The 72,089-nt window shown below is 37.4% G+C and overlaps 1 protein-coding gene across 1 annotated transcript; it reads right to left on the bottom strand.

Annotated features, from left to right (window-relative positions):
- Positions 1-43,038: 43,038 nt before the first annotated feature.
- Positions 43,039-60,519, bottom strand: NPFFR2 (neuropeptide FF receptor 2). Its single transcript, XM_039223899.1, has 4 exons — positions 60,458-60,519; positions 57,133-57,482; positions 48,741-48,840; positions 43,039-43,989 (listed from the first exon to the last, which is right to left on the bottom strand). Exons 2-4 carry the CDS (start codon positions 57,458-57,460, stop codon positions 43,140-43,142), a joined length of 1,278 nt encoding a protein of 425 aa, XP_039079830.1. The 5' UTR covers positions 57,461-57,482; positions 60,458-60,519; the 3' UTR covers positions 43,039-43,139.
- Positions 60,520-72,089: the final 11,570 nt, after the last annotated feature.

The raw sequence follows: 72,089 nt of genomic DNA, 5'->3' as shown, positions 1-72,089 counted from the left end.
AGAAAATGAAATAATATACTTAAAGTATAGTTGACCCTCGGACAACATGGATTTGAACTGTGTGGTCCCACTTACACATGTATTTTTCTTCGTGTAAGTACAATAATGTATATGTATTTTCCTTAGGATTTCCTGAGTTAACATTTTCTTTTCTCTAGCTTACTTTACTGTAAGAATATTGTACAGAAAACATATAACATACAAAATGTGTGCTAGTTGACTGTTTATGAATCAGTAAAGTTTCCAGTCAATGGTAAGCTATTAGTAGTTAAGTTTTGGGTGAGTCAAAATTTATTCTTGGTTTTTTACCTGCCGGGAGGAGAGAGATTAGTACCCCTCACCCCAGTGTTTTTCTAAGATCAACTGTATTAGGTGCTATGTTTTATGCATAATAAGCATTCAACAATATATGGGAGTTCTTACTGGCTTTCTTCCTTTTCTCTTTTTAAAATTATTGCTATTAATAAAAAGCTAAGAGAAAGTGCTATGAACCACATAAATAATAGCTATATCTGTCAATTCCTAAACTACCTTATACTAATTGGAAATGTATGTGTTTTACTAGTCTAATATTTTGTGATTCCTTTTGGAGGATATTTTGATCAAATTAACTTGCAATGACTGAAAGAGGTTCAGCTCAGCCTCCTGCCTAGATGTCAGCCCACCTGTCCTGACACCAGGTGGCAGTGTGAGTTGAAAGTAAACACTCAGCACTTCTTAGTTATTCCTGACTTGTAACTTTAACTCTGTTGCTTTCTTCTTCTCTATGGCCTTGTTATTCTTTTCTCTGTTGCTGACATCCTCCTGTCTTCTGAATGTAGCCAACACACTAACCTCTTGCAACAAATAAGAATGTTCTATTGGTACCAAACTATAAAACCCTCCTTAGGTTCAACCTCCATTTCTCCACTGAACCTAGTATGTTTTGTCACAATAACATAATCAATACCTACTTGTGATTTTGTGTGTCAACAGTCCTCTTCAATCCTGATAATCCAACTTCACAGAATTGGTTTGGCAGCAAAAAGAGATGTGGTGATGTCAGCACTCATGAAACAGGGAGGAAGGGATTACATGTTTAACAACTCAGATCAGCAAAATCATCCATCAGATAACCTGTTCATCATTATTTATGGAAAACACTGTTTATAGAAACAGTAACTGAGCTCCCTTTCCCAGTTTTGATTCATAGATCTCTAAAGACTCAATTACATTACTTTTTTAACATTTTCTGAACTTCATTTTTATTTTTTTAGCTTTAGTTTCTTTCACTGGAACAAATTCTAATTCCCAGCCTCCCATACAAGATAGACTTCTACCCTGAACTTCTTCTTCTTTTTTTTTTTAAGTTTATTTATTTGTTTTGAGAGAGAGAGAAAGCACAAGACAGGGAGGGGCAGAGAGAGAGAGGGGGAGAGAGAGAGAATCCCAAGCAGGCTCTGCACACTCAGCATAGAACCCAATGTGAGCTTCGAACTCATGAACTATAAGATTATGACTGAGCCACCCAGGTGCCCCAAATTCTACCCTGAACTTCTTTTTTTTAAACTTTTTATTTATGTCTGAGAAAGAGAGAGAGAGACAGCATGAGCAGGGGAGGGTCAGAGAGAGAGGGAGATACAGAATCTGAAGCAGACTCCAGGCTCTGAGCTATCAGCACAGAGCCTGACCTGGGGCTCAAACCTATGAACCGTGAGATCATGACCCAAGCCGAAGTCGAACGCTTAACCAACTGAGCCACCCAGGCACCCCTACCTTGAACTTCTTAACACAGGATGGGATTCATGCTGGACAGAGGAATAAACAACTTATAAAAAAGGTAAGGTTATATATTTAGCTGCAGTTAAACTTTTTACTACTTTAATTATTTTAATTCAAAAATAAATTATTATAAGGAAGTAAAATCACATTTTTGTAGCTCTAATTTTTAGGATATTACTACAAATAATTTATATACTATATTTTCATTAGAAAAAAAATTTGGATCTTAACTTGGAACTGTAAGTACATACGCAGACATTTCAATTTACTTATAATCTTTTTTTTGCATTCATCTCCATGCTGATCATATCAATTATTCAGGACTTTTAGAAAAATATATATTTTATACCAATACATTTGCAACAGATAATAGTCTTTAGATAGTTTAAACATACATATTATCCACAATTTCCCCAATTGCTGTTTAATTTTCAACATATCAATTATATAAAGGTCAGTATTTAGTTGAAGGGATAAGATGGAAAGTGTCCTAGGATAAACATTATATTTGTATCTACACTTTATTTCATAGTGAAACCTAATGTTTTATTATGGCTGATTAATTGGTTAGTAACTATTGAATATTTGTACAAGAACCTTACTAGGCTCTGCAGAATATAATAGTGAACAGAACAGGCAAGTTCCTTATCCTTATCAAACTTTGAATATAAGTTGCTTCTGTATAAGTTGATTTGTAAACTGACAAAAAACCCAATGTTTATGTCTTTTCCTGATAAATATTCAATTAGTGCACAAAACTATAGTTGGAAAGATGTAAGGAGAAGAGTCAACTGGCTTTTTAAGTGGATTCTCAACAATGGCAGCAGCAGTATTTGGAGATGTCACTGGGGTCAAGGGTTAAATCCTCGGTTCTATAGGTACAGAACCTTAATTTAACCAGAAATAATCTAACAGTTCCACCATCATGCGTATGGCTTGGGAGATGTGAATAGATTTTATATATTTGGGATGTAAGTTCTAATAAGTGCTAGATTTTAATGATTGGAGGAAGTCATTACCACACTTTTCAGTGGAGAACTGCCAATTTGGTATAGTTCACAGTTATGCAAATGCCTAATTTTGTGATACACAGCAGCGTGAATAAGCCCCAATAATTCATACTTAGAGTGTAATGGGTGGATTGAGTTCCCTCTAAAGCGTCATTTCTTTGACTGTAGCTATGAGCACACAGAGTCATTGCCTACTAGAAATAAAGAATAAACAGACTCATTCCTGTTTCCACAAATTCCCCATTCAAGGTCACGAGATTTGTTCCCAGGTCACTGGTGTGCTATGGAAATCATTTTAAGCAGATCCAAATATTGTCAGTATAACCACATAATGTAGCTCCAGGATTAATACCATATCAGGAGAACATTGATAATCTGAAATTTTCTTGGGGTACCTGGATTCAAGGTAAAGTTGAATTATCTTGAGGAATATTTCACTAAACTATAGGATAATTTGAGAAATTGTTCTTGACACACAGTAGAATGTGCCTCTCTTGTAACAGAAACACTATTTTCTAATGGATATCATATATATCATTACCCACTGACTCATGACTCTTCACAATTATTTCGGAAGATAGATATTAACATACTTTCTTTTAATGAGAGTCTAGGGGCACCTGGGTGGCTCAGTTGATTAATCTTCCAGCTTTGGTTCAGGTCATGATCTCACAGTTTGTGAGCCCGCATCGGTCTCTGTGCTGATAACTCAGAGCCTGGAGACTGCTTCGGATTCTGTCTCCCTCTCTCTCCCCCTCCCCATCTCACACACTGTCTCTGTCTGTCTTTCAAAAATAAATAAATGTTAAAGAAAATTTAAATGAGAGTCTATAGTTACCATATATATGTATATGTATATGTATATACATACACACATATATGTATATAATAGAGAACATTAAGACTTAATTTATACATATGCATTTTAAAACTCATGCAGAACACTTTTTAAAATAAATGTTTATTCTTGAGAGAGAGTGTGCACATGTGAGAGTGGGGAAGGGGCAGACTGAGAGGGAGACAGAGGATCTGAAATGGGCTTTGCACTGACAGCAGAGAGCCTGAGGCAGGGCTCAAACCCATGAACTGTGAGATCATCACTCAAGCTGAAGTAGGATCCTCAACCAACTGAGCCACCCAGACACCCCTATACATATGTGTTTTAAAGAATTCAATAAGAATGTTGTGACATTGCAGATCTTTTGTGCTACAGTTGATGGCAGAAAAGAAATTGATGTCAACCACCTGTATGAGATAATTTTTCAAAACATGAAATACTTCAAAACATTTTTACCTTAGTAAGTGATTAAATGGAAAGAACTTAAATGGAAATATTTTCCTCACTGTGAGTTTTCTGCATTTCTAGAGTTGAATGATTAAACTCAAAGTGATAGTAATTAGTGTTCTCAAGCTAGCCTTTACTTTGGTGTTAGAAATACTGTTTGTCTGGGACATCTGGGTGGCTCAGTCGGTTAAGCGTCCAACTTTGGCTCAGGTTATGATCTCACAGTTGGCGAGGTCAAACCTCAGGTCAGGCTCTGGACTGACAGCTCAGAGCCTGGAGCCTGCTTCAGATTCTATGTCTCCCCCTTCCCCTGCTCATGCTGCCTCTTTCTCTCAAAAATAAACATTAAAAAAAAATCAAAATACAAGAAAAGAAAAAGAAAGAAATACTGTTTGTCTCAAGCTGGGCTTTACCAGGATCTCGAGTTTGAGATGTGATTTTTGCAATATACGTAGGCTGAAGAGGATCAACACTTTTAGATATTTATTGAAACACTATTAGTTTTGTTGTTTCAGAATAAAATTGGGAAGTGTAATACATTTAAAAAAGGACATAGATCTCAATGACTAATCAAATTAAGACATTCTTAATGAAAATATGCATATGATTATTAAAGAGAAAGAACATATCTCATGGTGGTTATAAGGACATGGTATTTGGAGTCAGACTTTCGGATCCTATCTCAGTCACAAGCTATGTGACCTTTGTTAAGCTATTTTATTTCTCTGTTCCTTCATTTTCTCATTTTTAAAATGAGGACTCAGAGAGTGAAAATATTCATGCCTAAGGATTAGCTGAGATGACCTATGAAAAAGCATTAGAATGGAGTCTGACACATAGCGAGCACTTACTATGTGTTATGAACCACTGGCTGATAATTTATCCATTTGATGAATCTTTATTTAGTTCCTACTCTGCCTGAGCTACTGAAAGGCAGGCGCTTTTACCACATGCAAGGATGAAGTAATAGATTCTGGAATATAGGTACAATGGAGGTTTTTTAAAACAGGAAACCTAAAGATTTTTATATAGATCTTCTATCAAATGGAGTAGGAGGGTGAGTCAAATCATAAACATCACGTCAGAGAATGGAGACAGAATATCTGCCTTAGAATCATAAAGTTTTCTTTCTTAGAGGAAAGAAAGAAAGGAAGGAAGGAAGGAAGGAAGGAAGGAAGGAAGGAAGGAGGAAGGAAGGAAGGAAGAAAGAAAAGAAAAGAAAAGAAAAGAAAAGAAAAGAAAAGAAAAGAAAAGAAAAGAAAAGAAAAGAAAAGAAAAGAAAAGAAAAGAAAAGAAAAGAAACTCCCAAGTTTGAGTGCACAGAAGCGGGACATGGTATGGCAAATGAGTGGAAAAGATATAAACTACACCATTTTCACTATTCTTTGGTGTCTGTTTATGATTCTACTGGACTAGAGGAAAAGGCATTTTTCCTTGCCCCTAAATGAATTCTGTCTTCTTCCTTTTATATGCTGCTTGAGAGTAACCACCTTTACTAATATTTACATGTAGTATTTCATGCATTGAACATAGATGTTTATATCATTTCTATAGAGCTAATTTATATACTGTATGTGAGCATATGGTGTAACCTGTGAAGCACCATATAAATGTTATTTTTATTCTTTGCATAAAATCTACTTATAAAGATTTCTGTCTTCCAAAACAATAAGCCTTCTTGAAAACATGGATTATGTCATGCTCGGTTTTATTTTCTTAAAACTCTCACAATGCCAGATGAATATTTGATGAGTAAGCGAATAAACATGTGCCTCAAGAACAGTGTGAAATCTCAGCCAGCTCTGCCACCTTCAGTCCATGGCCTGTGTGCAATCTGATAACATCAGGCTAAATGAAACATGACTGATTGCTTTGAATAGGAAAGGAAGGACATAACTGGCAAGAGAAGTACATGAGTGTTAATAGGGAGAATTCTTTTCTGTGTTGTGCCAAGATAATGGGAAATTTTGAGAGGTGGGTTTCCAAGATAATGCCACATTAAGTAAATAGCGCATGATCTTGTTTTTAGCTTTATTTCTTCTAATTCCAGTTAACATAGTGTTAAATTAGGTGTACAATATAGTAATTTAACACTTCCATATATCACTCTGTGCTCATGACAAGTGCACTCCTTAATCCCCATCATGTATTTAATCTATTCTCCCAGCTCCCTCCCTTCTGTTTTTTTTTTCCTTTGCTTGTTTGCTTTGTTTCCTAAATTCCACATATGAGTGAAATCATATAGCATATGTCTTTCTCTGTCGTATTTTGCTTAGCATTATATTTTAGCTCCATCCATGTCATTGCAAATGACAAGATTTCATTCTTTTTTATGGCTGAATCCTATTTCAGAGTGTGTGTGTGTGTGTGTGTGTGTGTGTTCATACCACATCTTTATCCATTCATCAATCAGTGAACATTTGGGCTGCTTCAGTATCTTGGTTATTGTAAATAATACTTCTATAAACAAAGGTGTACATGTATCCTTCTGAACTAGCATTTTTGGATTCTTTGGGTAAATACCCAGTAGTTTTACCAATAGTAGTAAAAACCTTCATACTTGTTTCCGTAGTGGCTGCACCAGTTTGCATTCCTATCATCATAAGAGAACATAAAGGTTCTCTTTTCTCCACATCCTCACCAAACCCTGTTGTTTTTTTGTGTTGTTGATTTTAGCCATTCTGACAGATGTTAAGGTGTAAGGTGATATCTCATTGTAGGTTTGATTTGCATTTCCCTGATGATCAGTGATATTAAGCATCTTTTCATGTGTCTGTTGGCCATCTGGATGTCTTATTTGGAGAAATTCTGTTCATGTCTTCTGTTTATTTTTTTAATAGGGTTATTTAGTTTTTGGTGTTGAGTTTTATAGGTTCTTTATATACTTTGGATACTAAGGACACTAACCCTTTATTGAATGTCATTTGCAAATGTCGTCTCTCATTCTGTAAGTTGCTTTTTAGTTTTGCTGATCATGCCCTTTGCTGTGCAAAAGATTTTATTTTGGTGTAGTCTCAGTTTATTTTTGCTTTTGTTTCCCTTGATTCAGGAGACCTGAGTATGTAGAAAGAAGTTGCCCTGGCTGATGTCAAAGAACTTACTTCCTGTGTTATCATCTATGGTTTTTATGGCTTTAGGTCTCACATTTAGGTCTTTAATCCATTTTGATTTATTTTTGTGTGTGGTATAAGGAAGTGGCCCAGTTTCATTCGTTTGCATGTTGCTGTCCAGTTTCCCCAACACCATTTGTTGAAAAGACTGTCTTTTCCCCAATGGATGTTTTTCTTGCTTTGTTGAAGATTAAGTGACCATATAATTGTGGGTTTATTTCTTGGTTTTCTTTTTCTGTTCTATTGATCTATTTGTCTATTTTGTGTCAGTAGCATACTGTCTTAATCACTACAGCTTTGTAATATAATCAAAGTCTGAAATTGTGATGCCTCTAGCTTTGCGTTTGCTTTTGCTTTTGCTTTTCAAGATTGCTTTGGCTATTTGGAGTCTTTTGTGGTTCCATGCAAATTTTAAATGTTTGTTCTAGTTCTGTGGAAAACTCTGTTGGTATTTTGATGGGGATTGCATTAAATATATAGATTGCTTTGGGTTGTATAGGCATTTTAACAATATTTGTTCTTCCACTTCATGAACATTGAATGTTTTTCCATTTCTTTGTGTTTTGTTGAATTTCTCTCATTAGTTTTTTATAGTTTTCAGAGCATAGGTCTTTCACCTCTCTGGTTAGGCTTATTCCTAAGTATCTTATTGTTTTTGGTGTAATTGTAGTTTTCTTAATTTCTCTTTCTGCTGTTTCATTGTTAGTGTATAGAAATGCAACCAATTTCTATACATTGCCTTTGTATCCTGTGATTTTATTGAATTTGTGTACCAATTCTAGGAGTTTTTTGGTGGAGTCTTGCAGGTTTTCTATATATAGAATCATGTTGTCAGTAATTAGTGACTTGGATGCCTTTACTGATTTGGATACCTTTTATTTCATTTTGTCATCTGATTGCTGTGGCTAGGACTTTCAGTACTGTGTTGAATAAAGTGAGGATGGAATCTTGTCTTGTTCCTGCTGGTAGGGGAAAATCTCTCAGATGTTCCCCATTAAGGGTGATATTAGCTATGGGTTTTCTATATGAGGCCTTTATTATGTTGAGATATGTTCCCTCCAAACTTACTTAGTAGAGAGTTTTTATCATGAATGGATGTTGTACTTCGTCCAGTGCATCTATTGAAATGATCATCTGGTTCTTATCCTTTCTCCTACTGATGTGATGTATCACTTTGATTTGTGACTATTGAACCACCCTTGCCATCCAGGAATAACTCCCACTTGACTGCGGTGAATGATGTAAGGTATTGTTGAATCTGGTTTGCTGATATTTTATGAGAATTTTTGCATCTATGCTCATTAGGGATTTGGTCTGTAGTTTGCTCTTTCAGTGGTGTCTTTATCTGGTTTTGGTATTAGGGTAATTTGGATTCATAGGATGAATTTAGAACTTTTCTTTCCTTTTCTATTTTTTGGAATAGGTGAAGAAGAGTAAGTATTAACTCTTCTTTAAATGTTTGATAGAATTTGTCTGTGATGTCCTCTGGTTCTGGACTTTTGTTTTCTGGGGCCCATGATTATTTATTTAACTCTCTCTGCTGCCTCTTCAAGTCACAGCTAACCCATTTGGATACTCAGTGGGAAATTAGTATTACACAAATGAGGGTGTGCCCATGTGAGCCCCACAGGACATTTTCAGAATACTCATAGTATTTGTCTATGTAGAAAATAATTTCCACCATGTTTTTTGCAATATAAAATTGAAGAAATAATGCCTTCATTTAATGGCAGATTTGAAAAGATGAAAGCTAATCAGTTTATATATTTACTTGATTTGTAAACACTTTTCATATATTAATCCACTCTAATTTTTTTCCTCAAGCCCCTAAACTACTTTTGGTAATACATCTCTAAATGAAGATATACCCCAGGGGAAATGACTTCATTAAATTAATTCTGGAATCTCTCAGATGAATCATGAAACTTTTTTGACTAAAAAAAAAGTGGTTTAGTCTTTGAATAAGAAAGAAACAAACCTGACTCCAAACTTGGAGAGCCTTTAAGACTGATATGATAAGCTACGTGCAAAGAAGGAATAATAAATTCTCTTCAGAGTTCCCATCTGAAGTTCTAAAATGGTCAGCCTGCGTGGCTCAGTCAGTTAAGTGTCTGACTCTAGATTTCGGCTCAGGTCATGATCTCATGGTTCGTGAGTTCTAGTCCCGTGTAATACTTTGCATTCTCAGTGCAGGATTCTCTCTCTTGGGATTCTCTGTCTCCCTTTCTGCCCCTCCCCCACATATGCTCTCCCACTCTCTCAAAATAAAGAAATAAAATAAAATAGGGACAGAAGTTACAGTTGCAGGCTGTTCACTTTGGATTAACTGAGAAACACAAACTAAAACTTAACCCTAAGCATACTACCCAGGGAAATTGTTACAGTCTGAAAATTTCCCCTTCTAGTTCTGCAGGACTAGTTCATAGCTGACCAATATTCCCACTAACAACTGCAAAGCTGAAGGAGAACAAATCAATCCAATATTCCATTGATTTGAAACTTTAGAGTACAACTAAGGCAGCTAGCACTTAAAAAGCTAAGATTCCTGAGAAAAATGGAACTCACCGAGATGAGCTTGACATTCTTTACCACCTTTCCTTAGAAACAGCTGTTGCTTCAAAAGCTGTGTGGTTAGAGATGCTTACAAGTCAAGCAGAAAATGGTTGTTAAGAAATGGGGAAACTAAAGAGAGGTTTTAACAATCTTATGGGCCCCTTTAAACAAAAAAAGTTCAAAACGGACAAGTGCTGGAGGCCGGCTCCAGCAGGTCCAGGGGTCCCTGAAGGATGGACGGTGTCGGCGAGAGAGAGAGTGAGAGAGCCCCGAGATTCTTTCTGATCACCAGGCAGGCATCTCTGTCCTGTCGGTTTTGGTGTCTTTATTTAAAGGTCCAAAAACAACATGAGATCAGAAAAAGGAATTTTTACAGTGGAACACTCTTTGTGATAAGATACTTTGAAAAGTGTACAAGAACAAGTTTTTCGGAAGTATTCTTGCAGAATTACCCCACTCATAGTGAGGTTGAGTAAATCTTACAACTAAGGAAATAACAAGATGTTCTTAGTGAAAAACAGGACGACATACATATTTGTTCTAAGTTAATAATGCTAGGATTAGGACATAGGTTAAGTGTATAGATAGGCTAGGAGTCATTCTGTCTGGCTCACAAGAGGTCCAATGTTTTTGGGCTGGTTAGTAAGTTGTTTGTGGAGACTTTTTCGACTTGACGCTGAATGTGTAAACAACCATGGAGGCCCTAAATGTGTCGGCCTTTGTTTTTGGGTTATGTTTTAGCTACTCTTATCCGTCCTCATCCCAGCTGCCAGTGTAAGGGAGGGTTTTTGTGGAAAGTAGGCCTTAGGGAAGCGACTGCCATACATCACCGTTAGAAAAGGTATAAGTATTAATGTAAGTTCTGCCCTTATCTGTTCCTTAACTCTAAATTAGTCTCTTTGTCTTGGGGCTCAGTTGTAACTCTTGTGTTCTTAACCCCCTTTATTACCTAAGTCTTGGATCTTCAAGGCCCATAGGAGAGCCTTTTTACAATCATCCACAGTGCTTTCATCTAAAATCTCTTTTGAAAAGGCAGGAATATGCTTTTCCTTATGAGGAATCTGTGTGGGGAATATCAGTCTGATTTGGAAATATTGTGAGGCCTGGTCAATATCAGCAGGCTCATTTCCAACACGAGTCATTAGTAGCAGAAGGAGATACCAGTTTTTGTTTCTCATGGCAGGAGCTGTGCAAACACTGCCATTTCCTCACTATGACTGTCCTCCAGCAAGGCCGGTGCGGCTCCCAGCAGACAAGGAAACCCAAAAATGAGGTGTAAATACCAAAGAAAGAAATGCTGAGAAGTGAGCATAATCTCCTGAACTGCTTTTCCACTAATGGTGTTTGGTGATTCCTAAGTGATCCAAACCCAGAGGCAGAAATGCTGAAGAGAAAATGGCTGCTGAGAGCCTGAGAAAGTTGTCTGTGGTAGGAAGGAAAGGAGCTGATGGATGGTCTTAAGAATGATTTCTGCTGGGGCGCCTGGGTGGCTTAGTCGGTTGGGCGTCCGACTTTCGCTTAGGTCATGATCTCACGGTTCGTGGGTTCGAGCCCCGCGTCGGGCTCTGTGCTGACTGCCAGCTCGGAGCCTGGAGCCTGTTTCAGTCTGTGACTCCCTCTCTCTCTGACCCTCCCCTGCTCACGCTGTCTCTCTCTCTCTCTCCTAGAAATAAATAATAAAAATATTTTAAAAAAAATTTTTTTTAAAAAAAAAGAATGATTTCTGCAAAGACATAAAAAGAGGCATAGTAAAAGCATTCTGCTGCCCAGAGTTACCCAGAATTTGAGATGGGTGCTAGCTGTAAGTGAGAAAGGATTTGGGTCATGCCACATTACCCAGGAATCAGCTCATTCATTTTTGAGCTAATCTTCTGCATATTGTAGCTGTTGGCACAAGGTCGTATCTAAATTTTCTATATTGTCAGAGAGGTAGGGGAAAAAGATACTATGAAGGTGTGTCTTGACAGCATCCCACGCTTGGGAGTGATTATAAGGAATGCCAGTCATGCAAATATGCTGGTAGTTAGGGTCCCAGGGCAGTTTAAAGTGGAGGAATAAGGCTTCCTGTCTTTTTCCAAAATTCTACTGCAGTCTCAAGAGCTTTGAGGTGGGCCAAAGTTTGTTTATCAATGGAAGTCTGACATAAATTTTTTGATAGTGTTGACCATAAATGTATTAAGGAAATGGGCCATCTGGATAGTATGATGCAGGCTGATTCCAGCTACAGTGGCAAAGGTGATAACACCTACTGCTGCTAGGATGCCCATGATCAACAGGCCAACAAATCTTTTCTGCCTTGCAGCAGAGTGTCAGTGTTGAATAAGCTTGGAAAGTATGCCTAGTCCCGATGGATGTATATAGGGCTCAAAGCTATTAACAGGAATCCAGGCTGAGATTTGCTAAGTACTAATAAAGAGGAGATAATTAGTTGGGTGATGTTACTAGTACTTAACGCAGGACATAAACCAGCCCTGGGAGGTAGAGATATTATAATTATTTCCTAGTTGTTGGATCTGTAAAGTGGAGGTGGCAAAGAACTTCGGGAGAAGGGACACAAATAGTGGTCCATGTAAATTGATCACTGTGCAGGCAGGCCCTAGTTATGTTAATATGTTGATTTGCATAAATTTCACTGTGGCTAATAGTAAGAGTGAAAAAGGGAAGGCCTAGCTTCCAGAGATTAACAGGCTAAGGTCCTTTTAATATCCCTTTTATGTGCAGAAATTAGAGGGCCAGACAAACCTCTATCTTTCCAAAAAATATTCTCCCTAGTAAACTGGTCAAAGGATGTGGTCTTATTTGAATATTTTGTTTCAGGATGTCTTCTAGGACCCCTGCCAATAATAGTCCAATTACCCCAGTGAAGATTATGCTCCGTCTCTCCATAACAGATTGTCCAAAGAATATTATTCTAGGGGTGGTCTGAATATTTGAGACTAGAGCAAGCTATAACATTAGGAGTGTGAGATATGTTTGTTTTTCTGAGGTATATCAAAGCTTGTGGCTGAGAAAAAGGTAAAATTGTCTGGCCTTATAGAGGTTTTGGACTGTACATGCAAAAGCCAGTTGATTTTTGGTTTATGGCAAGCAGATAAGTTGCTAAGTTTAGTAACAAAGGAGGTGCTGAAGTAAGTCACCATTGAGGTCTTGGCAGATAAAGCAAGCCAATGTTTTTGTTTCATTTGGAAGGGCGGGTTAAGTTTGGCTCCTTCCATGAACTCTGTCATTATTGTTAATAAGAATATCCCAGTCTAGGAGTGTTAAGCTGTGGACAAATGAGGGTAGGGGGGTCTATGCAATATCATTGTATTGTAAGAGGATGCCAGCCTGGTTAGACAGGCCTTTAAGGCTTCCCATGTTATATCAGAGGCAAGGACTCTTATTCAGGGTTCTTGTCTTTTCCCGGACATTAGCTGTCTCTTGCATTTCAATTCTGCTATATAAGAAAGAACTTTAGACCTACAGTCTATGACATCATTGAGCTAAAATCAAGGTGTCATCAAGCATTTCTTTCTGGAGGCTCAAGTAGAAGCTACATTTCCTTGCCTTTTCCAGTTTCTAGAGGGCACTCTCTGGTTCTTGCCACATAGTCCCCTATATTTCAAAAACAGCAATGGGGCAGTATCAGATCTTTCTCATGCTGCCATATGTCTTTGACAATAGCTAGGAAAGATCTTCTGCTTTAGAGGACTCATGATTACATATCAATCACCTGTATTAATCCAGGATACCCTCCCCATTTCTAGGTCTTCAACCTTAATCACATTTGCAATGTCCCTTTTACCATGAAAGGTAACATAGTCACCAGTTCTGAGGATTATCTTATAGATATCTGCAAATCTGTCAATATGGGCTTTATATATTTGGGGGCTACATTGTTATCTACATAGACTTGCATATAAGATCCAAATTTTAAAAATTTACTTGTAAAATATAATTTTTCTCATCCGAATTACTACTTTTATTGCTCGTTATGCAATTTGTTGTAATAACCATTTGTCTCATACTAAAATTAGCCATAACAGCAAAATACAAATGATGAATACACAGAGGAGGAAAATCCTGTACATGTAGTAGAAAAAAGTGTATGACCTAAAATGGGGACCAAATCTTAGAAAGCAGGCACTCACAAGTAGATTTGACAACAAAAGAATGAAGCCAGAATAATAATGAAATCTATGAGAAAAGAAAAATATTTTGATTAAAATAAACATATAAACAACTTTGAGCCTTGACATTGAAAGAGTTCTCCATATTCCCAATAAATTTTATGAAAACATTATTCTTGACATTTAAAAACAAAAAGCTCACCCAGAATTCAGTTTAAAAAACATAAGCAATAAAACACCAAGACCAAAGTGGGTAGTCATGTGGCAGAAATCAGTCCTACTAAATTTTCCTGTGCAGTGCTAAATTTCAGAAAATGTAACACTGACAGGAAATTTATGATGTCATAATTTTATACTCAGTCAATTTTCATTCATGTGTGAAGAGAATAGTCTCAGATATGCAAAATACAGCTGTTTTAGAAATCTTTCCTCAGTCAAGAGTAACTCCTTTCCTTTTCCACAGCCTTCTTAATTACTTGATTAGAGAGTATATTCAGAATACCAAAAATGAGAGATTACCAAAAACGGAAGATTCCTACCCCAAATAATATCAATCCTATGAGGTGGCTACAGGTCTTGTGTGGATTGGTGGCCTAGTCCCTGCCTTAGCTGAAATGCCCATACAGTTGGGTCCCTCCCTCTTAGGATCAGAAAATCACTGCTGTTCACAGACCAGTTTTGTGAACAGTGAGAGGCTGGCAACTATGTCCAATGGGGAAGCTGTCTTACCTACCCATTTATAATCCAAATGACTGACAGTGATCATTTCTTTTATTTACAAAAAATTTTTTTAACATTTATGTATTAGAGAGATAACATGAGCAGGGGCGGGGCAGAGAGAGAGGGAGACACAGAATCCTAAGCAGGCTCCATGCTGATGGCAGAGAGCTGGATGTGGGTCTCAAACTCATGAATCATGAAATCATGACCTGAACTGAAGCCAGACACTTAACTGACTGAGCCACCCAGGTGCCCCTGACAGTGATCGTTTCTAATTCCATTTTTTCCTTTTAGAGTAGGGCGTACTGAGAGGCCCTTTGTATTCTTTGGTAACTATGTCACAAAAGAGCAAGATGCATAATTTTTCAAGACCTAGGAAGAAAAATATAAATTTTGCAAACGATTACTTTGTATTCTGCCATCTGTCTTTCATATGCTTTTGCAGCACTTCTGTATTTTCTCCTGGAGGACTTATTCAAGGGCCATGTGGTATCCTGGCTCTAGACTAAACAATGTAAGCTTATCAATTCCATCCCTTCTCAGCTTAAGGAAAATAACATCATGGTTATTTGCTTGTAACAGAATTTTTCAAGTTTTCCTAAAATAACCATTTATGTAAACCTCTAGTTAAATAAATACAAGATATCAGGAGTGTTGTAGACTCTGGATCTAAAGCTTTCTCTCATCTTAGCAAGAGAGTGGGACACAGGATTTAAAAGTTGGAGAGAGAGATGGCTAATGTCCAGGAAGACAAGAGCCCCGAATAAGGGTCCTTGCCCCATATTTATTAAGATCAGAAAGCTTACAAATGTGATTGGTGTGCACAAAGAGACAAAAAAAGCTGTGAGCATCAACTTGTGGGCATGAGGGAAATGGGGTTTTTGAAGATATACAGTGTTTGGGGTTTGGGTCAATATAAAACAAAATCCAGGTGCCGGGCAGAAGGTTAAAGAAATATAGAAAAAAATTAAACTTCCTTACAACTTACAGCCCATTGGCAAGTCCTTGAGACCAGCAGAGAGGTGAATGTTAATACTTTGCTCAGAGGAAAAGGCAATCTTAGCTAAACATTATCCCGACCTCCAAGATCCTATAAGTCTACTTCAACATATAGAAATTTCTTTGGAAACTTCCTTTATCTCTACACACCTCAAAATATATGTTAGCAATCATTCTCCAAGCATATGGTCCCCTGATATTCATCTGAAGGGTCACATGACTAATGTTTTACAAGACAGTGATAAATAACCTCTTTCTAACAACAGTTAGCCCCCCTCAAGGTCCTGGAAACCTAGCTTCCAAATTCCTTATAGACTTAAGCTTCCAAATTCCTAATCCCTAAGACCCTCCCAACTTGAAAGTATATAATTAGCCACTCCGCACAACCCCAGTGCAGCTCTTCTGCCCATGGGCCCTTCCCCATGCCTTAATAAAACCTTTTTTGCACGAAGATACCTCAAGAATTCTTCCTTAGCCGTTCACGGCCAAACCTCAGCATTTCACATCAGGAACTACTGGGATTAATGGCTAAAATCTTGGATGAGTATATATCCTACAACTGCCTTCAGTAGGGCCAAGAAGTATAAGAATGATAGTATAGCCGGTTCTATGGTTAAACAGCACCAAAAAGGCTAACCACTGAGGAAATGGTGCGTGCCAAGACATGCTATAACTGGAAACTAGAGATCATAGCCAATGGAAAGGGTGCTCATAAGTGAATAGTGCCTGACCAAGGGAAGGAATGAAGTCAAGAATTTCTGAGGGAGCACCTCAGAGCAAGAGATAATACTAATTTATTTATTTAATTATTGATAAGTAACTTATTTATTGGCATTGTTGAATAGTACTCTGTTTAGTTAGCATTATAACTATAGTTTACATAAAAGTTATTTATTAGTAACAAATTTGACTATGACTAATGGCTGATGATGAGGAAATCTCTGAAACTGTATTCTCCAGAGAAGAATTTAAAAGCTTTATTTAAAGATTCCATCACAATTTTTCAGATAAATGTAGCGACCCAGGGCTGCCTGATGGCTCGTAGTTCTGATGATCAACCCTGTAAGTTAATGGACTAATAAAATGAGTTTAATGCTGGGAAGGAACTTGTGTTCTCATCCATGATGGACTACTGGCTATTCTGAATCCAATGTCTTTAAAGGTCAATGGCTAGTGATGTGAGAAACAAAGGCAGAAAGAAATAGTAGATAAAATTAAATTTCCTTATAACCTCCAGCCCATTGGCAAATACTTGAGACAGGCAAAGTATAACATTTCTCTAGGAACTCCCCACAGTCTTAAAGTTAATGCTTTGCTAGAGGGAGAAACAACCTTAGCTTGACAGTAGCTGGGACTCCAGGATCCTGTCAGTCGTCTTCAGCATATGAAAGTTCTTTTGGAAACTTATCTTGGCCATGACCTCCCCCAACTCCCAAGGATATAATCAGTCACTTCTCACAATCCCAGCACAGCTTTCTGCCCAAGGTCCTGTCTCTGTGCTTTAACAAAATCACCTTTTTGCATGGAAGACGTCTCAAGAATTCTTTCTTGACCATCAGCTCTGGACCTCCACCACCACTCCAAAACCACATCAGCTAGGAGTGTGTGATATTGTGATAGACATATATATTTGGTCTTTAACCAGTTGCAGGTATAGAACTCCTAAAACTTTTGGAATTTCCTGTGAGAAGAGTGATCAAGGTGTGTTTTGTTATGTTAATGAGGTGAGCTTTGGAAAGCCCTTTGGTAACCCATGGATGGGGACTGGTTGTGAGGGCACCCACCATGTGATTAGAGGGTTGAAACTTTCAATACTCCACCCCCACAACCTCTGGAGAGGGGAGAGGAGCTAGAAATTGAATCAACAGCTAATCATGGCCAGGGGCACCTGGATGGCTAAATCAGTCCCTTAAATGTCTGACTCTTGGTTTCAGCTCAGGTCTTATTTCATGGTTTCCTGGGTTCCAGCCCTGCAATGGATTTTGTGCTGAGCCTGCTTGGGATTCTCACTCCCTCTCTCTCTGCCCCTCCCCACTCATGCTGTCTCTCTCTCAAAAGTAAATAAACTTAAACAATTTTAAAAAGACTCAAATGACCTATGATGTCATCAATCATTCCCATGTAATGAAGCTTCCATAAAAATCCAAAAGGACAGGGTTTGGAGAGCTTGCAGGCTGGCAGACAATTCCACACCAGGAGGGTGACTGGTGCATCCCAACTCCATGGTGACAGAAGCTCCTGTTATTAGGGCCCCCCCAGACCTTGCCCTATGTATCTCTCTTTTTTAAAATAATTAATTAATTTTTCAATTTACATCCAGTTAGCATATAGTGCTATAATGATTTCAGGAGTAGATTCCAGTAAATCATCCCTATGTATGGTACCCAGTGCTCATCTCAAACAAGTGTCCTCCCTAATGCCCCTTATCCATTTAGCCCATCTCCCCACCCACAACCCCTCCAACAACTCTCAGTTTGTTCTCTGTATTTAAGAGCCTCTTATGTTTTGTCTGCCTCCTTGTTTTTATATTATTTTTGCTTCCCTTGCCTTATGTTCATCTGTTTTGTATCTTAAATTCCTCATGAGTGAAGTCATATGATATTTGTTTTCTCTGACTGACTGACTTCACTTAGCATAATAGCCTCTAGTTCCATCCAAGTAGTTGCAAATGGTAAGGTTTATTCTTTTTGATTGCTGTGTAATCCTCCATTGTATATATATACAACCCATCTTCTTTATCCATTTATCCTTTGATGGACACTTGGGCTCTTTCCATACTTTGGCTATTATTGATAGTGCTGGAATAAACATTAGGGTGCATGTGCCCCTTCAAAACAGCACACCTGTATCCCTTGGATAAATACTTAGTAATGCAATTGCTGGGCCATAGGGTAATTCTATTTTTAATTTTTTGAGGAACCTCCATACTGTCTTCCAGAATGGCTTCGCCAGTTTGCACTCCCACCAGCAGTGCAAAAGAGATCCTCTTTTTCTGCATCCTCACCAACATCTGTTGTTGCCTGAGTTGTTAATTTTATCCATTCTGACTGGTGTGAGGTGGTATCTCATTGTGGTTTTAATTTGTAGCTCCCTGATGAGTGATGTTGAGCATTTTTTCATGTGTCTGTTAGCAGCCATCTGGATATCTTCTTTGGAGAAGTGTTTATTCATATCTTTGACCCATTTCTTCACCAGATTATTTGTTTTTTGGTGTTGAGTTTGACACATTCTTTATAGATTTTGGATACTAACCTTTTTATCTGAATTTGCAAATATTGTCATTTGCAAATATCTTCTCCCATTCCATCGGTTGCCTTTTAGTTTTGCTGATTGTTTCCCTCGCTGTGCAGAAGCTTTTTATTTTGATTAGGTCCCAAAAATTCATTTTTGTTTTGTTTCTCTTGCCTCTGGAGATGTGCTGAGTAAGAAATTGCTGCAGACAAGGTCAATGAGGTTCTTGCCTACTTTCTCTTCTAGGATTTTGACAGCTTCCTGTCATATGTTTAGGCCTTTCATCCATTTTGAGTTTGTTTTTGTGTATGGTATAAAAAAGTGGTCCAGGTTCATTTTTCTGTATCTCACTGTCCAGTTTCCCTACCACCATTTGCTAAAGAGACTGTCTTTATTCCATTGGATATTCTTTCCTGCTCTGTCAATAATTAGTTTGCCATATGTTTGTGAGTCCATTTCTGGATTCTCTATTCTGTTCCATTGATCTGAATGTCAGTTTTTCTGCCAGGACTATACTGTCTTGATGACAACCTCTACCAAATGTCCTCACAGCAGGGGAACTGCCTCTCCCCTTGTAGCCTGAGAGCCCCTCATACTTTACCTTCTGGTCCTAGGGATTCACCCTTCCCACCAGAGCTCCACTAGGTATCAAGCTGCAGAGTTTCAGACTCTGTGTTCCCCTGCTTATAGCATCTTAATGCAATTGAAACCCTCTCCTTTCTCCTTTTGCCTTTTTTTTGTTCAGTCCCTTTCTTCCTCTTTTGTTCAACCCATTCTCTTTCTCCAGCTTCTTTCTGGGGTGAGGGGAGGTGGGAGAAGTGCTGTACTCTCCACCCCCCATCTCCATCCTCTCTTCACAAGCAAAAACAGCTCCCTACCCTCCACTGCTTCTTTCTCCCCCAGTTCACTTCTCTGTGTCATGTAGCTGCTGAGTTCTGTGGCTGAGTTGTTCAGGCCTTCAACTGATTGGGTGAAACCCACCCACATTATAGAGAGCAATTTGCCTCACTCAACATCCATTGTGAATTTCATCCAAAAATACCCTCATAGAAATGTCCACAGTGATGTTTAATCATATATCTGGACATATGGCCTAGCCAAACTGGCACATAAATTAAACATCTCAGTGTCCAGGGGCGCCTGGGTGGCTTAGTCGGTTAAGTGTCCGACTTTCGCTTAAGTCATGATTTCACGGTTCGTGGGTTCGAGCCCCGCGTCAGGCTCTGCGCTGACTGCCGGCCCAGAGCCTGGAGCCTGTTTCAGATTCTGTGACTCCCTCTCTCTCTGACCCTCCCCTGCTCACGCTGTCTCTCTCTCTCTCTCCTAGAAATAAATAAAACATTAAAAAAAATTTTTTTTAAATAAATAAATAAGCATCTCAGTGTCCATAATGCCCTTCTTCCAGTTTTCTTTGGATATTTTCATCTTTTTCCTACAAATTTAATTTTGATTCTGTATTGATCAATTTTGTAATTCTCCAAACAAACATAGTTGTTTGGAAAACATTGGGAGTCACACATATCCAGTCCTATGGAAAAGTACTTCCGGGGACAAACTCACAGAAAAAATATCAGTATGAAGTGTGTGTGGATATACTGCTATCCATAAAATTCGGGAAGAGTACATAGGCTCTTGTCACACCAGACATCAGATTCCAGGAGAGAAACTCTCTCTGTCACAATGTGGAACTGTAGCTGCACGATTAGCGAAGCAAGAATTGCTGTTGTGTCACAACCATGGGTTAGGATCCAGTCCAAATGTGCCACTTCACATACATTGGTTGGAAGATCATGAGTGTCTTTGTTGGTGTGATGAGCAGTGTAGGCTTTATGTCTTGCATTTTTAGCCACATAACATGGTGGGCCAGTGGCCTGATCTGCCCGCTTGATATTCTTGAAGTAATTGCCTTCAGGTGTAGGCTCTAGTTGGTTTCCATAAAGCTCTTAATTTATTTTAAAATTTTATTGTGATTGGAGCACCCAGGTGGGTTAGTTGGTTGAGCGTTTGACTCTTGATTTTGGCATAGGTCATGATCTCCATTTGCAAGATCAAGTCCTGCATCAGGCTCTGTGCTGACAGTGCAGAACCTGCTCAGTATTCTCTCACTCCATCTCTTCCTCTGCCTTCTGCTCAGCTCTCTCTCAAGATAAATAATAAAAATTAAAAAATAATAGGGGCGCCTGGGTGGCTTAGTCGGTTAAGCGTCCGACTTTTGCTTAGGTCATGATCTCGCAGTTCGTGGGTTCGTGCCCCACGTCGGGCTCTGTGCTGACTGCCAGCTCAGAGCCTTGAGCCTGTTTCAGAGTCTGTATCTCCCTCTCTCTCTGACCCTCCCCTGCTCACTCTGTCTCTCTCTCTCTCTCTCCTAGAAATAAATAAAAAAATATTTAAAAAAATAATAAAATAGGGGCGCTTTGGTGGCTCAGTCGGTTAAGCATCCAACCTCAGCTCAGGTCATGATCTCACAGTTCATGGATTCTAGCCCCACATTGGGCTCTGTGCTGACAGCTAGCTCAGAGCCTGGAACCTGTATATTCTGTGTCTCCCTCTCTCTCTGACCCTCCCCTATTCATGCTATTTCTCTCTCTCAGAAATAAATTTTTTAAAAAACATTAAAAAAATAATAAGAAAAATTTAATGTGATTATGAGATACAAGGAAGATGATCAGAACTGTTTGTCTAAAAGCTTTAAATATCTTCAGTTTAAAAAAAATGTATTACACATCCTTATTTCATGGTACACATTACCATTGACTTCCCCAATGTATTAAGTAACAGCAAATAAATAGCAAAATTATTTAGAGATCAAACTCAGGTTTTCACTCCCTTGAAATGAAGGGGAAAATTCTGTAGACATAAGACATAAGGACATGTCTTTATGTGTCCATATAAATCCATTAGACCATAAATCCATATGACATTAGTGTTCTTTGTGGTTTAATAGATTCTCAAGGACAAAAGATAAAGTTCTGGAGTTGTCAGGAATAAAAGCCTAGCAACTAGAAGTTCACATATATCACTCTACTTTATTTTGAGCATTGGGATACATTTGGATGATCAAGAGGCAGCCCAATTTTCTCACTCCCCTCTTCATCTATAATCTTCCTGGGCACACACATTATAAAGCATTAGCCTTGATCTGAAAGCCCCAAACGAAAGTCCCTCTCTCCTTGTCAGTTTGCTCGTTTATGCCTCACACTGAGTTCTGTTGGCAATCCTTAGCTCAGGCAGGGAACAGCCTTTGACTTTGCCACTTTGAGCTCATAATTTCCAGGTTCATTTTATCCATACAAGGTTTTCTATATGAAATCGGAGTTAATATAATCTCACTTGGTTATATAAGTTTTATTTAACCTAATCCTAGCAAAATTCAAAATTTTGTGCCATAAGAACCCTAATTCTCATTTCCCCTCTTTCACATTAGATATTAGGATACTCTGAAGAAAACATCACAAACAGGTTATACACAGAGAAGCGTGCATCTCTGCAATTTTTACCAGATTCTATTCTGAAATCAGTCATCAAACATTATTCAGTCCAGCAAATGTTGAGTCTCTGATAGCGTGGGATAGAACCACAAGCATTTACACCAAGGCATTAAATCAACAAACTTACAATTTCACTAGGGAAACAAGAAAAACTCATGGAATGATTAGGAAAAATGGATGACAGCAAATGATAGATTCTATCTGCTACTCAGAATACATGCTGTAATAATCCACAATATGGAGGGATCATTTATTTCTGGGTTTCTCAGGAAAGACTTCAGATCAAATTGGATTTTGAGGGGAAGGATATATTAGGCTGTTGTGAGAAGCATTGGCGTGAATCCAAAACACATATGTCCCCTGTATTCTCATTTTCAACTCAAAGAAATGATTTTCCATGTTGCTGTATGTGAACTGGCATCAAAGTTTGAGGGAAAGCAAAAGGAGGCTGAGCCAAGGGTTGAACAAGAAATCTAACCACTGCAAAAGAGGGATAGTCAGTGGAAAACTGCTGTCTCTGGAAATAATGGAGAATAGCTAAGAGGCAGCCCCATTTCTTCATTCTCTAACTTGGAGACAGAGATGTCAATAGACGTCAGATTTAATATGCTTTGCAGTGCAATAAAATAAATGAATAGTGATTTTAGAAAACTGCCCGATGCTCTTACTAGGATATACTTCAAAACTCATACCTGACTCCCACACTGCAATGAAAGGCTACCCGACTGCTTCTATGAGGCCCTTCTGTTTTCATTTTCTCCTCAGCCAATAACACAGTACTTTATGTTAGACTGATCTCTTCCACAATCCACCTGAAATTGAGAACTGATGCAGGACACCTTCTGATTAACTCCCCCACAGAGAAGATAGAAAAGAGCTGCTAAGGCTCTGTCACATCTTATCCGGAAGCTCTGTCAGGTGTTGAAGATAGCCAAAATAACACAGCAAGTGGATGTCTCCCCTACAGGTCTCACTGTAGGCTTAAAATGACAGCAGTAGTAACAATACCAAATGTGCATTTTTTAAAATAAAAAAGGCAACGTGGGCTTCTATGAAAGTACTGAAACGTTGGTTTGGGAGCATAATTCATTCCGGAAACATGCTTGTAATCCAAAGCAGTTGTATAGCAAAGCAAATTTCAAGAACCATTGGCTCAGTTGTGATCATGTGACATTCGGCATCCTGTACCAGTGGTATTGCAAGACATCACTTGTTTATCAAGTTAAAATTTATTAGAAATGTTTCCTCATCTTGCAGAACACCACAGAACAAGTTCACAACCCAAGGTGTTACGGTTTCTTTCCCTTTCAACATGATTTTGCTAGCAGTGTCATCTGCAAAAAACATTTCAACCTGTTTCTTCCACAAACCCAGCATGCCAATGCACATTTAATTTGTCACTATGATTCTATTTGACTGTGGGATTTTTCCCTACAATTCTTTTGCCCCAATTCTTGTTTTATGTATAAAATTATAGTTAAAAATACTTCATACAAAGAAAGTATTCATAGTGGATTAGCTTATGAAAATAACAATTATTTCATTTTAAAAATGTTTATTTTTGAGAAAGAGAGGGAGCACAAGTGGGGCAGGGACAAAGAGATTGGGGGACAGAGGATCCTAAGTGGGCTCTGTGCTGACAGCTGAGAGCCTGATGCAGGGCTCAAATTCCCGAACCGGGAGATCATGACATGAGAACACGACCTGAGCCAAAGTCAGATGCTTAACCGACTGAACCACCAGGTGCCCCTAAAATAACAATTATTTTAGATTATTGTTTTTTTCTTCCCATTGCCTTTCAATCTCTCAATATTGTGAATTTTTCTCTCTGTAAGATTTCAAATATTTCTCTCTCCATGTCAGCTAAAGTGACCACAAACCTAGTAAAAAGTTCTCCCTTTTTCCTGCCTCGATTGGGTTTTTGTCTGTTACTTCCATATAAACTGAAAGAATCTGCATCTTCTAATCACATCACCTCCACAGGCTACCATATCATGCTGTTAATTACCATGTAAAATTTCTGTCGTTTGGCATATGAAATTAAAATCTCAACAAAAAAGTATTTGCATTTCTGGTTTCTAACAGGAGAAAAGTGCCATAAAAAACAATGGGAACATGTTTCAAGTAAGGGAAGAGATAAACTCCTTGGGACTTATATTTAAAAGCTAAGTAGAGAAACCGTTTTTACGAGGAAGGGATGCTGCAATAATGCTGATGATAATTAAGGCCTGATCGTGGACCATTGGGTAGCAACATGGTGGTCAGTAGTGACCTTGACTGGAGACTCTTGATGGAGTGGTACAGGTGAAAGATTGACTGAGGCCCCTCTTGTAGAGAATGGCTACAGAGAATGGAGACACTGACTTTAGCAAACCTCCTAAGGGTTTTGCTCTAAAGAGAAGAGGGACCTGGAAAGAGATAGGCGGTCAGGAGAAAGTTTTTGTGTGTGTATTTTTAGGACTGCAGATAATATAGTATGTTTGATTCTCAAGACAATCCAGCAAAGAATGAGGTGGGGAATTTATGATGTGTGAGAGAGGGGGGATGATCACAAGAGACGGTCCTTGAATAGGTGACAGCGATGACAGCCAGTGCACAAGTGGAAAGTTTGCCCTTAGATAATTGGATGTGAGCTCTAAAAGGCAGTAAAATTGGTAAGTTCTATGGTAATTGTACTTGGAAGATTGTGCCTGTAAAATAGAAAACGAGATTAACAGGATTACTAGCTTTCATGTGTTCCCATATTTTTTGAACACCTTAATTTTCTTTCTTTTTTTTTTTAATTTTTTTTTTTATTTTTATTTCTAGGAGAGAGAGAGACAGCGTGAGCAGGGGAGGGTCAGAGAGAGAGGGAGTCACAGACTAAAACAGGCTCCAGGCTCCGAGCTGGCAGTCAGCACAGAGCCCGACGCGGGGCTCGAACCCACGAACCCGAGATCATGACCTAAGCGAAAGTCGGACGCTTAACCGACTAAGCCACCCAGGCGCCCCTTGAACACCTTAATTTTCTTAATAATTTTTTCTTGTTTACCTATTAACAAAAACCACATCATGAGCAAAAATGCAGGCATGTGAAAGAATTTGAAATTGTCCAGAAAAAAGTTTGTAGGCTTTGGGGCTGGGCTAATCTCGTACATAACAAGAAATAGAAAAAGGTGAGCTTTGCCAAGTAGATTATAGATGGATTAAGAGTTCCCTTGTACATTCGAATAGGTTCAGACCTTGGGCTCTACTAGGGAGATGCTGGGAAATTATCATTAATCATTAAGTAGGGGAAATGGACTGATCAGATATCAAATATGTGTCTTCAAAGGGGGTTTGTAGATGTTTGGAAGGAACTCAGAAAGCAAATGTGGTAAGGTCACATGAAAGCCTTTCACAGTGTAAAACCAGTAGGTATTTTTTACTTGGAAGTTTGGATAGATCTGTTGAAAATGTTTTCGTCTAGCAGTAAATATTTGGGAATTTTACAGAAAAAAACACATGTATGCAAATACACACACAGCACTCTGTGGATAATTCTGAATGAATTAGAGTCAATGTAATTGCCAATGTAAATTAGCTCAGCTTGTTCTCTGCTAAGCACACTATCTTAAAGCAAAGATCTCTGAGGGTGCCTGCGTGGCTCAGTTGGTTTTGTGTTGGACTTCAGCTCAGTTCATGATTTCACAGTTCGTGGGTTTGAGCTCTGTGTTGGGCTCTGTGCTGACAGCTCAGAGCCTGGAGCCTGCTTCGGGTTCTGTGTCTCCCTCTCTCTCTGTTCCTTCCCCATTCACACTCTCAAAAATAAATAAACATTAAAGAATTTCACTCTCTCAAAAATAAATAAACATTAAAAAAATCAAAGATCTCTCTTGGTGCTTTAGTACAAATTTGTACCTTTTATTTCATCAAAATGTAGTAGTAAATAGTAAATTGGCTTTTGAAAGCTTTATTTTGCTTATTAGATGAAATGGTATCAAAGAGAGAATATATACAATACCACAGAACCTGTCAAAAATTGTAAACATTTTTCACAATTTAATTTAAAAGCAAACTCATTATTTTCCTTCTTAATATACTCTTTGAATTAAAGCCTGTCACGAAAACATTTGAAATTTGTGCATAGGAGGAAAACTTGGTCGACATTGTTCAGTTATTTATTCAACAAATAAGTGTCAAATGCTCCTTATTGTGGCTCTACTACAGGACCATCATGAGGGATATGCTAATAGAAGATTGAAAACCACAGCTTTGGAGCGGAGCAAATGTACCCACTGGTCCTTAGTTGGGAAAGAGTCTTCATTAGGTCCAGGAAGAGTCTGGCATACCAAGATCCCTCAAAGCTCCTAGTTCTTTAGTAATTTTAGCTGGTTAGGATAGTCATAATGAAACATAGAATTCAGCTTCGATAACTTCCATGGAAAAGCTGCTGGAAGTGGACATTTTTCTTAAAAACTAAGGGAGCAAGCCATGAAGTTCCAAGGAAGATACTTAAAGGCAAAGAGAACAGCAGGTAGAAATGCCCAAAGGCAGGAACATGGATAGTTTTTCTTTTCTAAATGTACTTTTAGTCCATAAACTGAGATTTGTAACAGCAAGCTTTATCTGAAAGCTCTGTTTCAATGTGATTCAATAAATATCTCTTGAATAGCATTGGCTGAAGAGGACTCGCTGTCAGGCAGTCCCAGTATGAAGGAGGCTGGGTATGCAGGACTGAAGGCAAATGTTGAGTGTAAAAGTGGTCACGTGTATCTTATGTGAGAATGAATTAGCCATTTACTAACTGTAAGGCTGTCACACGGCACATAAAACCAGATTACAGTAAGAAATTTTCCCACATCGAGTGGGAGATTTTCTGCTTCCCTACCACTTCTCCATCACTAGCGGCTATTTCTCCGTGCTGGATGGTCCTGGAGGAGCTGGAAACAGCCACTGGCAGGAGATGGAGGAATGAAGAGGCCTCCCTCGCTCAGTGTATATTTCTCTGCCTTGAGCACACATGGGCCGGGAGGAGAACAGTTTGATTTAAGAAGATGTTAAAATTATACTTGATTTGACTAAAATTTTATGGCTAGGAAAATGGGTTCTTTTCTACCTGAGAGTGACCAGAGGGGACTTGGGACCTGCTAGGGACACTCTTGGAGCCCGGGGAAGGAATCGGCAGAATGACTCTGGAGCGGGTCAGGAAAAAAACCAGTATCATTCTTTTATTTGAGCTGACCTCATTGATGAAATATGCTTCGTTTTTGTTTAATTGTTATCAGTTGGTTCCGACGGCGGTGATCAGCCCTACGGGGAAATACTTCACGCGCTCCAATTGAGAAGGGTTTCCTGCCGATGGCTGTGCAAAGGCAGCAAGTGCATTTTTACTTAATCAAATCCATTCTGCAAGAAGGCCCAAAGCAAATAGAATACTGTGATTAAATGTAGTCAGGCTTTTCTCTGAGAATATCTCAAGAGGAAGAAAAGAAAAGAAGTTTGGAGAAAAACAAAAGATGCTATGCATGAAAATAATAAGAAAACTGGAATAATAACAGACTGTACTAGGAAGAGTTGTATGTCTATCCATTTGTAGAAGATTATTTGAACCCGGTTCCAACTTCCTTTCTCACACTAATTCCTCCATCTTCCTGTCATGTTCCTGCCACAATTGCCTTCTTACCTGAATATACCAGGTTCCTTTCCAGCAGTCCCGTGTCCAACTCAGTGCTATTGATGCCTCTGTTACCTCTGCCTTTGGCATCTGGGTTGAATGTCACTCCTTCAGTGACAATGTCCATATCTCCTTCGGGCTGAGTTGGACATTCTGGGTTCTGCCTTCTTTGGGTTGTTATTCTTTGTCTCATTCACTGTAGATGCATTGCCCCTATTGCCCTGCTGCTATTTGTCAGCATGTCTATCTTCCCCACTAAACCGGGAGTTGCCTGGAGGCAGCTCTGTGGCTTCTACATTTCTTAAATCTCCAGAATCTGGTCTAGTTGCTCACACATATTAGATGATCAGAGTGTTTATTTATGTAATCTATTCACAACGATCATAGGCAGCTGACTAATGGCAAGATAAGGAAGAAATCGCATAGCTAGTATATGCTATTGCTGAGTACCAACCTCCACTTACCTGTTTTCAAGAACTCTCAACAGGAATAAGGACAGGAGTAGCATTTCAAGCCCAGAATTAGAAAATGGCACAGAACTTTTCTTCTACTGTCTTTCCCCTCACTGGAGATTTCTTCCACACAGCCTAGCTAGAGATGGAGCAGGACCTTGGAAAGGACTTGGCAGACTAGTCAACTCACAGCTGAGGAAGGCTCTAACCTCTTAAAGGGGTAACTAGCAGGCTAAAAGTGGAGAAATAACAAAGATACACTGCTGATGAAGTGGCCTCCCAGTGTGTAACTGAAGACTATCTGCTCTGCAAGTTATTCTTCCATCCCAGGAGCAGGTGCTCCATACGCAAAACCTTAATTTTAGTCAAGGAAAACCTTACCTTTCTAAAATTTCTCTTTAGGGGAATGCTTCGACATTATCTTCTCGTTTCTGTGTTCCTTCATGTATATTATTCATCTTTCTTGGTTATTACTTTACTCCTCTTCAAAACAAAAACCCCCCTCCCCCAAAGAATACAGATGTTTTAACTCAGAGATTTAGGTTAGTAAACTATTTTATACAGGCTTGGATGTTTTTGAGACTAAGTGAATTTTTTTGGAGTTATAAGGACGTACTTGCTATCTAAGCTTCCTTCAGATTCCTATATTCCATAACTCTTTGAGGGAACACTTTTATATCTTTAAAATTAGAAAATATTTTCTTAGGATGTGCATTTTTTTTTCCTGAAAGAGACTGGGTATTTGTTTTTAGAATTATATGTCGCAAAATTAGAATAATTTCTGTGGCTTTATTTCTGATCCTTCAATGTAATTTTATTTCCATTACTTAAAATTGACATTAAAATGCTTACACAGTAATATGTTTGCTAGAGTAATAAAACCTTACAGAGATGACATGTAATTGTCCAACCTCCCTCAAAACTGTCTTCATAATGAGTGCTATGGAATATTTATCTAATGGCATATATATTTCCTGTAACTCTTGAACCATACCACGATAACAGAGTGCAATATAATCAGCCCCCCCCCCAAATCATCTGAACATACAAAGCATCCTTTCCTTTAGAAAAACTGAAGTTTCATAAAAAGAAAGATAAAATATTTTTTGAACATTATGAGATAAGATGTGTTGTAATAGGAACCTGACTGATTTTAAGTACTTAAGACTGGAAAATATTTACTTATGTTCCAGTAGGCCTATGTAAGGCTTTTAAATATTGATAGACTCTCTCTGTACTAATGTCTCTGGAACATTAGAGCTTAAATAATAAGTTGTTGCCTATGCACATACAAACTCAAATATCTAGAAATTAATTGCTGCTTATACGAGTAACAGCTATAATTCTCTGTAAGAAATACTGTGTTACTCTCTATAAATAATGTGATAAATATGTTATTTCTCTTTCATTGATAAGGAAAACGAGTCTTAGCTTAGTAAATGTCCTATTATGCAGGTAGTAAGTTGCAGAGTTAAAATCCCAGTGCCTACAACGCTAGTCTGTGCTCTTTACACCAAACTGCACTGAATGAGCAATGACATTATTTATGCTTTAGAACATTAACCAGCGAACAAGATTTAAAAGGATTTTTTTAATCTTTTCATTTTTTGGGCAATATTTAAATATGCAATTGACAGGAAATTTGGTTATTTCTGTGAGACACAACAATTCAATAACTAGAATTACAAGTGAAAATATACCAGAGCAGATCACATTTTTAGGAGTTTTTTTTGTTGTTGTTTTTTTTACAATTTCTAGAATGCTTATTTTAATATATATTCTACAAATATAATCTAAGAAGATTTAGCATCACGTATTTGACAATGCCTCTCATGTAACTTAACATACCAAATACACTTATTTAACATCTCTCTTTTATGAGGAGAACGAGTCATTTAACTTGTTCCAGGAACCCTCTTTGAGGGTTATGTCTTTATATTAGAATTTGATTTTGGGAAATATATCAAGGAATACAAAGATCTGGACATTTGGTTAAATAGGATCATGGGTCATTATGAAACAGTACTTATTCATTTAACCAAACTGGCATTTAAAGACTTCACAGGTAAATGCAGAAGGTTAACTAGTTGTTAAAAAGTCTTAAGTCTTCTTATATTGAATAGACTCAGTTTTTCCCCCAAGTAATCAAAGACCTGTAAAAGACAAAACATAGAATCTTTGTTTTTCTGGGTAGATTACATGAAAGGTAAAGAAAAATGTTTGTTTATAAATTCCTATAAAACACCAATAACCCTCCAATGTAACTCATTTTTATTTTTTAAATTTTTAATTCAAGTATAATTAATGTACAGTGTTAATTTCATATGTACAATATAGTGATTGAGCAATTCTATGCATTACTTGGTGCTCATCATAAGTGTATTCTTTAATGCCCATCACCTGTTTCGCTCATCTCACTCCACTTCCCCTCCAGTGTGTTCTCTTTAGTAAAGTCAGTTCTTTTGTGTATCTCTTTTTCCTGTTTGACTCTCCATATATGAATGCAATCATATGGTATTTGTCTTTCTCTGACAGACTTAATATTATACCCTCTAGATCCATCCATATCGTTATAAATGACAAGATTTTTATGGCTGAATAATAATCTGTTGTGTGTATACGTGTGTACTTCTTTGTCCTTCTCTCAGTGGACACCTGGGCTGCTTCTATAATTTGGCTATTGTAAATAATGCTTCAATGAACGTAGGGGTACATATATCTTTTTAAATTAGTGTTTTCATTTTCTTTTGTTTTCATTTCTTTATTTTAGTAGTCTTTGTCAGAGGTAAAATGGCCATATGGAAAAAATGGTCTAACAAATATGTTCTGATTAAAATATCAGATTAGTCTGATATTAATTATGCATTGTTTATCATTGTGTTCACTCCCCTCCAATTTTGATGAGAAAACCCATCTTTTTGGTTACTCTGCTGCTCGTGAGTACTTAGAAGAGATACTGAGAGGTAAGAAATATATATGCTGTTGGAATATGTAAGGAAGTTCCACCTGGAAGTATGAGCTGATAGAAGAGCATGGGCTTTGGAATATATGGATCTACATCCCATTCAAGGCTTACTCTGAATTGGCCTGTATCATTTTAGGTAAATTATTTGATGTCTCTAAGTTCCAGTGTTAATACCTGTAATGTGGCAGTAAGCAATAACTTAGCTTATAGTTTGAGGCCAAATACGAAATTATGTAAAAATTCTGGCATGTAAGTCTCCATAAGAGATTGGATTTTTTAAATTTTTGTTTTGTTATTAGCCAAGTGTATAATTTAGAAGTCCTCTTTAATTTCAGTTTTATCGAAGTAGTACTGAACCTCTTAACAATTGGTAATAGACACTAGGCAGATAGAAACTGTGTTTCCTTTTGATAAGTAGAAGAGTACCAGGTATAATTCTAATCTTTTGACATACCGTATTTCATGAATTTGTTAATGATCCTATTACCATATCCATTCTACAGATGAGGAAACTGAAGTATTGAGTTTTTGTAATTAATATATGCATGGCAGATGCATACCCAGACAATCTGAATTCTGAATGAATATACTTACTCTCCTGTGTTGATCTTTCTAAGCTTCTGTGTCTGTCTGAAAGGTGGTTAGTGATAACACTTACCTTAGTATATAAGGATTAAATGGGATGATGCCTGTAAAGAGCTTAGGACAGTGCCTGTGACATGCTAAACACTTATTAAATGCTGACATGGGTAGGAATTTGGTTCCATTGCACAATTGTTCAGTGATCTTGGTCAATTTCCTTTAACTCTGAGAGGCCAGTTCCTTACCCATAAGATGTGGATCCTAATTACTACTACATGGTGATGCTGTGGAACTTTAAAGATCGTAAATAGTTCATAGCTCTTATTTAGAGTGGTACCACTAAGGATTTTTGGCTTCATTTCCTTAATACAGCAAACTTGATCATTAAAAACTACTTGGCCTAGTCTGAAAAATTTTTATATGCAATAATATCTGATGACTGTAATTTTAAATGAAGAACTATTCTATTGTGGTATTTAAAGACAGTTTCCTGAACAAAAATACTAATATTTTAAAATTCCAGTATAATTAACATATAGTGTTATATTGGTTTCAGATGTACAAAACAGTGATTTAACAATTCTATACATTACTCAGTGCTCATCACAATAAGTGTACTCTTAATCTCTTTCACCCATCTCCCAACAGACCTCCCCTTGGTAATCATCATCTATGGTGAAGAGTCTGGTTTTCTGTTTGATCCTTTTTCTTCATTTGATTTGTTTCTTAAATTCAACATACGAAAGAAATCATATGGTATTTATCTTTCTCTGGCTGATTTATTTCACTTAGCATTATAGCCTTTATGTCCATCCATGTCATTGCAAATGGCAAGATTTCACTGCTTTTTGGCTGAGTAATATTCTTCATTCATATGTCGATGGACCTTTTGGTTGCTTCCATAATTTGGCTTTTATCAATAAAGCTGCAGTAAACATAGGGATGCATCTATCTTTTTGAATTAGTATTTTTATATTCTTTGGGTAAATACCCAGGGGTGGAATTACTGGATCATATGGTAGTTCTATTTCTAACTTTTTGAGGAACCTCCATACTGTCTTCCATGGTGGAAAATCTTGCTATGGCTGATGTGAGAGATAGCACTGTCTGTGCTCTCTTCTAGGATTTTTATGGCTTCAGGTCTCACATTTAGGTGGGTTTTTTTTAAACATTTATTATTTTTGAGAGAGACAGAGCACAAGTGGGAAGGGCAGAGAGAGAGAGAACACAGAACCCAAAGCAGGCTCCAGTCTCTGAGCTGTCAACACAGAACCGACATGGGGCTTGAACTCATGAGCCATGAGATCATGACCTGAGCCAAAGTCGGATGCTCAACCGACTGAGGCACCCAGGCACCCCTCACATTTAGGTTTCTAATCCATTTTGAGTTTATTTTTTAGTATGATGTCAAAGAAAGTGGTTCATTTTTATTCTTTTGCATGTAGCTGTTCAGTTTTCCCAACATCATTTTTTATAGAAATGGCCTTTTCTCCCATTGTATAGTCTTACCTCCTTTATCAAAGATTAATTGATCATACAATTATAGGGTTATTTCAGGGCCCTCTATTCTATTCCTTTGACCTATGAGTCTGTTTTTGTGCCAGTACCGTTCTGTTCGGAGTATTATAGCTTTGTAGTAAAATTTGAAATTTGAGACTGTGATATCTCCAGTTTTGTTGTTCCTTTTCAAGATCGCTTTGGCTATTCAGGATCTTCCTTGCTTCCATACTAACTTTAGGATTGTTTTTTCTAGTTTTGTGAAAAATGCTGATGGCATTTTGATAGGAATTGCATTAAATGTCCATGTTGTTTTGGGTAGTATGGACATTTTAACACTATTCTTCCAATTCATGAACATGGAATACCTTTCTACTTGTGTCATATTTCATTTCTTTCCTCAACGTTTAATAGTTTTCAGAGTACAAGTCTATTTTATTATTTTTTGTGCTATTGTAAATAGTGATGTTTCCCTAATATCTCTTTCTGCTACTTCATTATTAGTGTATAGAAATGCAACAGATTTCTGTATATTGATTTTGTATCTTGTGACCTTACTGATTTCATTTCTCAGTTCTAGTAGTTTTTTCATGGATCTTTAGGGTTTCCTATATATAGCATCATGTCAGCTGCAAATAGTGACATTTTACCTCTTCCTTACCAACTGGAATGCCTTTTATTTCTTCTTATTGTCTTATTGCTGTGGCTAGGACTTCCAGTACTATGTTGTATAAAAGTGTTGAGAGTGAACATCCTTGTCTTGTACCTGATCTTAGGGAAAAAACTGTTTTTCACCATTAAATATGATGTTGGCTGTGGGTTTTACATGTATTATATTGAGGTACGTTTCCTCTAAACCTACTTTGTTGAGGGTTTTTATCATGAGTGGATGTGTACTTTGCCAAATGCCTTTTCTGCCTCTATGAAATAATCATATGGTTTCTATCCTTTCCTTATTGATAGGATGTATCATGTTGATTGCTTTGCAAATATTGAATCATCCTCACATTTGAGCAATAAATCCCACTTGATCATGGTGAATGATTTTTTAAATGTATTGTTGGATTTGGTTTGCTAGTATTTTCCTGAGGATTTTTGCATCTATGATCATCAGAGATATTGGTCTGTAGCTCTCTTTTTTTTGTAATATCTGTATCTGGTTTTAGTATTAGGATAATGCTGGCCTCACAGAATGAATTTGGAAGCTTTCCTTCCTCTTCCATTTTTTGGAATATTTTGAGGGAATAAGTATTAATTATTTAAATGTTTGGTAGAATTCACCTGTGAAGCCATCTGGTCCTTAACTTTTGTTTTTGGGAATTTTTTGATTACTGATTCACTTTCTTTCCTGTTAATTGGTCTGTTCAAATTTTTTATTTCTCCTGGATTCAGTTTTGGAAGGTTATTTGTTTCTATATTTATCTATTTCTTCTAGGTTGCCCACTTTGTTGGCATACAATTTTTCCTAATATTCTCTTAGAACCGTTTGTATTTCTGTGGTGTCAATAGTTATTTCTCCTCTTTCATTTCTGAATTTAATTGAGTCCAGTTTCTCTCTCTCTCCCTCCCTCCCTCCTTCCCTCTCTTTCTCGTCTGGCTAGTTTATGAATTTTGTTGATCTTTTTAAAGAACCAGCTCCTGGTTTCAATGATCTGTTCTATTGTGTTTTTGTAGTTTCTATTTTATTTCGTCTCTAATCTTTATTATTTTCTTCTTTCTACTGGTTTTGGGGTTCTTTTTTCTAGCTCCTTTTGGTCTAAAATTGGGTTATTTGACCTTTTGCTTGCTTCTTGAGGTAAGCCTTTATTGCTGTAAACTTCCCTTTTAGAATACCTTTTGCTGTCTCCTCCAAATTTGAATCCTTTTCATTTAATTCCATGTATTTTTTTTTTTTAAATTTCTCTGTTTTCTTGGTTGACCCATTTGTTGTTTGGTAGCATGTTATTTACCTCCATATATTTGTGTTCTTTGCAGATGTTTTCTTTGGTTAATTTCTAGTTTCATAGCATTGTGATCAGAAAAATCTTCAATCTTCTTTAATTTGTTGAGACTTGTTTTGTGACCACAGGTGATCTGTTCTGGACAATGATACATGTGTACTTGAAAAGAATGTGTATTCTGCTGCTTTATGATGGAATGTTCTGAATATACCTCTTAGATCCATCTGTTCCAATATGTCATTCAAAGCCACTGTTTCATTGTATTTCTATTTGGATAATCTATCCATTGATGTGAGTGGAATGTGAAAGTCTCCTACTATTATTGTATTACTATCAATTTTTTCCTTTATGTTTGTTAGTAGTTGCTTTATGTATTTAGGTGCTCTCATGTTGAATGCATACACATTTACAATTGTTATATCTTCCTGTTGGATTGTTCTGTCTATTATTATGTAGTGTTCTTACTTGTCTCTAATTATGTCTTTGTATTAAAGTCTATTTTTGTTTTTCTGATATAAGTATTGCTACCCCAGCTTTCTTTTCACTTCAATTTTCATGGTAAATCCTTTTCTATTCTTTCACTTTCAATCACATGTGTTTTGGGTCTGAAATGAGTCTCTGATAGGCAGCATATGGATGAGTCTTGCTGGTTTTATCCATTCTGTCACCCTGCTTTTTGACTGGGTCTATGTCTTTTGATCAGGGTATTTAGGACATTTACATTCAAAATAATTACTGATAGACATGCAGTTATTGATGTTTTGTTACTCATTTTATGATTGTTGTAGTTCTTTTTTGTTTTTCTTTTGTTGCTCCCTCACAGTTTTCCTGGATTTTTTTACTGATATATTTGGTGTTTGTTTATTTTCGAGAGACAGAAGGAGATAGAGCGTGACCAGGGGAGGGGCAGGGAGAGAGGGAGACACAGAATCTGAAGCAGGCTCCAGGCTCTGAGTTGTCAGCACAGAGCCTGATGTGGGGCTCGAACTCCCGAACTATGAGAACATGTCCTGAGCCAGTTGGTGGCTCAAATGACTGAGCCACCCAGATGCTCCCTTTTACTGACATGTTTGGATTCCTTTGTCTTTATCTTATTTATTTTTGCATATATCTTACTGGTTTTTGATTTGTGCTTACCATTAGGTTTCTATATAACATTTTATGCACATAGCAATCTATATTAAATTGATTGTCTCTTAAGTTTGAACCCATTCTAAAAGCATTAGATTTTACTCCTCTTCCACCACCCACCCACATTTTAGATTTATGGTGTCATACTTTACATCACTTTATTTTTGCAAATCCCTTGATTTTTACAGGTATACTTAATTTTACCCCTTTGTGCACCCTTCTTTCCTTACTCCCATTTATGGTCTTTCCTTTCCACTCAAAGAATCCCATTTAACATTTTTTATAAGGCTGGTTTAGTGGTGACGAATTCCTTTCACTTATGTTTCTGTGAGAAACTCTTTATCTCTTCTATGCTGAATGGTAGCCTTGTTGGATATAGGGTATTCTTGGTTGCAGGTTTTGTCTTTCAGCACTTTGAATATATTATGCCACTCCCTGTGGCCCACAAAGTTTCTGCTGAAAAATCAGTTGGTAGTCATATGAGGGTTCCCTTCAATGTACCTGTTTCTTTTGCTGCTTTTAGAATTCTGTTTATCACTACTTCGGCTATTTTAATTACTGTGTGTCTTGGTGTGGACCTCCTTAAGTTGATTTTATTGGGGACTCTCTTTGCCTCCTCAATCTGATTTGTTTCCTTTTGCAGATTTGGGATGTTGCAGCTATTACTTCTTTAAATAAATTTTTGGCCCCCCTTTTTAGCTCTTTTCCTTATAATCCCTATAATGCAATCCTCTAATGCAATTGTTATTATGCTTGATGGTATCACTGAGTCACCTTAGTTTATTTTCGTTTTTCTTTCTCTGATTCAGCTTGATCGCTTTCCATTACTTTGTTCTCCAGGCTGCTGATCCGTTCTGCTTCCTGCAGTCTACTGTTTTTCTCTCGTGTATTTTTAATTTCACTTATTGAGTTCTTCATCTCTGGTCTGTTCTTCTTTGTTTTCTCTCTGCTGAGGGTCTCACATAGATCCCCCAGTCTTTCCTCAAGTCTGGTGAGTATCTTTATGACCATTGCTTTATTTTCTCATGAGGCATATTATGTCCATTTCGCTTAGTTCTCTTGCTATATTTTGTTCTATTATTTCATTTGACACATATTTCTGTCTCATTTTGTCTAACTCTCTATTTGTGTTTCTCTGTGTTAGTAAAGTCAGCTTCATCTCCTGCTCTTGAATGTAGTGGCCTTATGAAAAAGAGGTCCTATAGTGCCCTTCAATACAGTGTTTCCTATGTGTGCTATGTATGCCATACTTAAGGCACTGTTAAGACTGAGCCACATGTGTTTACAGTCCAATTGTATACAATGGCTCTCTGTCTGTTGTGGGCAGGGTTTGATTCCTGTGATGTTAGTGGGCTAACACCTGAGCTGCCTTGGGCTTGAGTTGGGTCAGACCAGGAATTTTCAGAGCTGTGGTCACACTGATCTGCAGGGCACTCTCCCTGTGTGTCCTAAGCTTTCGTTGGTTGGCAGAGCCTGCAGTCAGAACAGATATCTGGGTCCCCAAGTGGTAGGTGTGGTTTTCTTCCCCTCTCCCTGGGTGGGAGACACTTTATAGTGCTGCTTGTACAATGTCATGTTTGTGGCATCACTTTGGATTAACTCTTGCTGAGGGTAGGTTGGAGGAGTTGAGTCTGCAGGAGAATGTGGAGGGCAGATTGCATGCTATTAGCAAGGTGTTGTGCTGGTCGGCTGTGGGAGGGAATGGTTGTTGTTTTGGAGAATCCCTGCTGAGGCCCATCTGGGGTTGATGTGTCTGTGAAAGAGGCAGGAGCTAGGTGTGCCCTTTGCAAGCTAGGTTTAGAGTTTTCAGGGCATGTTGGTCCCTGCAGATGTCTGTGTATCTAGGCTGGGGAGGGTGAGAGAGAAATATGGCAGCCACCAAGTCTTTTGTTCTTAGAGAAGTCTCCTAAAGATCTCTGCCCCTCTGACACATACTCTGAGATCAGTAAACAAATCTCCTTCCCATATACCCCAAGTGTTTCTCAAACTACTGCTTCAATGCTATTTCTCAGTGGGTCTGTTTGTTATCCTGTCTCTTTAAGGACAGGGATTCAGTTTCCTATCAACCTCCAGCTTTCCCAGAGAGGAGGTTGCTGATATAGAGAGTATAGAGAGGAGCCTGCTGATTTTTAAAGTTCTAATTGTTCAGTCCCACTGACTGTAAGGATTCTCAAAGTTAAGCCCCTCTGGTTTCAAAGTCAAATATTATGGGGAGTCATCTTCCCAGTATAGGTCCTCTGTGCCTGGGGTGGCTGGTGTGAGGTCTACTCCTCCCTCCTGTGGACAGTGTTGCAAGTCAGTTGGGATCCAGATCATGAATCCGCCCTTCCTACCTTTTTCGATGTGGCCTCTTCTCAACATTTAGCTGTAGAGAGTCTGTTCTGCGGGTTATTTACACTGACGTGGGTGTTATCTAGGTGTCCTCTTAAGGTGAACTTTGGATCCTCCTACATCACCATTTCACCCAGAAGTCACTCATAATTTCTGAAAATATATGTATTTTTAAATTTAATTAAATAACTAATTGAAAAACTAGTAATATAATTCCTGGTCAAGTTATTTATCTAAAATTTTAGTCATCATATAACTTTGGATTTCACAGTAAAATCAAACTACCCTTGTGAGTCCTTCAGTAATATATTTGTTTATGAAAAATATTTAATTGAAAAACAATAGTTCTTATTGGAGAAATGTTTTTATATATTTTATTACAATTCACAGTCACAGATCATAATGTTTTATCCTAGATGTAATGAAGATGGTAGAGTAACAAATTCATAAGTAAGCAATACTTGTTCTGATATTCAGTTTACTTAAAAATCAGTTATTATTCACCTACATGATTAGGACAACATGCTAGGCTCTAGAGATACAAAGATTAAAAAGCTCCTTCTTTGCCCTCAAAAGCCCATAGTTTAAAGAGGAAGGCAAATACATAAGGAAGCACATATGCAATCTACAGAGAAGTGATGCATAGTTCTTGTCCATTTTTAGCCCACTGTCATTCCTCCAGGCTTGAGATTTTCACTTACATTTTTTTCCCAGTTTCCCTTTAGTTAGTATTCATATGCTACATGTATGTCAGCCTCTGTAAGTCAATCACAATGTGACACATAGGTAAAAGCTTACACACAAGTACTCAGGGATTATTTTTTTATCCGGTATTAAGAAATTTGATTCTTTCTACCTGACTATGTAGTACATGTGACAAATTGCACACATGATTACTTGAAGCTCAAGCACTGTTTCAAATGCTTTATGCAATATAACTCATTGAAGGACAAAATTAGGAACAGGTACCATTACTACCCTATTTTACAGATGAGGACACCAATGCACAGAGGGATTAAGTAACTCTGACATAATCATGCAGTTGGTAACAAGCAGAGACTCCTTGATTTGAACCTGTCTGCCTTGCTCCAGTGTCTGTCATCCTAACTACCATACATACTGCCTTTGTGTCATGCTGGCCTTTCTCACTGACGGCAGTGATCTTTGTTCCATGTTGTAATCAAAAACTTAAACACAAAATGTAGATCTATACTGAAATTCATACAGCTTTTTATGTTCTTTGGAGTACAACTTTCTGTATAAGTTCATTGATGCTGAATTTTTCTTATGTCTTTGTTTTGCTGTATTGAACATGTACTTAATCTGTACATGGTATAATTCATAGGCCATCATCTCCGAAATATTCCTACTCAGAGGAAGGTGATGCACCATAACACAGTCCCTAAGCAAGGGAGCACATTCTCAAACTAGAATCCCTTAAAAAGCTAGTGCACGAGCCAGGCAGAGCTATGCTTGAATGGAAAACCTGCTTAAATACTATAAATAATTTGTATTTTTCTCTTATGAAAAATACATTTCAAACGTATCAAGGAATTAACTACAAAAAGAAACAGAAGCATATTTATTTTGCATTTTGACCGTAATAAATTATCACAAGTTTAGTGACACAATTTCTGTCCATCTATAGACCTCTGAAACAAAAGAAGCAGGTTATCTGCCTCCAAAACATAAGCATGGAATGGTTTTTGGAATGGTTCAAGGATGGAATAGAAGTTATAGATATTTCTGTTCAATAAGGGAGAAAATATAGGGAAAAAGATGTCACCAATCCCAAGAAATTTTGAAATCTAGTCAGGCAAATTCCATTAAGTTCTGTGGCTTGTGGCCGAGACTGTCTTGAATAGACTGTTAGTAAAAATATGGATATTAACAACCCTGCTTGGGAGGGCTCAAGAACATGAGCACGGTAGAGAAAATATATCACCTTAGGTAATACCTACATTGCCACTAACAGACTATTGATGGAAATACACACAGGAAAGGGGGTTGAAGTTGATAGAGGGTAGGTAGATGGCAGGTAAGGGTGTGGGGTTTAGTTATGATGAATTTCAGGTACTGATAGAATGTGAGGATGCCCATCGGAAAGTAGTAGTCCAACAAAATAATCTTCAACATCTACTGTAAATAGTACTTCGGTAACTCGGGGCAAAGGATTAAAAGATCAAATTCTATACCTAGACTTCAAAAGTTTCCTTCCTGGTGGTAGGAAGTAATATTTTTTATCACTCTTGGCCCAAACCTAGTGATTTATTTTTATTTGCCAAATTATTATTTTATATTTTCAAATTTTCTAGGGACTAATCTCACCCTAGAATAAAAGCTAGCATTTACAACTATTGTCATTACATAATTGGAGCATAGCAGAATCCAAGGGTTTGTGGTTCTTTCTAACAGCGGTATAAATTTACTAATTCAGTAAGAGTGTGGTATTAATTTACTAATTCAGTAAGAGTGCTGGATTTAAATGCTGTACCCTGCTGGAGGCCAGCTCTGGCTGGGTCCAGGGGTCCCTGAAGGATGGTTGGTGTCGGCGAGGGAGGGGTGAGAGAGGTCACGAGAATCTTTCTGGTCACCAGGCAGGCATCTCTGCTCTGACTGGGGCTTTATTTTATAATTGACATTTGCCTTAGACAATGATTTCTGATGACAAATTTCTTTGATATGTAAGAATTTCCCAGAACATAAATTTGTAGAAGACTCATGCATAACCTTTATCAATAGTGATTGAGGTAGGTGATTTAGATGCCTATCCTATGGGGAAGGAAGGTATCTTTAGCATATGAGACCATGTTTTTAGCATAAAAAGGGTGAAGTAAGTTCTTTGTGAGCAGGAGTCAATAGCTTGTTTGTTTAAGGAGAAGTATTAGGAAAAATGGGTCTTTCAGGAAACACAATGTTTGTTCACACAATTACAACAGAAGAAGTGATAGGTTCCTTCACAGGATGCAATCAGCATATTCAAGGTCAGAATAAATCACTCAGAATATTGATCAACAAAGATGCCTTGGGGGTCAGTGCTCCAAGCAGAAACAATTGGGTAAGGGTGGATATCTGTCCTTAACTCTAAATTAGGCTCTTTATCTCAGGGCCAGGCTCAATTGTAACTCTGGTGTCCTTAACCCCCTTTATTATCTAAGTCTTGAATCTAGAAGGCCCATAGGAAGAGCCTTTTGACAGTCATCCACAGTGCTTTCATCTAAAATCTCTTTTGAAAAGGCAGGAATATGCTTTTCCTTATGATGAATCTGTGTGCGGAATATCAGTCTGATTTGCAATATTGTGAGGCCTGGTCAATACCAGCAGCCTCATTTCCAACATGAGCCAGTAGTAGCAGAAGGAGGTACCAGTTTTGTTTCTCATGGCAGGAGCTGTGCAAACACTGCCATTTCCTCACTATGACTGTCCTCCAGCAAGGCCGGTGAGGCTCCTAGCAGTACCCAGCGGGAAATCTGGAATAATTGGTCTTGTTCTTGTACAGACTTTAATAATGATTGTTGCATATCTTTGACTAAGCCCTTCAAAGGAAAGCAGTCGTTCTTCTGCCAACTACTACTTTGCTTCCTGGGGCGCCTGGGTGGCTCAGTCAGTTGAGTGTCTGACTTCTGCTCAGGTCAGGATCTCACAGTCTGTGTGTTTGAGCCCCAGGTCGGAGCCTGCTTCAGATTCTGTGTCTCCCTCTCTCTCTCAAAAATAGACATTAAAAAAAAAATAAAGGATTTGCTTCTTTGTCAGAGATTCTATTAGACTGGGTGTCAAACTGGAATCCCAGTCACCACTGTAAGAAATATGGGTTCAACTAGGGCATATTTTATTTATGAAAATATTAAAAAGCCAACAGTTATAACATAGGATTTCACTTTAACTGTACTCTTTAAAAGAAACATCAACCTTAAACACAAAGAAATAGTGTCTATTTGCTATCGCATTTCTTCTAAGAAAGCTAAATATATTTTAAAAGCACAATTCCGTAGTCTAAAATTTCAACTCCAAAAGCAAAAACAGAATTGACAAAATGTACTCTCAGGCAAAGAACTGTCCACTTATCACCGTTTGGAGAGAATAAGTGTGTGTTTTGTATACACATAATACATATGTGTGACTATACCCATCAGGCTTTGAACATGGATTTATCCAGACAAATTTGTATGTGAGTCTTCTACATATTTGATATACCATAAGATTGGATATGAATATAAGACTATTCCACTTCTGTTCAAAGACGGCTTGCAGTACATGTTTTCTTTAGAACATTCTTTGAAGTACAAAGCTATAGAAAGCAGTAATATTTTTATATATAACACACAGTATAGTTAAAATCATCACATCAACTCTTTTAAAATCTCCTTGCTCTGGGTGAGTTCCCCTAATTCTTCCATCATTAATTCTTGTTTGGGTTTTTCAGCACTTTTGCTACAAAGCAAATTTTCCTCCTGTGAATTTTGAATTGCAGGTCCTGGGACTAACTGATGAGATGTACTTATGATCACATTGTTTTTAGCTCTGACAGTATAGGTCTCCTCGGGCTTTGCTCTTTTTTGGCAGAGCTGGAGACGAAAAGCATGTTGGAATGCACGGTGAAAATTCTCATTGAAAAAACCATAAATGATGGGGTTGACGCTGCTATTGCAAAAGGCCAGCCAGTGTGCAAATGGGTAGATGTAGATGTTGATGACCTGCAGTTCATTTGGAGACAGGTCAGCATAGTCTGAGAGCATCATCAGCGTCCACAGAGGCAGCCAGGAGAGAATAAAAAGCAGGGCCACAATCAGAAGCATCTTAATTACCTTCTGTTTCTTCTTGGACACCATGTGCCACTGCTCTTGGTTCTGTTTGCCTGTGTGAGGCGCTGTCGTCTTGAAGAGTGAAATTCCAATCCTTCCGTACATGATGACAATGAGGGACAGAGGAGCCAGGTAGATATTGGCAAATAGCACAGTGGTGTAGATCTTCCTCATTTCCTGATTTGGCCAGTCTTCCCGGCACCAGTAGACTGGAATGGTTTTATTCTGGGACTTGAGTCTCACTTGGTAATATTTTTCTTCTTGTACATGTAACATTATTGCAGATGGGGACATAATGGTAATAGCCAGGACCCAGATGATCACAATAATGACAAATGCTGTCTTGATAGTGAGCTTTGGCTTAAAAGGGTAGACAACACAGCGGAACCTGCAATTAAAGGCAAAGAGCAGAGGGACACTGCCTCATAACTTCTGACCAAGTTGTGAATTAAATTTAATTCTACCACTCACATTCCCCTCAAAAACCTAGAAAGTTACCATTAGCAGCAAGCAGAGAGGCATGCATTGATATTTTTGTAACTGATACAAATTTCAACTCAATGAGTATCGAAAATTATTAATAACAAAAGTGATAGTGGTAACTAGCATATATTGAACATGAATAGTTAGTATTTTGTTCCAGGTTCTTTTTCATTGGTCTGCATTGATAGTCTTTAAGTTTCCCCATTTACTGGCAAAATAAGTTTAGGAAAAGTAAAAAATCTTGCCCACAATTACACATGATTTAAAACAGGTAGTTTGGCTTCAGAGTCCATAATGTTAAACTCTCCTTCATGACCTCTGTGCTCCCCTCCCACATTATCTGTGTGCTTGGCCAACTGAACATTAGCAAGATGACATAAACAGAAACTTGAGTGACGACACAGAGGCACCCAGCCAAACCACAGCATCATGAGAAATGTTTAAGCATTCTTGTTTCAAGTCACTAAGTGTTTTGGTGGCGTGGTTCACAGCTATAGGAGTCTGAGAATTTCCATTATGATTTCTGATTACTTGCTTTCCAGATGTTCTATGCCCTCTGGTGAACATGGAAATTCAATGTCAGTATGTAGAACGACACCGATTTCATTTTACTGCAATTTTTCTATTGTGAGTCTTGATGTTATTATTCATGCTCATTATAGTTATAATCATACCATATACAAGTGTTTAATATTTTATACTTTTCAAAGTATTATCACCTATTCAATCTTTGATTTTTGTGATGACTCTATAAAAAGGAAATGTTATGAAGATTATTAATTTCCAGATCTGCAGATAGGAAAAATTAAAATAACATGGAGTTGCTGCTGAGCCACTTAAAAGCTTTATCTGACATATCTTCATATACTAACTAATTTGAACTTTAGTTGCTCTGTTCTTCATTGCATGGGTAATGTCTGCTGTTACAACATCTTGTCTTAACATCAAGTTTTCCTCTAGTATTTTTTAATGTTTATTTATATTCGAAAGAGAGAGAAAGACAGAATGCAAGTGGGGGAGGGGCCCAGAGTGAAGGAGACAGAATTAGAAGCAGGTTCCAGACTGTCAGTACAGAGCCCGATGTGGGGCTCAAACTCACAAATCGTGAGATCGTAAGCTGAAGTTGGATGCTTAACTGACTGATCCACCCAGGCGCCCCCTTTCCTCTGGTGTTCTAATCAATGATTCCTCCCATCTACCTACCTTTAAATTATGGGTAACTTTATAGGTATAATTCTGGGTATTTTATTCTTTTTTGGTAAACCAACTGCTGGGCCCTCAAATACTTTTTCATTCATTCAACAAATATATGTATATGCATGAATATGTTATATGTATATGCATGTATATGTATTCAGAGAGGCAACGATGATCCAAGAAAGAAAATGCTCTCTGCCAGGAAGTAGTCACCGAAAATATGTTAAAATCATGTTGGAGTTTAGACTTGGCCAGTACATTAGTCAGGCTTCTCTAGAGCAACAGAGCCAAGAGTGTGCATAAATACATAGAAAGATATTTATTTTAAAGGATTGGCTCATGCAGTTTGGGAAGTTGAGAAGTCCCAAGATCGGCAGTTGGCAAAATGGAGATCCAAGAGAGCCAATGGTATAGTCCAGTTCATGTCTGAGGGCTTGAGAACAGGACAGCCACGGATATAAGTTCCAAAAGCTATCAGGCTCACAACCCCAGAAGAGCTAATGTTGCAGTTCATGTCTGAAGACAGAAGAAGACTGATGTCTCAGCTCTAAAAGTCAGGCACTTACTTGCAGGGTCAGCCTTTTTGCTTCTTTGTTCTATGCAGGCCTTCAACTGATTGAATAAGGGCTAACAATATTAGGGAGGGCACTCTTTTACTCAACCTATTGATTCAAATGTTAATCTCATCAAAAGTACCCTCATAGACACACCCAGAATAATGTCTGACCAAATATCTGGGCACCACATGGAACAGTCAAGTTCACACATAAAATTTATCCCTACAACCAGTTAGGGGGGAAAAAAATCTCAGTATTCTTTCTCAAGCAATGGAAGATAGTGGACTTGTTCAAGACCAGTTAGGACCCAGAATTGATGGGATTTAAAGAGTGACTAGACAGAAGAAAGGTTCAAGGACAGATTGGTTGTGTGATACTACCATTCACTGATTTGGGAAAGTGAGAAGAGGAGCTGACTTTTTGTTTCGTCTTTTTGCAGGGGACTGGTAGAGACGACAAGTTCAATTCTGGATCTGTTTATTTTGAAGTGCTTGTTGTTGGATGTGTAACGAAGTTAACCAGGAGGCATTTTGAATACAAGTATGAAATTTAGGAGAAAGACTTCGTCTGGAGAAATAGGTTTGGGGGATATTTTTTGTTTGTTTGGCTTCCTCCAAGAGCTGACCCTGAGAAAGACATTCAGGCGCAAGTAGTTCAGATGGAGAGGAAGGTGTGGTGGTTTCAAAACATGTCCTCCAAATTCAGTTCCCTTCTCCTTGAATATGTGCTGGTTTTAGTGACTCACATCCTAATGAGTAGGATGTAGAAGTGATGCTACATGACTTTCTTAGGATGCACATGCCTTAGACAACATGTAAGGTAAGCTGCCTTGAAGCTGCCATGCTATAGAGCCCAGGTGGAAAAACCAGTAGTAATAAAGTGCCTGAGAAGGCTCACTTCACATCCTCTGTCTTCCTCTCTCTGCCCCTCTCCCACTGTGTGTGTGCACACTCTCTCACTCTTCTCTCTCAAAAATAAACATTTTTAAAACCTGAAGAGCAATATTTATTTCTAAATCTCTATTTAGGAGGCATACTAGAAACTGTGAAAGAAATTAAGGGATATTTAATACTAAATGTAATGAAATTAACCTGATAAGCTCAAGTTTCAAGTAGAAAATACAAAGGATATTACAGGTTTTTTTATTCACTGTAAAGATGACATAAATAATTATAAAGTTAAGGTATAGTAGTATAAACATTCACAACTAAATAACTGAGCAGCACTATTTAGTAGTATAAAACAATAGTAGTAACAGGATATGGCAAATTTGGAAATAATTAGCTTCCAAATTTTAATGTGAAAAGAGATCTTTGGCATTTGGTGGTTAGCATATTTATATATGTAAATTGTATGCTGTTTACATGTAAACCAAAAAACTAGATCTATAAGATGTGTTCTTAAAAATAGATTAATGTTGAAAATAGGCTATATGAGGTGTTTTGCTTTTTAAGTCAACTATTCTATTGTATTTTTTAAACACTCTCTCCTGTACATAGATGTGCCTGTGTGTTGCTGATTGGTTAGTTCCCTTTTAGTCTGTTTCCTTGCCTGGAGGGACATCTTTCAGGTCACTGTTCAGTTTCCCTCTCAAATATCCCTTAATTGCCACTGCCTTAAGTTGTTACAAAAGATTTAACTGTTGTTCTTTAGTCTTACACAACTCCAATCCCTTTTAACAATCCCTTTGTTTTTCTAAAATGAAAATCTAGCCATTATTTCCCTATATAAAAGACTCCTGTTTTGTTTTAGAGAGAGACGCTCAAACAGGCCTCCACACTCAGGGCAGAGCCTGATGCAGGGCTGGATTCCAAGATCCTGGGATCATAACCTGACCTGAAGTGAGTCAGAGGCTCAACTGACTGAGCACCCGGGTGCCCCAGGCCCATAGACTTTCTGTGACCTAATATGCTATTCCACCCTCCCATGCTCTAACTGGACCATCTCTCTCTACTTCCCTTGACAAGCATCCTCCCATTTCAAGTGCCCTGTCTCTGTCTTAAGAGATGCTCTTTCCTCTGTTTCTTTCCAAGGTAAATTTCTGACCTTTCCTGTGAACCCAACACTCCCTGTCCTGAGAGGTAACTTGATCACTCTCTAACATAACAATGATAAAAAGGAGAGAGGATCATTTGTTACTGTGTCTGTCTACTTCTACAAGAGTGTGGACTTATTTACAAGGTACTGTGTCTAATTTGTTTTAGATGGTGTACGATCTGGCCCATTACAGGCACACCTCAACAATAGGTGTAAATGGATGTATTAAATTTTACCTTAACATCTGGATAAAATGTCAAATTTATTTCACATTTCCACCATTAGAAGATTCAATATTCTAGTATGGAAAATATATAAACTATGCTGTTATGAACTTCAGTTTTGTGTCCCCCTGAAATTCATACCTTGAGTAAGGTTGAAACCCTATCCCTTGATGGGATGGTATTAGGAGCTATGACCTTAAGGTAGTAACAAAGTAGATGAGATCAATAGGGCAGTTTCCTCTTTGATAGGATTAGTAACCTTTTATAAGAAGAGGAAGAGACTAGAGCTTGTGCTCTCCAAGGAGAAGACAGCCTTCTGCAAATCAGGGAAATGTCTCTCATTAGATACAGAAGATATTGGCATCCTGACCTTGGACTGCCCAGCCTCCAGAACTGACAAATAAATTTCAATTGTTTTAGCCATAAATTCTATAGTATCTTGTTAGAGCAGCCCAAACTAAGACATGTATCATCCCTATTTCTAAAATAATGGAAATTTTAGTAGTTTTGTTACTGAACCCTTAATAGATAGAGCCTTGCTCTTAAAGGAGCATATATTATGGATATAGTTTGGGGCAGATGGAACCAAATTTAATAGATTATAAATTTTTCTCTGGACTCACATTTTGGGGCTGACTTACCTATCCACAGCTATGGCAACTAAAGTAAAGACTGATGCTGCAACTGATATTCCCTGGATGAATCCACTGATCTTGCACATTGTGCTTCCAAAGGGCCATCCTGAAAGGGAAATTGAAATAGTCTTTGAAAAGATCATATTTTTTAAAATTTCACCAAAAATATGAACAGAAAAGCATGAAATCAAGACTGATGCAACTCTTTCCTAAATGATACCCAGGAAACAATGTTTCTCATTATTTTCATTAATACCTCCAGAGCTCTGTTTTTAGTATACTAGTACTAATGTCAGAATTTACATGGTAGTTACAGCATTCTAGGCACTGTGGTAAGCTCTTCATACCTATTAACTTTTCTAATCCCCCAAATAGACTTTCGAAGGCTTTATTCTCTTCCGCATGATGTAGACTAGGTAATAAACACACATATATCACATACCTTGCCACAGCTAGTTAGAAGCATTCTTAGGCTTTCAACCCCAGTTGTATGGTTCCAGAGTCTAAACCATTAACCCTTATGCAATAGTGCCCTTTAAATGAATAAGACAGGAAGAATAATTGGTTTTATAATTTGGAAATGTACCCCATAAATCATGAGGAATAGAAGTCACATGTAGAATAGTAAATAAAACTAATATTTATCCATATATAATGTAATGACGCAATTTACCTCAGAGGTACTTTGTTATAGAATGTTAGTGCTCTACTCTGATCCCCCATCAAATTCAGATCTTAGAGCCTTAAGCTCCAATGTATTTGGAAGTGGTGTCTCTGGAAAGTAATTATATTTAGGTGGTGCCCACATGTTGGGATTAGTGCCTCTAGAAGAAGAGGGAGAAAAAAGGTTTCTTCTCCATGAATGTGCATGAAGAAAGGCCATGTGAGCACACAGTAAGAAGGTAGCTGTCTACAAACCAAAGAAAGGACCCTCACCAAGAACCTAACATGCTTCTAGCCTCTGGAATAGAAAGAAAATATATGTCTGTTGTTTAAGCCACCTAGTCTATGGTATTTTGTTATGGTAGCCTGAGCTGACTAAAACATATCTTTCTAATTAAACCTCATTTGCTAGAATGTTTATAAAATAAGTTAGTAAAAGTATTATAACAGGTTGATATAAATACCCATCTGCTATTATAAGAAAGTAATATTCTTCCATCAGCAAATATTCTAGTTTCCCAAAAGATAAATTTTAAAAATCTGAGAAATATGTAACATTTTTTAAAAATCCTGCTATTTTTAAAAAATACTTGTACCTACTTTAAAATATTCCCAATAATCTAAATAATCCAAGTATATAAAAAAAAACATTTTGCCATCTATCCAGATCATCTTAAAATAGACACTTGAGTGACTCTCCTGAATAGAAACCAAAAGTGAACACATTTTCCCAGTCCTAAAATATGTTTGCTGTTACAGTATTAAAAAGGCAAAAAGGAGTGTGAATAGCCTTTGGTCAAAAATAGAATATATGATTTATCTCATCTCCCTCACTAAATTCCACTGAAATGAAAGCACCAGAGAAAAAATAACTTAAATGCACAGAGAGAATATAAAGCTGGGAAAACAATATAACTGGCTGAATTATGAACAAACACAATGAGATGCCACTTGTTCTTCCCCCAGCTAGCAGAAGAACGGAGGTTACTCTCTGAGGAGGTAAAAGCAGAGGGGCTCTAGACTTTGAGTCACCAGGTGCAGATGGAGTGGGTACCACAGTGATGCAGAAGAATTAAGTGAAAATAGATGCTCTGCTTGCAGTACTGCTGCCCAGAGACCCACCAGGCTCTGGAACACAGCAGCTGCTCTTATGAATCCCATGGCAATAGATCAGAGAATTTCCTTCTGGGGAATGTGATCCTTCCAAGAATACTGATGTGCAGATTTTGAGCGTTGTGGGTTTCCCAGTGCATGGGCCCGACTAATGAGGCTGAGAGTGGGACTAATCTCAATCTTAAGGCACGCAGAGGTCCAAAGCAGCCACACCATGTCTCAGTCTGAAACACAAGCAGCTACGTAGCAGTTGACAGAAGGGAAACCTTAAATATCAAAGTGACCAAAACAAATAGGAAAAAAGAAACATAAAGGGGAAAAAACAATATAAATTAAGTAGATGAAAAACGAAAAAAAATATTACTTCAAATCTCTAGCCAGGTTTACAAGAAAAAAGGAGGAAGTCCACAAAATTACAAAGGAGAAAGAAGAAACAACAACCAACACCATAGAAATACAATTATAAGATAATATTATGAAAAACTATATGCCAACAAATTGGTCAACCTAGAAAAAATGGATAAATTCCCAGAAACATAACCTACCAAAACTGAAACAGGAAGAAGTGGAAAATTTTCAGATTTGGCCAATTCCCAACAAGTAAATTGAATCAGTAATCACAAAATTCCCAACAAAAGTCCAGGAACAGATGGCTTCAAGGTGAATCCTACCAAACATATAAAGAAGAGTTAATATCTATATCTATTCCTCTCAAATTATTCCAAAAAATAGAAAAAGAAGGAAAACACCCAAATTCATTCTATGAGGCCAGCATTACTCTGACACTAAAACCAGATAAAGACACCAAAAAAAGAGCTCCACAGGCCAATATCTCTAATGAACATAGATGCAAAAGTCCTCAACAAAAAGCACCAAACTGAATCCAACAATCATGAAAAATATCATTCACAGGGATCAAATGGAATTTATTCCTGGGCTGCAAGGGTGGTTCAAGATTTGCTAATCAATCAACATGATGCATTACATCAATAAAATAAAGAATAAGAATCATATGATCATTTCAGTGGGCACAGAAAGAGGATTTGATAGCATTCAATATCCATTTATGGTAAAAACTCTCAACAAGTAGGTTTAGAGGGAAAATAACTTCCACATAAAAAGGACATATATAAAAAACCCACAGCTAATGTCATCCTTAATGAGGAAAAACTGACAGCTTTTTTCCCAAAGATCAGGAACAAGAAAAGGATGTCCCCTTTCACTTTATTGAACACAGTACTATAAGTCCTACCCATGGCAGGCAGACAAGAAAAATAAAAGGCATCCAAACCAGTAGGGAAGAAGTCAAACTTTCACTATTTGCAGACTACATGATACTCTACACTGAGAATCTGAAAGACTGCCAATAAAACTGCTAGAACTGATAAAAGAATTGCAGAATACAAAATCGATGTATAGAAATCTGTTGCATTTCTATACACTAACAAGCAGCAGAAAGAGGAGAAAACAGTCTCATTCACAACTGCACCAAAAATAATAAGATATCTAGGAAGAAAACTAACCTAAGAGGTGAAAGACCTATACTCTGAAAAGTATAAAACACTAATGAAAGAAATTGAAGAGGACACAAAGAGGCAGAAAGACATTCCATGTTCATGGATTGGAAGAACAAATATTGTGAAGATGTCTATACTACCAAAGCAACCTACACGTTTAATGCAATCCCTATCAAAACACCAATAGCATTTTTCACATAACCAGAACAAGCAATCCTAAAATTTGTATGGAACCACAAAAGACCTCAAATAGCCAAAGCAAACTTAAAAAAGAAAAGCAAAGCTGGAGGTATCACAATTTCAGACTTCAAGTTATATTACAAATGTGTAGTAATCAAAACAGTATTATACTGGCACAAAAATAGAAACATAGAAAACTCAGAAATAAACCCACAATTATATGGTCAATTAATCTTCAAAAAAGTAAGAAAGAATATCCAATGGAAAAAAAAGACTCTTCAACAAATGGTGTTTGGAAAACTGGACCACTTTCTTATACCACACACAAACATAAACTTGAAATGGATTAAAGACCTAAATTTGAGACCTGAAACCATGAAAATCTTGGAAGAGAACACAGGCAGTAACTTCTCTCAGATCAGCCATAGTAATTTCTTTCTAGATAGGTCTGCTGAGGTAAAGGAAACAAAAACAAAAATAACCTATTGCAACTTAATCAAAATAAGAAGCTTCTGCATAGCAAAGGAAACAATCAACAAAACTAAAAGATAACTTATTGAACAAGAGAAGATATTTGCAAATGACACATCCTATTAAGTGTTTGTATTTAAAATATATAAAGAACTTCTACAACTCAACACCCAGAAAACAAATAACCCCATTAAAAAATGGGTAGATGACATGAACAGACATTTCTCCAAGGAATACATTCAGATGGCCAACAGACAGTTGAAAAGATACTCAATAATATCACTCATCATCAGGGAAATACATATAAAAAGTACAATGAAATATCACCTCACATCTGTCAGAATGGCTAAAATCAACAACACAAAAAACAAGTATTGGCAAAGATGTGGAGAAAGAAGAACCTTCTTATACTGTTGGTGGGAATGCAAACTGTTTTCCAGAGTGCTGGATATCTGTATAGAGGTTCCTCAAAAAGTTAAAAATAGTACTACTATAAGATCCAGCAATCGTACTACTACGTATTTACCCAAAGAATACAAAAATGCTCATTCAAAAGGATACATGCACCCCCTATGTTCATAGCAGCACTATCTACAATAGCCAAGATATGTAGCTGCCCAAGTGTCCATCAATTGATGAATGGATAAAGATGTGGTGTGAAACATGCACATGCATGCACAATGGAATATTATTCAGCCACAAAAAAAGAATGAACTCTTGCCATTTGCAACTACATGGGTGGACCTAGAGAGTAAGATACTAAGTGAAGTAAGCCCATTAGAGAAAGAGATACAGTATGATTTCACTCATATGTACAATTTAAGAAACAAAATAGCATAGGAAAAAAGATAAACCAAGAAACAGTCTCTTAACTGTACAGAACAAACTGATGGTTACCAGAGAGGAGGTGGGTGGGAGGATGGGTGAAAGAGGTGATGGGAATTAAGGAGTACATGTGTTATCATGAGCACTGGGTGATGTATGGAATTTTTGAATCACTATATTGTACAACTGAAACGAATATAACCCTGATAACTAGAATTAACATAAAAGCATAAAAATATAAACCTGAGAGATATAACACATTTCATCAATGAAATGTGCATGATAGTATAAGAAACATGCAGAAAATAAAAATAGGTCAAAGAATTTAAAATACAAGAACAGAAATGTAGAACTCAATATAATGTCTGGAAGAGAAAATTGAGAAAATCTCTGAAAAAACATCAATAAGAAACAGAAACGAGAAAGCTGAAGAAACAAAAGGCAACCCAGAACCTCCGATATCCGACTAATACGAACTGAAAAAAGTAAAATGGAAGAGAATTATACAAGAAAATCCCCCAGGATTAAGCAGCATTCTATTTTTGATTGAAAGAACCTGGTTTGTTGGTACAGCCCCTCTGGAAAACAGTGTGGAGGGTCCTCAGGAAACTAACAATAGAACTCCCTTATGACCCAGCAATAGCACTGCTAGGAATTTACCCAAGGGATACAGAAATGCTGAGGCATAGGAGCACATGTACCCCAATGTTCATAGCAGCACTCTCCACAATAGCTAAAACATGGAAAGAGCCTAAGTGTCCATCCACAGATGAATGGATCAAGAAGATGTGGTTTATCTATACCATGGAATACTACATGGCAATGAGAAACAATGAAATCTGGCCATGTGTAGCAACATGGATGGACCTTGAGGGTGTTATGCTGAGCGAAATAAGTCAGGCAGAGAAGGACAAATATCATATGTTTGCACGTATAGGAGGATTAGGAGGAACTTGACGGAGGATCAAGTGGGAGAAGAAGGGCGGAAATGGTGGGGGAAAGGGAGAGAGGCAAACCATGAGAGACTCTTGAATGCTGACAAAAACTGAGGACTGATGGATGTGGGGGGGTGGGGGGGATGGGCATGGAGGAGGGCACTTTGGGGATGAGCACTGAGTGTTATGTAGAAACTAATTTGACAATAAACTATTTGTAAAAAAAAAAAAAAGAAAAAAAAAAAAAAAAAGAACCTGGTTTGTGTCCAACACAATACATGAAAAATAAAAAGACCTATAGAAGGTATAATTGCCTGAAATTCAGAACACTGAGGATAAAGGAGAGTCCTAAGTTTTCAGGAGAAAAAACAAAATACAAATCATGATAAAAGCAGCAAGAGTCTAACATCATTAGCTTTTTTGGCAGTCATATCAGGTTTTCCAGCAGTAACAATAGAGATAACTCTGTTAAAATTTTGAGGGGGAATAGTGTCTAGCCTTAAGTACTTCATACAGCTAACTATATTTAGGTATGAGGGCAGAATAACGATAATTGCAGACAAAGCAAGATCTCAAATGTCTTTTTTTTTTTTTATCTTAATGCACACATTCTCAGGAAACTAATAGAGAAATAAACCAAGAAAGAAGACATGGCTCTGAAAAACAGGGGATTGAGCACAATGAGAGGTAAAGAGAATCCTTAGGATCTCAGTGAAGGGACATCCCTGAGCAGTAGGTGCGGAGGTGCCTGAAGAACAGTATGTGTGAATAGGAACGAAAGGGTAGAGAGCACGAGCAGAGTATCTCCAGAAAAAAAAAAAAAAAGATGCAATTCACAAGTTATCTGATAGGTCTGAAGGTATTAAGAAGAAATTAACACATGTAGAAGAGAAGTTGAGGTTATATTGCTTACAGGTACATACCCCCACCGAAGCAAATAAAACTACAATGCCCTTATTAAATCCAAGAAAAAAGAAGTTGATACAGCACTCTTTCATATTGATATCATAGTCCTTTCAATCAAAAATAGAATGCTACTTAATCCTGGGGAATGTTCTTGTATTAACTTTCATGCCTCAGCAGAGCTAAGATACAAATAATAATAGGAACATATATTCTGCAGACTGACTTAAAAATTATAACAACATTGGGAAAATGAGAGGAGATAAAGAATGCAAATGTGTGTTTGTGTGTCTGTATAAATGCATCTGAATGCATTTGTACACCATTCCAGCCAATCCTGTTTTCACACTCTCACATTCAGCAATATCTGGCAGTTTCTGTGGATTTATGTTCTTTTGTTCTGTGTCATTTCAGTGGAGTCTGCTAGGGAAATACCTCTTGTGGTAGAAGAGCCTTAGAAGAACTAAATCACATCTCTCACAGTGTGAAGATAATACCTTATAATGGAAACAGGTTATTTAGAAACATGAGAGTAAATACCAAAAATAAAGGCAAGATGTTGAATGTGGCTGCTTCTGGCTAATGAGAATCAGGGATAAGGAAGGTAATTTTAATGAAAAGTTGAGATAAGAATTTCTTCATAAATATTTGTGTGGGGGGTGAATACTGAGAACATTTCTTACTGGCAAAGTAAGTTTCTTGAGAGCAATAACAATAACTTAAATAAATTGTTTTGTTCTCTTTTTGCATAGCCCAGGGTCTTAAAAATGTACATTCCTTTTTGTTAAAAATATAAATATTTTTTCAACAATAGACACCATAAAAAACACAGACTCTATGCAGTACAGATGCTAGAAGAGGCATTCTTAAACCTGCTCCCACTGCAGAGAAAGGCAGGCAACAGATGTCACCTCTAAAGAGAAACCTCTTGGGGCACCTGGGTGGCTCAGTCAGTCAAGCAGCCGACTTCGGCTCAGGTCTAAGCATTTTTGCTATGTTCCTATTGCATCACTTTTTCTCATACAGATTTGGAATATGAATATCTGTCTTGAGTACCGTTCACTCATTAATACAACAAATATTTACTGAGTATGTACTATGTACCAAAATTGTTCTGGGAGCGGGAGATCCACTGTCCCTGTACTTCCAGAGTATATAACGAAGCACTAGAGAAGTAGCACTACAGGCCGGAAGGACTCCAGGGCAGCACCCTAACCGATACAGTGTGAAGTTAGTCCTGTGGCATGTGTACATTACCACTCATTCAACTACCACTTTTTGCATACATGGGACTGCTGCTTCGCCTTCCCTGAAAAGGAAATCTCCCTAGCTAACCACAAGAGGGCCTCAATAGCTGTTAGACGGAACACCTTGTATCATTTGAAACTAGACTTTACCAGTTCCTTGAACTTTACAGTGTTATAATAATCCCAGTATTTTTACTACATTCTATGTGCCCTGAACTTATTAAGCAAATTTAAAGTCATCCATAAAGAACGTTAGATCTCATTCTGATAACCATCGGTGAACTCTATAAAAATGACAGTTTCCACTCTTCATCTCTGTCATTTGCTTTATTTTTATCCATAATTCTTATTGTTCTTGACTACTTATCCTACATGTTTGTTTATTGCCTTTCTCCTCCTTTAGAATGGATGAGGGCAGGTACCTGTAGCAATTCTTGGAACTCCATAAATATTTGCAAATGAATGGATGGCCCTGCCATGGGTGCAGGAATATGGGACAAACACTGCCTCATATCATTCTTGTACGGCACACAAGTCAACATACCTGCTATAATATTGTCCAGGAGCGTGATAGGCATACAAAATATGCCAACCAGTAAATCACTTATTGCCAGGTTCAAGATAAAGAGATTCGTGACTGTGTGCATATGCTTGTTCCTCATTACAGTAAAGCAAACCACTGTATTTCCCACCATGCACAGGAAGAAGATCAGAAAGTAGGAAATAATGAACACTGCTGCTACTTGAGGCTGGTGAAGGTAGTAGTTCACATAGGTAATATTGATATCTGAGTATGGGTGGTACTTTGTGTCATTGACACTCCAAATGTAATGCCAGTTTTCTGAAGAGTTTGAGTCCCATTTCTCACTCATGATGGACCTGAACAAAGGAGAGCTAGAAAAGAAAAAGCAGAATTAGAAACCAGTAGAACATAAGCTCTGTGCCAGAGTTTAAGAGGAACACTTTTAAATTGCTATGGAATTTTGATGGTCCTTCTATAATAATCCATGAATGTTGCATGGGACTGAGTTATAGATCATTCAGATTATTCAGATTTTATCCAAGAGATTTGAAATTTCCACTTTGTGTCCTAAGTAACAATTAATATTATTTTTTATTTCCTCAATATGTTCTATATTTCACTTTTTCATGACACCTCATATTCATTGGCAAAGTTCCAAGAGAAACTCTGTAAAGGAAACTTTCCAAAACTCCCCTTTTCTCCTGTCTCTAGGTATCATAACCTGTCAAAATCTACTTGTTCCTTTAAGGCTAACTTACAGGTTTTTAGCTTTCCTGGCAATTGAAACAAGATGTGCTGTCTGTATCTTCAAAACTCCCATTGAAATAAACTTCTTGTATATTCCTTATTTTGCTTTGACTCCATTAATCAAATATTCTTTGTATATACTTCTGTATGCAGAGATAGCCACCATACTGTGAATTTCTTAAAAGAAGTCCATGCTACTTGGACTTTACTTGACATAATTCTATTTACATAGTATGTATTCAATACATATTTTTATTTAGAATCCATATATCTTCACATACATCTTTCAGTCAACCTTGTGTATCGGAGATCCTCAAGAACATGCCCAGGTTTGGTGATTTACTGGAAGAATTCAGAGGACTTAGCATACAGTGTATTCACAGATGATATTACAGCAAAAGGATACAACACAAAATCAGCAAATAATGAGGCACATAAGGTAATATCTGCAGGAAACCAGTAACTAGCTCCTAAGAGTCTCTCTCAATGGGGTCACACAGTGTGATTATTCCTCCAGCAATGAGTTTGGCAATATGTGTGAAGTGTTGTCTACCAGGGAAGCTCATTAGAAATTCAGTGTCCTAGGTTTTTAATTGGAGGATGGTCACACGGTACCTTCCTCCATGCAGTATCAAAATTTCAGACTCCCAGATGGAAAGTAGATGTGCAGCACGAACGATGTCTATACAAACAGATTGGGTATGATGGGCCACTCTTGTCATCTATGGACACCTTATATCAGTATGGGGAACTGTTTCTGATTTAAGTTCCCAAACTCTAACCAAGGGCAGACTTTGCAAGCAGTCCTTTCTAAAGATGTCAGACTCTGACTTGTTCATTAACTCTTTTCTGCATATGTTGTAAATTGGTTGGACAGGAGGTTATATGTTCCCTTAAAGGGAAATACATTTGATAGTACACTTACACCATTGAGCTCCCATATTTTATTTTTTTTTTTGGTGGGGGAGTAATTTCATGGACTTTGAATTGGTGAGATAGATAACCAGACCCCAGTTTGCATTAATGACCTCATTATCACTCTGTATTTTTCAATCTTTCATCAACTACATATTTTTATCATTTTAGGGGAGCATTTTTATTCTTGTAAATACTACAAGAATATGTTTATTCTTGTAAATACTACATTAAGATATGTAATATTCATTCAACTTTGAATAGTTTTCTCTATTTCAGGTACAGGGAACAAAGCAAAGAAGTTACTATAAAATAAGTACATAAACATAAGTCAATGAAAGGGGATCATTTTCCTCCAATATTTTGCCATTTTATTTCTTCCTTTTCCTCTAACTTTTAAAGTTCATCTCTGCTTTCCTATGTTTAATGTCCCTAAGTCCAAATAAAAATGAAAAATGAAAAGAAAGTGAGTGTGGGATAAAGTGAGGTTTACGAGAGAAGAAATAGAATGGAATTTGAGTGAGACTGGATGTGTTATGTCAAGCTGAAAATGTCTGGGGTCCAGAGCTTGACTGAGAGAATACCTACTAGCTTGATAAAAATTGCTTCAAAGTATCCAAAAGAAAACCATTCACACAAATATTTAAAGATATTTGTATCCATGGCAAGGAAATGCTGTAAATATAAATGAAAACTGCATGAGAACACTGTAGGCCGCAAAAGTTAGTGATAAGAAGCCCATGTCCACGGATTCAATTAGAGCTGGAAAATATATTGAGGAAAATATCTCAAAAGACACAATGCTTTATATTTTCACATTTTGTTTTTCTTATGCTCCAGCTTAGAGCAACCCTATGTTTCAGAAACAGATACGCATTCATTGTGTACCTACTGGGATAAGGGTGTTTGGAAAATTGAGATGGAACAAGGTTTTCAAAACCTTCCTGTGTATTAACTTAAACTCCATGTCAGTTGTTAGAGAGTATTTCTTTTCCTCTTCTTCTAATGGATTATTGATAAATTAAAATCCAATTTTGTTTTAAGGGCTAACATGGATTTCACTATTCCTATTATTGGCTTGAGAACTATATTTGGCAAGATGACATGCCAACATGGAATATAGAGGGGTAAAGGGGGAATCTGTCATATTTAAGTGTTCCTTCCTCCTGACACATAATTGTAAAATTTTGTATGTGAGGCCACAGCTTTGGCTATTAGGTTAACCTATAATAGTATAACTTTGGGGATAACATCATCACCCTTATTATTACTGTAGTGAGTAAGACAGAGAAAAGCCACGTCCTGATTGATCCAAGGGAGATCAACTTATCTCCATTTAATACACTAAGGAAAATTGCCCTTTGTTATTCTTGCATCTGGCATCTTTTTCACTGGGCACTTAAGTGTTCTATACAGTTGATTCAAATGCTTTAAATAAAATCAACCTCTGAGTGAATACCTGTAGTCTAGAAATAAAGTATACTCTGTTCACATTAATTCTGTAGATGAAATAATATAAGGACTAAGAAATTTGTGTATACCAGTTTCTAGAAGGCAGATTTATACTCTACCCATGTCGATGATTCAATAGTTTTAGAATGTCATTGAAGATGTGTAATGTCTTTTTAATAATTTTTAAGTTTGTATTTTACAAGTTGAGTAAATTAACTGTAAGCCATCTTACCACTAATTAGTCTTCTATTGTTATTTCTACATGGAAATCCATGTGATGAATAAAATAACTTGGTTGTGAGCTGTATCATTCCTTCATCTTTGACCCTGGGGAGAAAACAGATATAGGTTAAACTGCATGAGCTCCATTTAGAGCCCAACTTGCTATAGCTTATCCAGACCCTTATGCTTATATGTAGAAAGAGGGTCTGAGTCTTCAGGAAGGGAAACCAAGAGAGGAAGTCATTTAAAATTCTTTCCTTCCTGTAATTGTATTTGCAAAAAACCACTAACAGTGAATTAGTCAGTGGGAGATGGACTGGTTGCATATTAGTATATATTGGTGCTTTTCTATATTTTTCAACTTATTTCCTGTTTCCAGAGTTTTTTTATGATCTGGAAAAAATGTGTTATTATCTGATTGCAAATGTACACAATAAAACTAGATAATGTAGCTTAAATTCTTATAAGTTCACAATCATAATAAGTCATACACTAGCTAGCAATGGTATTATCTTACCTAAAATAGATATGTACCACAATTTCTTTTTTTTTAATGTTTTATTTATTTCTGAGAGAGAGAGAGAGAGACAGTGACAGAGACAGAGACAGACAGAGAGACACAGAGAGAGCAGGGGAGGGCCAGAGAGCGAGAGGGAGACACAGAATCCAAAACAGGCTCCAGGTTCTGAGCTGGCTGTCAGCATAGAGGCCAACGTGGGGCTCGAACCCACGAACTGTGAGATCATGATCTGAACTGAAGTCGAACACTTAACTGACTGAGCCACCCAGGTGCCCCAATATGTACCCCAGTTTCAATTAACAAAGAATCCGTAAAGACTCTAACCTATTAAGTTTTGATATGAAATGTGCTGTTTCACACAGATCATCTAAAGAATTAGTCATCTGAAGGAAGAGTCTATACCTTTATTTGTGTATCAAATTCTCATTAAAGTGACCAAGTTGTAATAAACTGGCACCAATCATGGGCTACATAGACACAAAAAAATGAACTATGGCCAGTGCTCCTTATTTTGGTCATCCATCTCTCCTTGGGCTTTGCAGTATTGCTCCTATTACTGTGATACTTATTATTAATTTTACTGTAGCCTTCATTTTTCCTTTTCTTTCATCCATGTACTTATACAAGGACTTAAGGACAGGAAGTTGGCAGTATTTACTTCCATCTATATTGAATGACCTCATAAACTCTGGTCAATCACTAAAAGGTATTATACTTATTAAGTAACTAATCTATGACAGCTTAGATTGCTAAAATAAAAGGAAAGATAGGGAAAATGGCAAGGACAGAAATGTTGTTAACATGCATTCTCAAGCAGGGTGTGAATCATTGGCAATAAACACGAGACAGTAATAGTGCCCAATATTTACATTTTCAAAGCACTTTCAGATATATAACCTTAGGATAGCAGCATCATGGAATCATAAGATGCCCCTCCTTTTGCATGCCCTTTAAAAAACTAAAATTCAGCATCCATCTGCCCACAGAAGTGCTCCTATGGGAGCCGGGGCAACCAGCACCAAAGGCCAAAGCATTTGGAGGAGGACTCCCACTCACCTGTGCACCGGGGAAGAGTCAGACTGACCTCACCTGGCTGTGGAGCCAGCAGGAGCCCATGATCTGGCCTCAGCCCCTTCCAGGCACAGTGGGGCAAAACCTGGAGAGGGCTGAATTGGGAAGACACCCACAGATGAATGAGGCTTTGTAGAAGTCCAAGTTTCCTGAGGACAGATTCCAGTACTCTCTTGGAACAAAGCCAAATAAAAAACGGAAACCAGTCTGGAAGCATTGGAGTGAGGAAGGCAAACTTTGCCAGTGCCAGTCTCTCAGATCTGCTCCTGATTAATACATAGCCAATATCGGGAGAAAAATCCTTGGACTTTTTTCTCTGGAAAAAGACTGGGTCATTAATCTGTAATCTGAAAAAAAAAAAGAAGGAACACATGGCCCTGAAGGATACTACTGGTTTTACCAAAGCAGAGCGTGTCAAATGTTGCATAAGCCTCTGCCGCAGCTACATGGTATGGTACAGGGTTTGTAACTTTATTGGTAGAATTAAGTGAAAGCCTGACTTATGCAAATGACGTTCCCCAGGATAAAGTAATGCACTGGAAAGCTGAGCTGAACCTCTGAATGATATAGCCCCGTTAAAATTCATTATCTAGAAGAGGAAGTGACTTGGACTTTAGAAACATTGCACATTCAATTAAATGCCTCCATCAAATCATGCAACAAGGTTCAAGCAACTATGTACAATGGAAGATCAACAGTCATTGAGAAGCAAAGGATTTCAAAAGATCTTTAAAGAGATAGTCCCTATGAACATACTTTATTCCTCCTACTCATTGGGCCTTCAGAGCAAATCTTTGTGGTTATCAAGGCATTAGAAACACTATTCTTTCTTTGAAATATTAAAGAAAATGAAGGACAAATAATAACAATGAGGAATGTGTGACAAAGCAATATTAACTGAGGTCAGAGAGAATTGGTGGAAGATGTTGAAGCAGCCAGCCAGTAATCCATTTCCCTCCCCACCTCCCCCCGCCCCCCAGACACAAGGAGAATGCCCTCAGGGAAAGAAAGACTGAGGATTCAGACTAATGTTCCTGGGAAGAAAATAACTGTACCTCAAGGTAGGGGAATAATAATTGCTAGGATGTTAAACCCTCACTTATGTAATTAATAGGATATTCCTGGATAAGTATTAAACAAACAAAGAATCAATCAATTTATGAGGTATGATGCCCTAAAAAATGTCATATAAACTGCGATATAAAATGGAGATATTTAATGGATGGAACACTCACTCTGCACTTTTAGGCAATACAACTTAAACCTTACCTGAGGACCTCATCTATTCCTCTGAGCCAGGGAGTGAACATCAAATGCAGGAGGAGGGGTCCTGAAAAGCCATCCTCAATGCCCATACCTTCTTTGATTAAGCTTCCTGATTACCTAGATCCTTGAAATTATTATTAAGGCATGAACATGAATAAGATCTCCAATTTTAGGGGCACCTGAGTGACTCAGTCAGTTGAGCGTCTGACTTCGGCTCAGGTCATGATCTCATGGTTCGTGTTTGAGCCCCATGTTGGGCTCTGTGATGACAGCTCAGAGGTTGGAGCTTGTCTTCAGATTCTGTGTCTCCCTCTTTCTCTGACCCTCCCCTGCTCATGCTGTCTCTCTCTCTCAAAAATAAATTTTAAAAAACCTTTAAAAATTAAAAAAATCTCTGACTTTAAAAAAATAATTCATATTTCAGCTATAAAATCCAATATGCATGGAGAATTAAACCGTCTTCCATATAATTATGTCTGGAAATACACAATCTAATATTTTAATATATCTTCTACCAATCTTTTTATACAAATATCCTGGAAAGAAAAATACTAATTTCAAGAGGATAACATATTCTACTGGGGTAAGAACTTTCATTTAGAAAAATACTTTGAGGAATTGTCATCATGTGAGAAGGGAACTATACCTATACAGCCTCACTCTCTAGGGAAGATTAACAATGAGTAGTATATCCAACACATTTTCTTTCATCTAAATTATTTTAATTACTTTATTATCTTTTAAAATTTTGATATCTATTCTGTGTTGAGCACTCTGTGAATTTCTTTGTATGTGTCAACCCATTTAATCTTTTAGTACAAAGTAGCTACTAAAAGTATCCCTGTTTATAAGGAAAGTAAGACAGGTGATATTAAGTAATCCGATTCAGTCTTCACAGTTAATATCAGGAAGAGTCAGGAAACATTAAAGAGGGTCTCCTAAGAGTATAAAAGCCAGCAACAAAGCTAAGGGTGGGCAACTTGAGAGTTAGAAACTGACTAGAATGAAGTTCCATGACTTGGATATGGCCAAGGAACTTCTAGAATCTATCATGTCTAATACTGAATTTCAAACTAACTTTTATTCTACACAGAAAACTACTCCCTACTTATGACCTCAACTTGTTAGCAAGAGTCTTTTAAACATTAACTGCCTTGTGAGGAATATTTTTCAAATATCAAGGGAAATGTTCTAATATTTGGGTTAGTGTAGGGCAGAGACTAGAGAGCAATTATAAAGAATAAGACAGGAACAAGAATGCATCATAGATATCTAGAGAATTCCTAGAGATACTGGGGAGGGGGCTGTTGGGGGAAAGACAGGTGAATGCTAGATCTTCCAAAGCACATGGGATAGAGACCATTTGTAAATAACAGCTACACTGAATAAGCACAAGTTGTCTGATGCAATGTAAAAGCAACTACATTTGTATCTTGCTGACACTTTCATTTTATTATTTGAGGCTAATTTCTTCCTTGGCCCAAGGTGAAATTTGGAAGAGGATTTATTACTTTTCTAATCATTTTCTAATAATAAAAGCAATAATAGTAATTAATATGTCCTGTCTAGTATAATAAAATTTCAAATTTCCATGAAGAATGTCTTCTTTGCTGACTTGCTCTGTAATATCTCCACCCTCATCTTGTCAGTCTCAGTTCCCATCCTTGCCAGGGCTGTGAGTGGACAAAGGGTGGTGGAAAGAGGCAGGAAAAGCCCTACTTTTCTTTCCAGGCTTGTTATGAGGTGTTCTTGGACTAGAAAGAATTTTAAAGCCGACCCTCACTTTTGTGTGCACGTTTCCTTGGCTCTTTAGAGATGCGAAACTATTGCTGTGGATCTCTCATCTATAGTTCCCTTCGTGTGAGGAAAGTCATCTCTGGCTGCTGGCTCTCTCTGCAGCCTTGAGGAACTGTTCACCCCGCTGTAGAGCATCCATGTTAACCATGATGCAGCCGTGCCAATCCCCCTGGCCCACTGTGAACACTGGTCCATCTTTTGTCCGAAAAGACTCTAGGAGTGCAAGCTGGCCGATGCCATCAACTGTACGTCCATCTGCTATCACAGAAACAAGCCAGCCAGCCAGGTCCTTCCTGGCTCTTTGGAGGTCTTGATAAGGGAAACAAAAGCAAGGGAAATGCAGCTTAAATTAAATCTCCTCACAGCTTGCAGCCCACTGATAGATACCTGAAACAGGCAGAGCGTGACCTTTCTCAAGCAACTCATGGCTGCCTTACTTCCTTAATGTTTTTGTTTTATTAAAAACTAAAAGTAACCTCATCTTAACAGCAGTTAGTCCCTCAAGGTCTGGTAAGCCTTGCTTCCAAATTCTTTAGAGACTTACGCTATCCCTAACTCCCACTAACTTTAAAGCATATAATCAGTCAGTCCTTACAATCCCAGTGCAGCTCTTTCTGCCCTTGGGTCCTGTCTCCTGTGCTTTAACAAAATCATTTTTTTTTTTGCATCAAAGATGTCTTAAGAATTCTTTCTTAGCTGTTGCTCAAGATCCCCATTAGTCTTACGTGTGAGGCAGATAAAAGTCCACGATGTCCTCTGAAATATTAAGTTCATATGTTAAAATTTCTGCATGCCTCCATCAGTCCCATTTCTAAGCATGATTTGGAGACAAGTACCCCCACTTCTCCATCTTGTAGGTAGTTCGTTCGTCACACCTCAGCAAACCTTTCTCAATCCTCGTCTAACCTGTAATTCTGGGCCTTTTAATCCCTTCAGCCTGAGGATCAATGTGCCTTGGTACCCTCCTTTACAAGTCTGCATGATGATCCTATAAGATGTACTCCAACTTATTCAACCTATCACCTGGTACTGGACAATTTAAAAATTTCCAACTCTTCTGATATTAAAGTAATATATTGATATTTTATAACTTATTAGAATTTTCTAGAATATTCTTAGGATGGGAATTAATAGATAAAAAATCATGGTTATTTTTTGCTCCCGACAAATATGCTCAGCATAACACTCTCAAGTTCCATCCATGTTGCTACACATGGCCAGATTTCATTCCTTCTCATTGCCATGTAGTATTCCATTGTATAAATATACCACATCTTCTTGATCCATTTATTAGTTGATGGACACTTAGATTCTTTCCATGTTTTGGCTATTGTTGAGAGTGCGGCTATGAACATTGGGGTACATGTGCCCCTAAGCATATGTACTCCTGTATCCCTTGGGTAAATTCCTAGCAGTGCTATTGCTGGGTCATAGGGGAGTTCTATTGTTAGTTTCCTGAGGAACCTCCACACTGTTTTCCAGAGGGGATGCACCAGTTTACATTCCCACCAACAGTGTAGGAGGGTGCCCGTTTCTCCACATCCTCACCAGCATCTAGAGTCTCCTGATTTGTTCATTTTAGCCACTCTGACCGGCATGAGGTGGTATCTCAGTGTGGTTTTGACTTGTATTTCTCTGATGAGGAGGGACACTAAGCATCGTTTTATGTGTCTGTTGGCCATCTGGATGTCCCCTTTGGAGAAGTGTCTATTTATGTCTTCTGCCCATTTCTTCACTGGATTATTTGTTTTTCGGGTGAGTTCCTTATAGATTCTGGATATTAACCCTTTATCTGATATGCCATTTGCAACTATCTTTTCCCATTCTGTCAGTTGCCTATTAGTTTTATGGATTGTTTCCTTTGCTGTGCAGAAGCTTTTAATCTTAATGAGGTCTCAGGAGTTCATTTTTGCTCTTGATTCCCTCACCTTTGGGGCTGTGTCAAGCAAGAAATTGCTGCAACTGACGTCAAGGAGGTTTTTTTCCTGCTTTCTCTTCTAGGGTTTTGATGGTTTCCTGTCTCACATTCAGGAATGTGTTTATTTTGAGTTTATTTTTGTGTATGGTGTGAGAAAATGATCTAGTTTCTGCATGTTATTGTCCAGTTCTCCCAGCACCACCTGTTAAAAAGGCTGTCTTTTTTCCATTGGATACTCTTTCCTGCTTTGTCAAATATTAGTTGGCCATACATTTGTGGGTCCTTTTCTGAGTTCTCTATTCTATTGCATTGGTCTATGTGTCTGTTTTTGTGCCAATACCATACTGTCTTGATGATTACAGCTTTGTAGTAGAGGCTAAAGTCTGGGATAGTGATGCCTCCCGTTTTAGTTTTCTTCTTCAATATTACTTTGGCTATTCGGGGTCTTTTGTGGTTCCATACAAATTTTAGGATAGTTTCTTCTAGTTTTGAGAAGAATGCTGGTGCTATTTTGATTGGGATTGCATTGTTTAACATAGTGCTGGAAGTCCTAGCATCAGCAAGAAGACAACAAAAGGAAATGAAAGGCATCAGAATTGGCAAAGAAGTCAAACTTTCACTTTTCGCAGATGACATGATACTCTGCGTAGAAAACCTGACAGACTCCACCAGAAGCCTACTAGAACTGATCCATGAATTCAGCAAAGTTGCAGGGTACAAAATCAACGTACAGAAATCGGTTGCATTTTTATACACCAATAGTGAAGTAACAGAAAGAGAAATCAAGAAACTGATCTCATTCATAAATGTACAAAAAACCATAAAATACCTCGGAATAAACCTAACCAAGGATACAAGAGATCTGTATGATGAAAACTATAGAAAACTTATGAAGGAAATTGAAGAAGACACAAAGAAATGGCAAAACATTCCATGCTCATGGGTTGGAAGAATAAATACAGTTAAAATGTCATTACTACCCAAAGCAATCTAAAATATTTTTTTATGGAAGCATGTATGTATCCACATACATTTTATAGTATTTAAACTGTTTTATATTTTATAATTTTAATTATATATCTTTTCTTTCTATATTATTCATTTGAAGAACCCCTTTAAAATGGAAATGGTGTTATCTTAAATCTGAGTTTTAATTAAGTTTCCTTCATATTAGGATTAGCATATGCTCCTGTGAATCCTGAAGAAATTTGGTTGCTTTTTGTTTACTTTATGAACACCTAAATTTACTTGTATACATATTACGTAGAAAATCAAGTGGAGGTTTTTCAGGTATATCAATTATATAGCCCTTGAAAATATGAAATATGAATCATGACAATTGTTAGTACTTCATATATTTTTAAAATCTGAAAAAATTGGCATTGTACTACAGTCGTTTACAACTCTTTCCTACATAATAGTTTTCTATAATCTAGCCTTAAATATTTGGACTACAGAAAGATAACAGATTTCCCAATTTCCTATGTCACCAAACAATGTCCTATGAATGTATAATCACATATAAAACCCTCTTGAACTTGAATATCCCTTTGATATTATTAGCACACTTCTGGTTTTATGCTTATAACCATTTTGAAGAACTGATTTCTAGTAGTTAATGATACTTATGTCTTCTGGAAAGACCATATGAAGAGAAGCACAAGGGAAGAACCAACAGGAAAAACTAGTTCTAAGTCATTCATACGTGGAACATAACTGGCCCCAGGCATCCGTGAGCCACTTTATTTTATTCTCAGCTGCATATCCTTTGGGGGATTATGAGATTTGAATCTTGGATGATTTGAGTGGAAAAAAAAATAAAGGAGTACTTAGATTAGGTAGTGTACTACTCTTCAGAAATGTATATATGGGCACCTGGTGGCTCAGTCAGTTAAGGGTCCGACTTCGGCTCAGGTCATGATTTCACGGTTCGTGGGTTTGAGCCCCATGTCAGGCTCTGTGCTGACAGCTACCTCAGAATCTAGAGTCTGCTTCTGATTCTGTGTCTCCCTCTCTCTCTGACCCTCCCCTGCTCATGATCTCTCTCTCAAAAAAAATATTAACAATTAAAAAAAATAAATGTATATAAAACATTTCACATTTTCAACTAGGGGTTTCACCATACACCATGATGTAAGCCTTTGTCAAAAGGAAATAGAATATATGTTGTTTTGGCTGTCCTGGCAGCTTCAAGAAATTGAGGTCTTGCTTATTATGAAACAACATTCCTGCTCCAAAGAAGATGAATAAAGGCCCCAAATAATAGACTTATCATCAAGGGGAACTTAGGCCTGAAGGGGTACATGGAGGCCTTTTACTTTCATGATAGCTTCTTTACTTCCTGTGAAAGAATGTTTTACTCTCTGCAGAAATGGAGAGAATCAAATATGGTAGAGGACTTATGTGGCTAGATCAGAGATCCAGCTGACCAGAAATGTGACTTTATCACTTACTTCCTCATAGTTTTTTACCATTCTAAGACCTCCTCATTCTGCTAAGGAACCAAAACTAAGCTGCTCATTAAATATTCTGCCATGAATGCTATTCCTCAAAAACATTACCACCTTTTGAGGTAAGAGTTAACTTTTTGAGAATGATTTCAAACCATTGTGTGATATTTTCCTTAAAATAGATGAGCATTTGAACATTTGTGACTTAGGGTAGCTTATGATTGGGTCTACTTTAATGTCTCACATAAAATGAGATGTATTTCTCGAATGACTTCTGACAAAATTTGGAAGGCACTTTTTTCTGATATTCAACACAGATTATTGGTGGGTAATATTTTCTATTAGTCCAATTTAGAAATAACATGGCATTAAGACTAATTTAGTGTCACTGTGTTTCCTTAAAGGCAATTCACTGCCTTTGTAATCGTTCTCTTTGACTAAGAGCAGTTGTTAGATTTAAAATTAGTAATTGTAGGGCCCAATGAAATGAGTTCTCTAATCTTTAATAGTCAAGAAGAAAGGATCCTAAACAGTTTTTATTAATCAGATCACAGAACTGGCTCTCAAAACAGTGCAAGTCTCAATAAATCATTGGTGTTTGCATCTTCTAAGCTGGTCTCAGCCTATAATCTCCCCTAGTTCATCCATCCTGTATATTAAGTTGCCATAGTAATTTCCTAAAATACTTCATTTTTCCTGTTTCCCCAGTTGTTTAGCTTTTTTTCAAAGGCTTCTCAAAACTACTGAGTGAAGTCCATACATTTATCTGGCATTCAGGTTCCTCCACAAGATGAACCCAATGGATCTCATCAGCCTCATCTCCTCCAATTCTCAATACACTGGATTCATAACTCAAGAAGTCAAATGGTAGGAGAATGAGTGCATAGGCATGGATTCTGTGCATTTTTGAAGCACTTAAAGTGACTTATAAGATAACATTTAAAGTATATGCATATCTGAGTTTTTAAAAAATGAAAATCACTCTCAATTAACTCAGTCCTGTGAAAATGCAGTATTTCAGGAAACTATGCTATGTATCCTGTGGTTTTGTAGAAGTGCTGGCTAACAATCTTACTCATGATTATCCTAGTTGGAGAATATATATAGTTTTCCTCAAGAGGAACTGACATTTTTTTCTCATACTATTCCTTGAGAATGTCATCTTGTTTTCCACTACTTTGCTTCTGTTCATGATTTTATGCCTTCTTTCATCTTTACCCAGGAAGATGGGTTAAGATACCCTCCTCCTTTACCTCCTTCAAAATCCCAACATAAATCTTATCTAGGAAATTCTCATTGACTAACAGTGTGAAATACGTATTTTTCCCTCAAATTTCTAACTTGATTTTTATGCCAGGTATTTGATTATTATTCATGAAAAATGATCTTTCTTCACTTACATATCATTATGTTTCAATATTTTAAATATTTGTGTACATATGCTTATTTCCCTTAAACATTAATGCCTTGAAGGGGGAAAATGTTGTTAATATTTATCTTCCCTTGAGCACCTACTATATTCTACTCGACTTTTTTTTAAATGGATTTAATATTCAATATATGTTTGTTTATTAGCTTTTATCTTTGGAATCTTAGGTTGCTTGGGCTTCTTGTTCAAGAACTAAAAAGCAAAATTCAGTGAATTGCGTGATATGTGAATTATCTCAATAAATTTGTTAACATAAAATGAAGTAATATGCAGAACAAAGACTGACATCTGTGACCAAGCATTTTTTTTTTTGTCTTTTTGGAAATTTATTATTTTATGTGTAGGTAAATGGATATAGCATGGATATTTCTTTTTCCTATAAGGTGAAAAATAGCTCTTGAAGACTGTCTCCAAGTAATTATATTTTAGCAACTGGATACTGTTATTGACAAGAAAATACAACTATTTCTCTCAACTTAAAGCTCTGAGAATGGGAAATGCATGGAAAGATACTTCTCAGACCTTCGAGTTCTGCCTGGATGATTTAAAATGATAATAGACCTAAAATAAAGCATCTTCCTGCCGGTTAGTGTTCTAACAACATAAAACATTTCTGAAGTTTATATCACTTTCAATTCTCTACTATTCGATATGTTCAATTGTAACATAATTACCTTTGTGTTTGGATGACATATTTTATACATGTTAAATTAAGAAATTATATTAATAGGAAACTTCCTTACCAAAGCTCAATCTGCTAATAATGGCATGCAAAGGAAGACAAAGTCAAGCAAATGTTCCTATGGTGTCTTAGTTTGATGATGATTTGCTAAGTGTGCAAATTGGAAAAATATTATTATTCCTATCAGAGATAGGAATTTAATAGTAATAGCAAATTCTATTGAGCCACATATTAGCTGCTACACAGTTATTATTTCATTTAATCATCATAGCAATTCTGAAATTCATTATTATCCCTATTTTATAAATGAAAAGACAGAGTTAAGAAGATTAAGTAACTTAAACACCATCACATAGGCATTAAGCAAAAGAGCCAAAATTTGAATTCAAGTGTGTCTGAATCCAGACCTTGTACAGTTTACAAAGGTAAACTGTAAAAGGTAAAACTGTTACAAAGGTAAAAGGTTTACAATTCTTAAGTTACTGATTCAATTCTTGGGTGACTGGCTC

Source organism: Hyaena hyaena, unplaced genomic scaffold (assembly GCF_003009895.1).
Source record: "Hyaena hyaena isolate Hyena2069 unplaced genomic scaffold, ASM300989v1 scaffold_1495, whole genome shotgun sequence".
In the NCBI taxonomy this organism is placed as follows: Eukaryota; Metazoa; Chordata; class Mammalia; order Carnivora; family Hyaenidae; genus Hyaena; species Hyaena hyaena.
Note: the sequence above shows the minus strand (reverse complement) of the source record. Positions and strands in the feature narration are given on the sequence as shown.

Bases quoted from the DNA above. Each gene is read 5' to 3' on its own strand.
- NPFFR2 (XM_039223899.1), bottom strand. From the start codon at position 57,460: ATGAGTGAGAAATGGGACTCAAACTCTTCAGAAAACTGGCATTACATT. The intron at 48,841-57,132 runs GTATGTTGACTT...TTTCCCTTTCAG, and splicing joins CCTGGACAATATTATAGCAG to GATGGCCCTTTGGAAGCACA. The intron at 43,990-48,740 runs GTAAGTCAGCCC...CTTTAATTGCAG, and splicing joins GTTGCCATAGCTGTGGATAG to GTTCCGCTGTGTTGTCTACC.